General features: G+C 49.2%; 2 protein-coding genes and 1 long non-coding RNA gene across 5 annotated transcripts; all 3 read left to right on the top strand.

The window, feature by feature from the left end:
• Positions 1 to 545: 545 nt before the first annotated feature.
• LOC129406503 (uncharacterized) lies at positions 546 to 51540 on the top strand. 3 transcript variants are annotated; one of them, XR_008631048.1, is made up of 8 exons: positions 546 to 1049; positions 1980 to 2214; positions 33999 to 35292; positions 37170 to 37320; positions 38392 to 38501; positions 39193 to 39344; positions 49303 to 49413; positions 50606 to 51540. It is a non-coding gene; the product is annotated as an uncharacterized LOC129406503 (long non-coding RNA). The 3 variants fall into 3 exon arrangements; XR_008631046.1 differs by lacking the exons at positions 37170 to 37320; positions 38392 to 38501; positions 39193 to 39344; positions 49303 to 49413; positions 50606 to 51540 and having other exon boundaries at positions 33999 to 36110; XR_008631047.1 differs by lacking the exons at positions 37170 to 37320; positions 38392 to 38501; positions 39193 to 39344; positions 49303 to 49413; positions 50606 to 51540 and having other exon boundaries at positions 34603 to 36108.
• A 308-nt stretch (positions 51541 to 51848) lies between these two features.
• On the top strand, positions 51849 to 54492 carry LOC129406557 (ral guanine nucleotide dissociation stimulator-like). The gene is made up of 6 exons (XM_055144718.1): positions 51849 to 51868; positions 52286 to 52541; positions 53120 to 53329; positions 53801 to 53904; positions 54092 to 54161; positions 54385 to 54492. The coding sequence occupies exons 1-6, from the start codon at positions 51849 to 51851 to the stop codon at positions 54490 to 54492; spliced, it is 768 nt and encodes a 255-aa protein (XP_055000693.1).
• Positions 54493 to 55522: 1030 nt separating this feature from the next.
• Positions 55523 to 56235, top strand: LOC129406502 (ral-GDS-related protein-like). Its single transcript, XM_055144495.1, has 2 exons — positions 55523 to 55828; positions 56007 to 56235. The coding sequence occupies exons 1-2, from the start codon at positions 55698 to 55700 to the stop codon at positions 56134 to 56136; spliced, it is 261 nt and encodes an 86-aa protein (XP_055000470.1). The 5' UTR covers positions 55523 to 55697; the 3' UTR covers positions 56137 to 56235.
• Positions 56236 to 60948: the final 4713 nt, after the last annotated feature.

Raw genomic sequence — 60948 nt, 5'->3', positions numbered from 1 at the left:
GGACCCGGGTTCGATCCCCCGCGGCATCGCGTATGGGATTCCTGAGTGTGGAGTGCAGGACTGAGCCCTGAGCACTGTCGGGTGTCTACCCCAAAAAAGCCAAAAACCAGGGGCCCCTCCTCCAAGCCCCCCCTCCACCTCCGCTGGCCCCACGTTCACCAGCACAGCCAAGGCGAGTGGCCGGTGGAGCCCAGCGCTTTGGTGACAACCTGGACCAGCCCTTAAATGTGCCCGAGCTCAGCGCCTCACTCCATGTCCTTCCCGTCCTCCCTGGCCCCCGTCTCCGCTTCCTCATCCGTCTCATGACAAACCCAGCAAGGTCCTTGCACCTCTGCCCGCGGCCTCAGCTTGCACCCATGGCCCCTTGGCCCAGTCCCCATGCGGTCTGAGAAAGTTCAGAGCCCTCTGCTAACCCCCCTCACTGCCGCACAGCAGCCAAATACAGAAGCTTGCGCACAACCTGGCAGTTAGGGGGAGGCTAGACTTGCCCCCGAGGGGTCTCCTGGGGTCAGCTAGCTTGGGGGACAGCCTGGCAGTTAAGGGGACTGGCTGGACTGACCCCCGAGAGGCTCCACTGGTCAGCTAGCATGGGGGGCCGCCCCTGTTGCGTAGCCAGTTTCTCCTCACCTTCTGTTCCCCTGGGCTTCCTGGGGTTTGTGTGTCTGGCACTGATGCTGGACTCCCTGTGCTGGCCACCCGCCTGGTAGGCAGCAGCCAAATCCCTGAAGGTGAGTGCTGGTGCCTCAGTCGCTCACTCCACTGCAGCTGCAGGACCCAGCCCTTCCATTCACAGTGCTGGCCTGGGGAAGTGGAGATGCCACTGTGTGGTGGCAGAATGGTGTGTGAGTTGTCCTGCACATGTTAAGGCTCCTCACCTTGTGCTCCCCCAGCCAGAGCTGTTTGCTGGTCAGCCCCAACAACCACCCGGGCCTGTCAAGTTTGTTTCTTCTTTCTGCAGGTGCCAGGTCATTGAGCTTTGACCATTTGGGACACTCCTGAACCCAAGGAACTATGACCTCAGAGCAGCACACACACTTGCCCCATGCACGGTGGGTGCACATTCCCTCCACATTCTCTTGACCGGGCAGCAGACTTGGTTATTTCACGGTTGTTGATAAGGACCCTAAGGAGAACCCATAGTCTCTGTGCAGCTTCTCCGAGTCTCATTCCTTTGAGACTCCTTCAAGTGCCTCCAGGATCCCCCTGCTTAAGGTGCCAGAAATCGGACTGGTTTTCACCTTCTGCAGCTGGGTTTAATGGGAGGAGCTCTCCTCTTCACTTCCCTTTCTCAGTGACTGGAGACACCTGCCCCAGGCCTCTGTTGGTTTGTGTGGTGCTGGGGATCAAACCCGTGTTCTGTGGGCAAGGCCTGTTCTCCACCATGAGCTATCTTTGACTTGCCCTTGTTTTTATGTTATTCATCACTTCATTCAGCAAGTGTTTTCCCAAAAGCACTATTCGGGGCCCTGGAGGTGCACTGGTGGATAAACTTGTGGGGCGGGGAAGTTCCTGTTTTTATTCAGAGTCCTAGGGAACATGAGAGAAGAGTGTGAGGGGAAAAGGGTGTTCTTGGCTGGATGGAAGGAAAGAACGTTTTCACCTGGTGTCCCCCAGCAACCTATCCTTGCCTCCTGTATCCCAAGCTTAGTCTGGGAATCATACAGTGGAAGTTTCTCTCTCTACACTTGGTTCCTTCAAAGGCTCAGTTCCCATTCTCTCTCTCTCTCTCTCTCTCTCTCTCTCTCTCTCTCTCTCTCTCTCTCTCTCTCCCTCTCCCTTGCACACACACACACAGACCTTCCCCTCTCTCTCTCCCCACCTCTCCCACCCACCCCCATTCTGCCCCTCACAAGACACTAGTCCAGAAATCCAGCTTGGCTCAGTGCAAGACAGTGCCATTTACTCATTGAGCACTTGTGGCTGAAAAGTCAGCTGCCCTTCTGAGTCAGAAGATAACCTTGTCACGCTTCTTCCAACAGCAAAATTTGCCATGCTTCCCCAGCTGCAGAACACGATTCATCAGGTGGCACCGCCACTGCATGACTGAGAGTCAGTCTATTGCTCCACGCGGCCCAGTACAGGACTGGGGTCAGGCCCCAGAGAGCTGGCCAGCAGGGATGGCTGAGAAGTCTCTCAGGAGCACAGATTGCTTTTTACTCCTGGATGAAGTGTTTTGAAGGCAGGAAAGTCAGCCCCTGCATTTCTTCTTTCAATGTAAGCCTCTTCTAAAGCATTCTTCTCTTTTTGTTCTTTGATCTCAGCAGGGTGGGTGGGGGAGAGTGAAAATGGAAATTGGAGAAGTAAAATTGGAAGTGTATAGAGAAGGTAAAAGAATATAAAGAGGAAAATGAAAACTGAAAACCCAAACAACCAGGGCAGTTCCTTCCTAGCTGTGTGCTGGGACGTGGGAGATGACTGGAGCCGCTGCCCCTTCAGCACTGTGGTTTCTCCATGAGTTTAGGTCTTCTCCAACCAACTGGAGCATCTGCCTATCTCCTAAAAGTCTCATTAATAAGTTGCCTTTAATGCTTTTATTTTAATACCCGTGACAGTGGTTTGGTGAGAAGCGTAGGGTTGGGGTGAGGAGACCAGAGAATTCTGTGCCTTCTCTGGGCCCATTCCTACTGAACCTCAGTTTTCTCTGTGAAAGTGGACAACAATTGTTCTGCCTCAGAGCCCAAAACACTCATACTTGGGAAAATCAGGAAACAGTAAATGTACAAAGACAGTAACTGCCTCAGTGGCCACCCACATGGGTGACTAGGATATAGGTTTTGACCCTGTGGTGCCCAGAGCCATCAAGAAGCCCTAGGGCAGCAGGCTCACTGGAAATCTTTCAGGGGACCTCCCTGAGCCCCCACAGCACTGATATTTCCCTTTGATCCCCAGTCATATGCTCTAAAGGAGTAAGGAGACCTCAGGAACCGCTGCTGCTCAACTATCCCTCGGCCTGGCCTCCCCTCTCACATGATGTCCATTCCTTCCCATGTAGTCGAAAGACTACCTCCTTCTGGCCCTTGCAAGGGGACCTGTTGGTGGCTGTGGGCCTGGGCTCTCCCGGCCTCTCCATGGGCCCTGCATTCCCTGGGAGAGGCAGGGTGTGAGAACAATGTTTGGATTGTCTGGAAACCAAATTCTGAGGTGTCTTTCTGGGAGAAGCTGAGCTTGCTTTCTCTCCTTGCTGATGTTCCATTATTCTGAGAACTTCCTTCCAGCAAAGAACTTCGAGCTTTAGTTGTGTCTTCTCTCCTCCTGGCCACTGGGACGTCTGTCCCATAGGCTGGTTCTCCTCGGAAGGCTGTTCCCTATGCCACCTTCCCAGTGCTCCTCAGAGGTTGGGCAGAGCCACTGGCTGGCTTTGTATCATGACAAGGACTGAGTCTTTAGGCAGTAGGCTTCTGGTGCATATGTGCCTTCGTTGTCTCTTCCTACCCTACCTCGTAGAAGTTCAGCTGAAGAAAGCATTGCATCTTTGTTTTGTTTTTGTTTTGGGGCCATACTTAGTGGTGCTCAGGGCTTACTGAGCTTACTCCTGGCTTTTCATTCAGGGATCACCTGGCAGCCTGAAGCTCATCGAAGGTACCAGTTGTCAAACCCAGGCCGGTTGCTTATAAGACAAGCACTACACTCTACATTATCACTCTGACCCCTGATTGGACCTTCTATATAATATAGTAATACTATCTAATGTAGAAAGAAAATTTTAAGTTGAATTTCCATAAAGATTTAAAATCCTTTATTTATGGGGGGGAAGGAGGTGGGGCATTGGGCACCAGCACTGCTCAGGGTTCACTCCTGGCTCTGTGCCCAATAAATATTCCTTGCAGTGTTTGGGAGCCCATATGTGGTACTAGCAAATAGAATTGGAGTCAGCCACGTGGGAGACAAGTGGCATAACCCACATACTGTGTCTCTGGCCCAACATTAAAAACTTTAAAGGGCCTAATAGCCAGAATATATAAAGGCCTTTTATACTTCCGCAATAAAAAGCAGATCCAGTTAAAAATAAAGGATTTAAAGACATGTTTCTCAAGGTAATATATTAAAATAGTCAATAACTACATATATGGCATGACATGTACTCATCTGAAATACATAGGTGAGTGGTTTTTAATTTATTCACAGAACTGTGCCACCCACTGTTGCCACAATCTAATTTTAGAATATTCGCACCCCCGTGAAAGAAGTACTGTAGCACCCAGTAGCAGTTCTTCCTGTTCCCCTTTCTCTGAGTCTCTGGCAGCCATGCAGATGTTTTCTATTTCTATAGATATTCCAGTTCTGGACATCTCTTGTAAATTAATTGATACATCATGGAACCATTTGTGATGCTCTTCATGCTTAGCCCAGAGGTGCTAGCAGGGCATCATGGCAACATTTTGGTGATTTCAGACCATCAGAACAGCATGCCGAGGGGGCCATATGGTGCCGTCACTACTTAAACTGTCTCCCCTGCCCTACTTCAAGTTTGCTTATTCTTGATTTTCAGGCCACATTCAGCAGTGCTCAAATTTCAGAAGCTACTCATAAGACTTGCGGTGCTCAGAGTTCATGCAGTACTGGGGATCAAACCTAAGTCCCCCACATGCAAAGGCCTTGAGCCATCACCTCTGCCCCACTTAATTTCTTCTTTCAGCAAATACTTACTGAGCACTTCCATGTACCAGGAACTGTACCAGATGAGGGGGACAGAAAAGTACATTTAAAAATCCAGCCATGGGGCTGGATCAATAGCTCAGCGGGTAGGGCAATTGCTTTGCACATGGCCAACCTAGGTTCAATTCCCAGCATTCCACCTGGTCCCCTGAGCACCACCAGGAGTAATTCCTGAGTGCAGGACTAGGAGTAACCCCGGTGTATCACCAGGTGTGACCCCAAAATGCAAACAAACAAACAAACAAAAAATCCAGCCTTGTCCTCAGTGTAGTAATCTCAGTGCTATAGATGAGGAAATTTATTTCCATCTGATAGAAATTGGGACTCAGGAACCTGAAGTGTCTAGATGTTCCAACTGGTGACAGGCACAGAGCCGGACTAAATTCAGGCCTCTGCAGTCTCATGTCTTTCTCTCTCTTGGGTGGGAGTGAGGCTTCCAGCTGTGCTGCTCTCCACCAGCGGTGCGCCGGAGTTCCTACATGCGGTGTAGAGGATTGATTGCCAGGCCCTGTATATGCCAGGTATCATGTGCTCAGCCCTTTGAGCATCTCCAACGCCCTAGAATCCTTTCCTGTATTTTGTTTGGGGGCCACATCTGGTGTGTGCTCAGGGGTGTGTGCAGGATCCCTGGCTGGTACTCAGGGATCACTCTGCAGGGCTCAGGGAACCATATGCAGGGCAAGGGCCAGCCCTGCTCTACTACTGATCAGGTCCCTAGACTCTTTCTTACCATAGAAAGAAATGCCTGTCTTTCCTTTGTTTTCTGGCTCTAACACAGCACTTTTCCCTCTTACTGATGCTCTGCATTCTTGGTCTTGCATCAGGTGGGAAGCTCAGCCCTGTCTAGAGGCATTCCCCAGGCTCCGGAGCAGTCCCTCTGAGCCTCTTGAATCTGTGCAAAAGCCTCCCTCCAGAAACTGGAGAAGTTGTCAGTTATTTTTTCTTCCTCTAGTCATTATTCCCCTTTCTCTCTTTCCTCTCCATTTGCTACTCCTATAATAATCCATTTGCTGTTGTTCATCAATAATCTTATTTTATCTTCTATTTGCTTACCTCTTTTCTTTTGCAACATCATTTTCACGGTTGGTTAGCATTTTGTCTTCACTGTCACTGATATGGTTCTCTGCATGCAGAATTCTGTTTTTGTGGTGTGCTATCCTTGCATTCTTTACCTCCTTTAATTCCATTTGTGTGGACTCTTTAATAACACGTATCAATTCTTCCTTGATCTGATTGAGTTTCTCTTCCCCTTGCTTTATTTCTATTGCCATTTCATAAAGTGTTGATTTCAGGGTCTTTTTGATGAGGCTCAAAATTTGAATTGAGCATGAGAATTTGCCTGGACTTCTCTCTCTTTCTGCCATTGCAGATGATTTTTTTATGTATTTTTTTTTTGTGGATGCTGCAGGTGAGCTTTAGAATTCTGTTTATCTGAATATTGACCTTATTCGTCATTAAACTGATCTAATTCATTATTTCCAGGGCTACCACTTGTGATCTGTTGTTTTCTAACTAGTTCCATGATCTTGAGATGACATTTCAGTTGACAGGCAAGTGTAGGTCTAGTTACTCCCATTTAGAAACCAGGGTTATTGTGGAAGGATTGTGGGAGAGAATTATGAAAATGCTGTAAGTGGTGTTGAAGGAGTAGAGTTGTTGCAAGGATGCTGATATGCCCACGTGTTGGGGGTTATTAGTGCAGCCACTGGGTCCACTTGGGACTGCTTGGGTTTAGAGACAGGGTCAGCTTAGGGAAGTCCAAAGGGATGGTATCGAGGCACAGGCTAGTGGTAGTGGGTCCCACAGTCCAGGTGTGGGAGGAAGGGCTGTCTCAAGGCAGGCTGAAAGGAGATGGGGTGGGTAAGCAGTAGTGCTTCACCATATGGCTCCACAGATCTTTAGACCTACATATTATTTTCACTACCTATAGAGGAATTTATTTATAAATTCTCTCAAATATGCTTACAGTTTTGAATTTCTAGGAGGAAAAGACCTTAGAGAGTTCTTTGTATAACAAAAGCATCCTTCAAAAATGAAAGAGAAATTCAAAGAGCACTGAAAAAAATTTTATCTAGCAGGTCTGCCCTACAACTAAAACCAAATTCACTGTCACTCTCACTGTCATCCCATTGCTCATCAATTTGCTCAAGCAGGCACCAGTAACGTCTCCATTTTGAGACTTGTTGTTACTGTTTTTGGCATATCGAATATGCCACGGGTAGCTGGCCAGGCTCTGCCATGCGGGCGAGATACTCTCGGTAGCTTGCCGGGCTCTACAGAGGGGCGGAGGAATCGAACCCGGGTCAGCCACATGCAAGGCAAATGCCCTACCTACCACTGTGCTAGGTATTAAACAAGTATTTCTCAATCAGGGACCATAAGATATTTTAGGGGGTCACAGATAAAAAGTCACATAACTGGGGAGCCAGAGCATGAGACCAGGAAGCTAATTGGTAGAATGGGGTGGGAGGGAGACACAGGAAGGAAACAAGGTCAAAAGCCGTCATGATCAGAAAAAGGTCAAGACACAGTGCACTGGCTGGACACTAACTCACATTTTCATGAAGAAACATAGATGAGTAGACAATTACTATATACATAGGCGTATATAAAAATTCTATCAATGTGTTTTTTATAACTTTTCTCTAATCTCATAATAAAATAGTTACATGCTCACTAACTATAAAACCATGTTGATGGGTTATACTGTTTAAAGATGAAATATGTAAGGTAAAAAGTAAAATGAGAAAATTAAACAATAGTATTTTTTAAACTTTGTAAAACTTTTTTAAAACCTTTTTTATTTTATTTTTTTTTCTTTAACTTACTTTATTATTTTCACATTCTTTACATTTGTGCTTACAAGTGGCAAGCAGAATTCTATTGGATTATATATATATATTTTTTACAGTTACAGATTTATACATTTTTGTGCTCATGTTTCTCCTTTACAAAGTTTGATAACCCATCCCTTCACCAGTGCCCATTCTCCACCACCAGTAAACCCAACATCCCACCCCCCCTTCCCAGTCCCGTCTCCCCCCACCCCACACTGCCACTATGGCAGGGTATTCCCTTTTGTTCTCTCTCTCTGATTAGGTGTTGTGGTTTGCAATAAAGGTCTTGAGTGGCCATTGTGTTCAGTCTCTAGTCTATATTTGGCCCGCATCATCTTTCCCCCACATGACCAACAACCACATTTTACTTGCTGTTCCCTTCTCTGAGTTGCCCAGAATGAGAGAACAGCCTCCAAGCCATGGTGACAACCTCCTGGTACTTATTTCTACTATTCTTGGGTGTTCGTCTTATAGTCTATTATTCTATATTCCACAGATGAGTGCAATCTTTCTATGTCTGTCTCTCTCTTTCTGACTCATTTCACTTAGCATGATACTTTCCATGTTGATCCACTTATATGCAAACGTCATGACCTCATTTTTTCTAACAGCTGCATAGTATTCCATTGTATAGATGTACCAGAGTTTCTTCAACCAGTCATCTGTTCTAGGGCACTCGGGTTTTTTCCAGATTCTGCCTATTGTAAACAGTGCTGCGGTGAACATATAAGTGCATATGTCACTTCGACTATACTTTTTGGCTTTTCTGGGATATATTCCCAGCAGTGGTATTGCTGGGTCAAATGGGAGCTCAACCTCAAGTTTTTTGAGAATCGTCCATACTGTTTTCCAAAAGGGCTGAACTAGCCGGCATTCCCACCAGCAGTGTAGAAGGGTCCCTTTCTCCCCACATCCTCTCCAACAGCGGTTGCTTTTGTTCTTTTGGATGTGTGCTAGCCTCTGTGGTGTGAGGTGGTATCTCAAGGTTGTTTTGATCTGCATCTCTCTGATGATTAGTGATGTAGAGCACATTTTCATGTGTCTTTTGGCCATTCGTATCTCTTCCTTGGTAAAGTTTCTGTTCATTTCTTCGCCCCATTTTTTGATGGGGTTGGATGTTTTCTTCTTGTAAAGTTCAACCAGTGCTTTATATACCCTTGATATCAACCCCTTATCTGATGGGTATTGTGTAAATATCCTTTCCCATTCTGTAGATAGTCTTTGTATTCTGGTCGCTGTTTCTTTTGCGGTGCAGAAGCTTTTTAGTTTAATGTAGTCCCATTTGTTGATCTCTGTTTTTACTAGATTGCTTAGTTCCGTGTCATCTTTGAAGATGCCTTTATCTTCAATATCCTGGAGGGTTTTGCCTACCTTGTCTTCATTGTACCTTATGGTTTGTGGTCTGATGTTGAGGTCTTTAATCCATTTTGATCTGACTTTTGTGCATGGTGACAGATCGAGTTCTAAGCCCATTTTTTTGCATGTGGTTGTCCAGTTGTGCCAGCACCATTTGTTAAAGAGACTTTCCTTGCTCCACTTCACATCTCTTGCACCTTTATCAAAGATTAGATGATCATACATTTGAGGTTGTGTGTGGGGATATTCCACCCTGTTCCATTGGTCTGCAGTTCTGCTTTTGTTCCAGTACCATGCTGTTTTAATTGTTACCGCTTTGTAGTAGAGTTTAAGGTTGGGAAGGGTGATGCCTCCCATCATCTTTTTCCCAAGAATTGTTTTAGCTATCCGTGGGCGTTTATTGTTCCATATAAATTTCAGGATTGCTTGCTCCGTTTCTTTGAAGAATGCCATGGGTATCCCTATAGGGATTGCGTTAAATCTGTATAATGCTTTTGGGAGTATTGCCATTTTGACAATGTTTATTCTCCCTATCCATGAGCAGGGGATATTTTTCCATTTCCTCATATCCTCTTTTATTTCATGAAGTAGCGTTTTATAGTTTTCTTCGTAGAGGTCCTTTACTTCTTTAGTTAAGCTGATTCCAAGGTATTTGATTTTCTGGGGCACAATTGTGAATGGGATTGCTTTTTTCATGTCCCTTTCCTCTGTCTCATTGTTTGCATATAGGAAGGCCATGGATTTTTGGGTATTGATTTTATAGCCTGCGACTATACTGTATAGGTCAATTGTTTGTAAGAGTTTCTTACTAGAGCTTTTAGGTTTCTCTAGGTATAGTATCATATCGTCTGCGAATAGTGACAGCTTGATTTCTTCCTTTCCAATCTGAATCCCCTTAATATCTTTTTCTTGCCTGATGGCTATTGCTAATACTTCCAGTACTATATTAAAGAGAAGTGGTGAGAGTGGACATCCTTGTCTTGTCCCCGATCTTAGAGGAAAAGCCCTTAGTTTTTCTCCATTGATGATAATGCTTGCCATAGGTTCATGGTAGATGGCTTTGACTATCTTGAGAAAAGTTCCTCCAAAACCCATTTTGGTGAGAGTTTTTATCATGAATGGGTGTTGGATCTTGTCAAATGCTTTTTCTGCATCTATGGATATGATCATATGTTTTTATCTTTACTTTTGTTGATGTGATGGATTATGTTGATTGATTTCCGAATGCTAAACCAACCTTGCATCCCTGGGATGAATCCCACTTGGTCATGGTGTATGATCTTTTTGATGAGTTGTTGGATTCTATTTGCTAGTATTTTGTTGAGAATCTTCGCATCGGTATTCATCAAGGATATTGGTCTATAGTTTTCTTTGTTAGTGGTGTCTTTGTTTGCTTTTGGTATTAGGGAGATATGTGCCTCATAGAAACTGTTCGGAAGGGTTCCTGTCTTTTCGATTTCCTGGAAAAGCTTAAGGAGAACTGGCAACAAGTCTTCTTTGAATGTTTGGAAGAATTCGCCAGTGAATCCGTCTGGACCTGGGCTTTTGTTTTTGGGGAGACTTTTGATTACCGTTTCGATTTCCTTGATATTTATGGGCCTATTCAGGTATTTCACGTCTTCTTGGCTCAGTCTTGGGAGGTTGTAGGAGTCAAGGAATTCATCCATTTCTTTTAGGTTCTCTTGTTTTGTGGCATACAGACTTTCAAAGTAGTCTCTGATGATCCTTTGAATCTCCTTGGTTTCTGTTGTGATGTCCCCCTTTTCATTTCTGATTCGGTTCAAAACCTTTTTTATTGAATTAAAAAAAAAGTCTTTTTTTATTGAATGTGAGACAGACCTTTACAAAGCTGTTCATGATTGGATTTCAGTCATACAGTATTCTGACATCCATCCCTCCACCAGTATACTCAGAACATATTTTTTTTGGGGGGGTCACACCCGGTGATGCACAGGGATTATTACTGGCTCCTGCACTCAAGAATTACTCTTGGTGGTAGACCATATGGGATGCTCAGCAGACCATATGGGATGCTGAGAATTGAACTGGGTCAGCCACGTGTAAGGTAAATGCCCTTCCCTCAGTGCTATCTCTCCAGCCCCACACAATTTCTTAACACGTGACATAAAATCCCAGAAAATAAAAAACATTTATGGTGGAAAAAATAGCAAATTCATTAAGATTAAGCAAAATAAGTATTTAATACAAAATGAAAATCCTGGAGGTATTAAGGAGCGAGAAAGTGGATGAGTAGAAAAGTAATTATAAAATAAAATACAAAAATATTGGTTAGCAATTATATTAAATGTTTATGGAGTAAACATTTTAATCAAAAAGAAGATATTTGAAGAAATGTAAGAAAAACCAGCTCTATAACTTTCTACAAGTTGTAGATTTTAGAGTCAAAGAAAGAAATAATTGAACATATGCAAAAGAATAAATTCATACAATATATGAAAGGAAAAGCTATACAATGTAAAACTAACAATAATAGAGTTTCTATGGGCATATCAATGCTGGTAAAATAAATTTTAATATGAAAATATATACAACAGAATTCCACTAAAGGAAAAGATGACAAAAAGAAGTGAAGAAATACTCCAAAGGCTACTTTCAATTGTGGATAGGACAAATAACATAATATGTACAATGAAATAGAAGATATGACAACACCACAAACTAGATCTAACAAACACAAAATACTGTCCCACACAACAGCAGAATAGATCCATTCAAGCACACAAGGTAAAGGCCATAAAACAAGTCGTAATAAGTGTAAAAATGCTGAAATTATTCAATGCATGCACTCTAGGATTAAAAAATAACAATAATTAAAATTAGATATTCACACATACATAGAAAATTAAAAATGTTGGGGTATTGACAAATGCATATAAGAAATCATATGGGAATTAGAGAACAAGTTAAGATGGATGCAAGAAAACCACAATGTACAGGGTTTGTAGGATGCTGATAAATCGGTGTTTGGAAGGAAATTCACATCTGCAAATGCTTATGCTAGTGAAGAAGAAGCATCTCCAGTCAATATCTACATTTCCATTTTAAGAAACTAGAAAAAAGGAAGTGAAAGTTCAACCCAAATCAAGCAGAACCAAAACATAAACATTAAAAAGACACAAGTGAGATAAAGTCAACAATGGGAGAAAAAATCAATAAAGTCAAAATTGGTTCTTTAAAAAGATCAACAAAATTGACAAGTATTTAGATTGGTCAAGGAAGAAAATAATGGGGGTATGGTGCCGCCAACAGGTCAACCTATACCTGCAGGGTGAGTGCATCAGCAGCCTGATGGTGCCTTCAGGCTTCCTGATATCCCAAAATTGCCACCATACCTTTGGCCGGACCCCAACAACTTGGGATCAAGTTTCCCAAGAAATTAAAAGGCCAAAAGCTCTGTGTGGGGGAGCCACACCCACAGACCACCTCTGGCTCAGCTATACAAGCTCAATTATCAGCCTTATTTCAGAGACCCATAAATAAATCTCGAAAGAGATCAAAAAACACAGTTAATCTCATACCTGCACATGGCTGAACATACCAGGATAAATCAGAGGGGAGGATATTGGCTTGGTGACCACCCAAGTAGAGCCCCCAACAGCCACTTGCTTTCATAATCCAAAATCACCGCCATACCCTGGCCTGACTTCATGGTCTCAGGATGGACCTCACCAAGATATAATTTGCTGAAAATTCTGATATGGGGTTTTGTGACTGAAATCTCCAGGTTTTCTTGGGGGTCAGGATGGGCTACCACCCCCCACCTCCCTGTACTTCCAGAAGCCTTGGCAGTCACATCTACACCCCAAAGCTGCCACCCAGTTAAAAAGCTCCTCCACCCTTAATTCGGGAGCCCCAGCCAAAATTAGAGCAAAAGTAACTGCCACCCCCCAACCCGGAGTGGGGCTCTCCTCAGGGAAGAGTCTCGCACCAAGAACTGGGGGCTTCCACCGCCCTGACCCAGGCTGGGAACTTGGGACTCAGTCCCCTTGCAAGCCCTGCACTGCCGTAGCCTGGAAGGTGCAATGGGGGGACCCCCCAGGATGGGGTGCGGGGCAAGTCTAAAGGGAACCTGGCCCCAGGGTGCACGGTGCATCCCCACCCCACCCTGCACTGTGCACCACCACCCGGCAGCCTGCACCCCGCACTGCACTGCACATCCTCCACTCGCACACTCATCCCCATTCCGTACCACACCCCCACCCAGCCCTGCGCAGCCCTCACCTCGCACTCTGGCACCAAGATCCCCGCACTGAGCACCATGCACTGCGCACCCCCAGCCTACACCCCATACCCCACCCCGCCTCCGCACTTGAATCCCCCACTTGCATCCCCACCCAGTCATGTGCATCCTTCACCCTGCACTGCGTTTCACGCACTGCACACCCAAACCCTGCAATGCGCACCACACACACCCTCAGCACCCCCACGTCATAAGACGCATCCCGCATCCCCCATTCTGCACCGTGCACCTTACAGCCCGCATCGTGCACCCCCATCCCGCACCGCACATCCCCACCCAGCCATGCCCACGCAGCTCCCTGCAAGGCCCCTCTCGACACATTCGGGTGAGCCTTACGCATGAACGAATCGGCAGAAGAACTCAGGTGTGCGTGACTCACGACTAAGATCTCCAAGCCTGCTCAGATCGGGACTGGACCTCCTCCACCCAGATCCCCCATTTTCCAGTAGCTTGGCAGCCACAACCACAAACTGCCCCCGGCGCCATGTCATCCCATCAACAGCCAAGATCCAGAGACTACAAAAGAAAGCTCCCAGAAGTAACCTCTTATACCCTAGTTCTCCCTCTCAGAGAACCTGTCAGGGTACCAAGAGCATCCTGCCCGCATGGCAAAGCCTGGCAAGCTCACTGTGGTGTATTCAATATGCCAAATACAGTAGCAATGATGGGTCTCATTCCCCTTTCCCTGAAAGAGCCTCCAATGCGGTACCGCTGGCAAGAATGAGAAAAGAGAGGATGCTAAAATCTCAGGGCTAGGATGAATGGAGACTGCTCAAGAAAATCTATGATGAACGGGATGACAGCGATACAGTGATACAGTGATTTGGGGTTCTCGAAATAGACTTTCCCCGCTCCAGGGGTCTCAAGGAACTAGAAAGGGTGTGAGAGCCCAGGTCGGTCACAAACATCAAAACACCTGCCAGGCTCTCCAATCTCCCTGTCCTGAACCCTGTTATTTAAGGTTTGCTGTGATGGACTTACCCGCACCCCATCTCCCTGCATGTCTGAGGGTGCCCCTTCCCCTCTCCCTGGAGAACAAAAAGCCCCAGTCCAGTTATTTCTCTCTGTCCTCTACTGATGAAGGATAAAGGGGAGATTAAGATCAAGTACTCTGAAAGCTTGGGGTGCAAGGATCTGCAATGAAAGGGAGCAGGTCAGCTCTGAGCGATAGATGCAGAGAGGGCAGTTGCCTTTTACGCAGGTGACCTGGGTTTGATGCTTGGCATTCCATATGGTCTCCCGAGCACCACCAGAAGTGATTCCTGAGTGCAGAACTGGGAGTAACCCCTGAGCATCACAGAGTGTGACCCCAAAAGCCAAGAAAGAAAGACATAAGAAAAGAAAGAAAGAAAGAATGAAAGAAAGAAAGAAAGAGAGAGAGAGAAAGAAAGAAAGAAAGAAAGAAAGAAAGAAAGAAAGAAAGAAAGAAAGAAAGAAAGAAAGAAAGAAAGAAAGAAAGAAAGAAAGAAAGAAAGAAAGAGAGAAAGAAAGAAAGAAAAAGAGAAAGATTCAAAAGTAAGATAGACAGAGAGAAAGAATGAAGAGAGAAAGGAAGGGAGGAAAGTAGAAAGAGAGAGAAAGAGAGAAGAAAGGAAGAAAAAAAGTGAGCAAGCAAGTAAGCAAGAAAGAACAGGACTCAAAAAAGAGACAGAAAAGAGAGAGAAGGAGGAAAGGAAGAAAGGAAGGAAAGAAATAAAGCAAAAAAGAAAGAGAGAAAGAAAGAAAATAAAAGAAAAGCAAGAGAGCAAGAAGGAAGGAAGAAGGAAAGGAAAGAAAGAAAGAAAGAAAGAAAGAAAGAAAGAAAGAAAGAAAGAAAGAAAGAAAGAAAGAAAGAAAGAAAGAAAGAAAGAAAGAAAGAAAGAAAGAAAGAAAGAAAGAAAGAAAGAAAGAAAGAAAGAAAGAAAGAAAGAGTAGCCAGAAAAAGGAAGGAAGGAAGGAAGGAAGGAAGGAAGGAAGGAAGGAAGGAAGGAAGGAACGAACGAACGAACGAACGAACGAACGAACGAACGAACGAACGAACGAACGAACGAACTCTGGGGTGGAAGAATCAGGGGGAGCTCCAAGTCGTTCTCCCCCCCCCCATTGGAGGAACCACTGAACCCCCGAACAAACTTTTGGAAAAATCCTTCGAGGACTTTGGATATATCTGTTCTCTATCTCCATGTGCTGATGCTGGACATTCATTCTTAAACAATCCCCCCGGCTTCACCCCAAACCCGGGGGTTACCGGACTGAAATTTCCCCACACACCCCTCCACCGCGGCGAACAGGGCAAGCACTATGTTTAGAACATCTGAAATCTATGGGAATCCCCAAAACTCTGGCAGGGAGTGTGAGAGTGTTTGGGGGTCCTTCAAAATGTACAGAGTGGGGTGCCGGAGCTAGAGTACAGCAGGGAGGGTGTTTGCTGTGCACGCGGCCCACCTGGGTTCGATCCCCAGAATCCCATAGCATCCCTGAGCACTGCCGAAATGTACGGAGGGGGAAGAGGTGTGAGAATGACCGTGATGGGAAACCTTCAAAAAAGGGTCAAGAAAAGGGGTCAGGAATGTGGGCAGGCTCTTGCCTTACCTCGGCCCACCTGGGTTCGATCCCCCACACCATAGGAAGCCTCGAACGCCCCACACCTTTAGCTCTGCTGTGGCCACCCCCAAATAAAGCCAGAGCACTGTGAGCAGTGTGACAGTTGGGGGGCTGCAGAGGTCGGCGAGGATCGGGGGTCCCTCAACGAAGAGCTCTAGGGTCCGGGGAGCTTCAGCAGGTTCTGGAGGAAGGTCAGGAGCAGGGGTGGACAGTCCTGAGAGAAATGTTCAGGGACAGGGACGGAAACGCCCCACAGCGCCATCTTGTGGCGAAGAGAGAAAGTGCCTCGTCCAGGGTCACAGGGAAGATTTCCAGCTCTGGGTTTGGCTTCAATGATTAAGGATCAAGACTCAGGCAAGACAGCGGGAGAAAAGTGGGTAGAAAAGCTCTCCCCTCGCAGCAGTTAACCCGGGTGCCCACCTAGGCACCCCCACAGTGTTCTCTGAGCACCTACAGGAGTAATTCATGAAGGAATAGCCAGGAGTCACCCCGGAACATTCCCAGGTGTGGCCCCCAAACAGAAACTAGCAAACAAAAACCCATGACCTCAGTTTCATCATCAGCTGGTTCCTTCACCTCAGGCCCAGGGTACAGAGCTGAATCTTGTTTCGACCTTTGCCACCTACACCAAGAACAGGAAAGGGCATTTATTGAACTGTGAGGTGATGAGGTATGGGGGTGACCAAGACAGGAAACCTTTGAGGTGGGGTTCTTCGAGACAGCATACTGGGGAGGCGATGCTTTGTGCTCGACACAGTCAATTCCCGGCACTATGTAGGGACCCTGATATCACTGTGAACCAGATTTTAGGCACTGGCAAGTGGGCTTTAGCGGAAGAACGAGTCTGTTTGGAGGCAAACATTTTAGAAGCTGTTAATAAGACCCGTCTAAAGGCATGGTGTTATCTTGAAACCTCTGCAAAATGTACTGTTATTCACAAAAATCTTTCAGGAAGTAAATGAACAGATTTTATTGCCAGACTCCAGGATGCTCTTGAAAAGGCTATACCTGGCAAAGGCCTTCGTGAAATGCTTATGCTAACTTTAGTGGTGGGAAATGCTACAGCAGATTGCCAAAAGGCAATTCAAACTGCTAGGCTAATGGGAAAAAAACTCTTTAGATGATTTTATTAAAGTATGTAGGGAAGTCAGAACACCAACCCATCAGGTGCAAATAATAGCTGCTGCTTTTAAAATAATGAACCAGGTAAAATGTTACGGCTTGGAGCCTTTGGACATCTCAGACGAGATTGTTCTCGTGTTAAGTCTGAGAGTGTAAGGAAAGAACCAGGCATCTGTAGACGATGTGTGAAGGGGAAGCATTGGGCTAATAAATGTCATTAGAAAAGAGAAAAATTTAGAAAGCTAATGAGTCATTGGGAAACGGGAGTCGGGGCTCGACCCGGGGCCCCTTCAACAATACAGGAAATTGTCAATAAAACCTCAAATTAAATTCAAAAGTTTTTCATCCCCTACAATGATAATAATTAATAAACCCAAGAACTCTGGCAAAAAACTGTCTTATATTGACCTTATGAGAGCAACAGAAGGAAGTGTAGCCTCTGATAGTTCAGTTTTACAGGATTTGTTTCTGATTCCTAATAAAATTTATAAAATCCCAACTGGTGTTTATGGCCCCCTTCCAAAAGGAACAGCAGAATTTATCCTAGGGAGAAGCAGTATGAGTTTGCGAGGTGTTAACGTAAAAGTGGGACTCATTGACAGTGATTTTGTGAATGAAATCTCAATTATAGCCACTGTTCAAGCGGATATCAGAATATTTAAAGGGGAACATATTGCTCAACTGCTTTTGCTTCCGTGTATACTAGGAAAAAATACAGGCATGAAAAGAAGAGGTGATTTTGGAAGCACTAATGCAGAAATATTTGGGGCAGAAAGATTACTGATGATAAGCCTATTCTAGTTATGACCTTTAAGGATGGGACAAAACTGGAGGGTATGTTAGATTCAGGTGCTGATGTAATTTTATCGCCTCTCTCCATTGGCCTATGGTTTGGCAAAAGCGGTGTGTGGACGTTACTTTTTCTAGTATGGGAGTGGTCACTGATGTTAAACAGAGTGTGCAACCTCTTCATTGTGGTGATCCTGCTGGATACACGGCAGTCATCCAGCCATATATTGCTCCAATAGCTATCACCCTATGGGGACGAGATTTGTTGCAAAAACTTGTGTGAAGTACATTAAAGAAAAAGAGGTGTCTCAGCAATCGCCTTTTTAATTTGGGCCGCTGCTCGAAGAACAGCTCTCCCAATAGTCTGGAAAAAGGTTCAGCCTGTTTGGGTTGAGCAATGACCCTTAACAAAAGAAAAACTTAAGACTTTAACTGAATTAGTTACAGAACAGTTTGAATTGAGACAAATTGTTTTTAGCTCCAGTCCCTGGAATTCACCAGTATTTGTTATCAAGAAAAAGACTGATAAATGGCGAATGTTAAGTGATCTAAGAAAAGTTAATGACTGCATGGAACCAATGGACCCTTTGCAAATGGGCCTACCTAATTTGGCCATTATTCCAAAACAATGGAATATTATTATAATTGATCTAAAGGATTATTTCTATACCATCCCATTGAGAGAAGAGGATAGAGAAAAATTTGCTTTTACTGTGACTTCTTTAAATAGTGAAACTCCTGCTAGGAGATATCACTGGATTCTTTTACCTCAAGGGATGATGAATAGTCCCACGATGGATGTGTCAATATTTTGTTAATCAACCATTGGATATAATTAGGACACAGTACCCTGAAGTCAAAATTATTCACTTATATTGAGCTCCCATTTGACCCAGCAATACCACTGCTGGGAATATATCCCAGAGAGGCAAAAAAGTATAGTCGAAACGACATCTGCACATGTATGTTCATCGCAGCACTGTTTACAATAGCCAGAATCTGGAAAAAACCCGAATGCCCTAGAACGGATGACTGGTTGAGGAAACTTTGGTACATCTATACAAGGGAATACTATGCAGCTGTTAGAAAAAAGGAAATCATGAATTTTGCATATAATGGATTGGCATGGAAAGTTTCATGCTCAGTGAAATGAGTCAGAAAGAGACAGACATAGAAAGATTGCACCCATCTGTGGTATATAGAATAACAGAGTGGGAGACTAACACCCAAGACTTGTAGAAATAAGTACCAAGAGGTTGGCTCCATGGTTTGGAGGCTGGCCTCACATTCTGGGGAAAGGGCAACTCAGAGAAGGGATCACCAACTATAATGTAGTCGAGGGCCATGCGGGGGGAAGGGTGTTGCGGGCTGAATGAGGGCTAGAGACTGAGCACAGTGGCCACTCAACACCTTTATTGCAAACCACAACAGCTAATTAGAGAGACAGAGAACAGAAGGGAATGCCCTGCCACAGTGGTAGGGTGGGGTGGGGGGAGATGGGATTGGGGAGGGTGGAAGGGATGCTGGGTTTACTGGTGGTGGAGAATGGGCACTGGTGAAGGGATGGGTTCCCGAACTTTGTATGAGGGAAGCATAAGCACAAAAGTGTATAAATCTGTAACTGTACCCTGTACCCTCACGGTGATTCACTAACTAAAAATAGATAAATAAATAAAAATTATTCACTTTATGGATGATATTCTAATCACTAATCACTGCAAATAAATTTGCAGAAAGTTTATGAAGCTATAACTTATGAACTAGAATCATGGGGTTTAAAAACTGCATGGGATAAAATTCAATGTCAGGTTTCTTGGGAATTTTGGGGACAAATTGTATGGGAGAGTAAAATTACACCTCAAAATGTCCAAATTCTGAGAGATAAATGAAAAACTTTAAATACAAACTAAATTTTGTTTATAAAATATAAACAAAAACTATTAGGATATATAAATTAGTTATGCCCTTTTTTGGGTATTCCAACCTATGCCCTACAAAATTTGTTTCAAACATTGGAAGGTGATCCCTCTTTAAATAGTCCAAGGCAACTTAGCCCAGCAGCAGAAAAAGAATTAGAAATAATTGAGGAAATTGTTAATAAGGTTCAGCTGGATAGAATTGACTCTTCAGAAAGTTTTTATATGATAGTATTATGTACTTCACATTCTCCTACTGGGATTTTGGTACAAGGAACTAATATTGTGGAATGAAGTTTTTTACATAACAAGTCTAGTAAAACATTGGTTACTTATGTAAATAAAATATCTCAAATAATTTTCAAAAGAAGAAGAAGAACTAGACAATTAATAGGGAGCAATCCTATTGAAATTATTGTACCATTGACTAGTGAACAAATTCAAGCGCTATGGGAAATTGATGAAGACTAGCATATTGCTTGCATTAATTCACTGTCACTGTCACTGTCATCCCGTTGCTCATCGAATTGCTCGAGTGGGCACCAGTAATGTCTCCATTGTGAGACTTCTTGTTACTGTTTTTGGCAAATAATATAGGCCACGGGGAGCTTGCTAGGCTCTGCCGTGCAGGCAAGATACTCTCGGTAGCTTGCCGGGCTCTCTGAGAGGGATGAAGGAATTGAACCCAGGTCGGCTGCATGCAAGGCAAACACCCTTCCCACTGTGCTATATTTATAAATAATACATATAAATTAAGTTCTTCAATAAAATGAAACCAGGACTAGGTACAGCACTCAAGTCTTAGAGGAATGCATAGCATCCATAGCACCTGTGTTCTGCGTTCGGTCCTCAGCAGCAGCACAGGATGTAGCCTTGGGGGCTCCCAGTGCCAGGCCTGGCCACTGAGCTCCCTGACCCACAGGGGGCTTAAGGGGGACCCAGATATCTTAATAAAGGTAACCCTCCTGAGTGTCTTAAGAATGACCCCTATTGGGGCTGGAGTACAGCGGGTAAGGCCTTGCACGCGGCCAACCTGGGTTCGATTCCCAGCATCCCATATGGTCCCTCGAGCACCGCTAGGAGTAATTCCTGAGTGCATGAGCCAGGAGTAACCCCTGCGCAACGCCGGGTCTGACTCAAAAAGCAGAAAAAAAAAAATAATGACACCTGTTTAAAAAAATAGTTTAAAAAATGTAGATGTGAAACAGAAAAAAGGAATAAACAAATCACACACATAAACGACCAGGAATAGGACAGACACAGCAGGTAGAAACGGCTACAGAGAAGGCCCAGCTGGAGGGCCCCTAGGAAGACCCCCAGGCCGAGCTGTGGCCGCCTGCTGGGGGGATGCAGCTGTGGCCTGGGGGGTCAAGCCTCCGGGCTGGGGGCGGGTGGGGTGGGCTTGCCGGGATGTGCCCGAGCACTGAGCCCTCCTCCCGGCTCTGCCCTTTCCAGGAGAGACGGACGCAGCTCCTGGGGGTCGCCAGGACCCCGGGCACCTTCGCGTCCCTGATCTGATGTGACCGAGCCCTGGTCGCGCCTTCGGAACTTCGACTGTTGGTGACCCGCGGGTCGCGGGCCGAGGCGCGGGGCGGGAGGTGGCGCACAGCGGGCCCGGTGTCCATGCCCAGAAAGGCTCGGGCCGAAGCGCCGCATGTGGCCCTGGACCCCTGGGCCCCGCCAGGCCGGGCCGCTGCTGCCGAGTCCTGCAGACCCCGCAGGACGCGCCTCTCTGCGCTCACCAGGTACCGCCAGGAGACACCGCCGAGTCTCCTGAGCACCACCCGACTCCCCCTGGGCTCCTGGGAAAGCCCCAGACCCGAGACGGCTCAGCGGAGCAGTCCCCGGCGACCCTGCGGAGAGAGCTCAGGCCCGCAGCAGCCCCCCGCGGCCAGGACCCCTGGGAAGGCGCCTCCTTCTCCCGCACGGCTTCTCCACTGCCCTCTAGTGACCACCGCTGGCATTACGCCAACAGGCCGGGAGAAGCGTTTCAAGAACCCAGGTGCATTTGGACCTAGCAGGCCAGGAAGAGGGTATGGGGAGGGGCTGGAGCAGCAGCACAGCAGGTGGGCCAGCTGCCTTGCAAGCCCCGCCTCAGTTCCCGCCACCACCGTGGGTCTCCCAAGGTGTGGCCCAAAAGAATGTCTTGGGGGGAGGGGGGTGGCTGGAGCAATAGTACAGCAGGTAGGGCGTTTGCCTTTCACGCGGCTGACCCGGGTTCGATTCCCAGCATCCCATATGGTTCCCTGAGCAATGCCAGAAGTGATTTCTGAGTGGAGAGCCAGGGGTCAGCCCTAGGAGTCAGCATCATTGGGTGTGACCGAAAAATAATAAAAAAAAAAAAAGAAAAGGAAAAATAAACCAAGAATGTCTTGGGAATTGTGTGTGTGACTGTGCGAGTACACATACCTGGCGAGTCTGTGTGTTTGGCGGTTGAGATGAGCACACAGCTGGTCTGTGTTTGTGTGTGTGGCTGTGAGGTCTGCACATATCTGTGCACCAGGTTGAGAGGGGTAGAGACAGTCTTTGTGAGGAAGTGAGTCTGCAGGCTATGGGGGTTCATTGCAGGGCCCCAGAGAGGGGACTGTTCAGGACAGTTCAGGAGCTGGCCTGGTGGAACTAAGCCCAGGTCTGAGCTTCCCCTCATGCACAGTAACCCCTGTGCATCGCCAGGTGTGACCCAAAAAGAAGAAAAAAAAAAGGCCCAGGCGCGGGCTCCAAAGGGGGACAGCAGGACTCACGGGGGAGCGCCCACTGCCCAGTCCAAAGGGGCGAGAGGACAAGTGGCGGGAAGGAGCTGCTGTGAGCCAGCCAGGTGGGATATGCCTGAGGGGACTGCTATTAGGGGAGTCTCTACTTGGGAGTCCTGGACCCCACCTGGGGCAGGCACAGGTCCGGGGCTGGGTCGGCTCCCTGGGGAGGCGGGGACCATGCACTGCTGTCCCTTTGCAGGCTGTGTGAGGGTGAGAGGTTATACTGTGCGGTGTGCGGTTTGGGCCAAAGTGCCTGGCGACTGTGCAGACACTTTCTGCCCCGCTGCCTTGCGCTGGTGGCATCCCTGAGTCATCTTGTCTGTGCTGTGGATGCGGGGCTGCCCCACAGAGAGGCCCTGCTCCTGATGGCACACACCGAGCCTATGGCTATTCGGTGCCCTGTGCTCAGGGACCATTCATGGCAGGACATAAGGGATCCTAGGTGGAGCCAGGGTTCAATCGCGTGCAAGGCAAGCATCTGACTTGCTGTCCTATCTCTCCAGCCCTCACATTAGGTTTTTACCATACTGGTATAATGACGAATGTAGGCCAATCTGATTTATGATTCAATAATAGTTACCATCCTTTTTGCCTTCTGATCTCAGTCATTCTATTTTTTAGGACACACCTGGCTGTGATCAGGGCTTCCCCCAGGCTTTGCACTACAGGATCACTCCTGGTTCCGGGGATCATCTGGGGTAACAGGGATTGAGTGGGTCGGCTGTGAGCAAGGCAATGGCCTTGGCCTTCGAATGACCACTGTGACCACTCCTTCTAATTTTAAAGAAAATTGTGGCCCCAGATGCCCAGTCTTCCTGGAGGACACAGACCTTGTGACCACCTACTTGTCTTCAGGACTCACAGCATTACCCTCCTCCAAGCAGGCCTCCAGATCCCTTCCTCCCCTGACAGTCTGTCTGTGCCCTGTATCTGGGCTGTGTCTTGGCCTCACAGGGGCCGGCAGAGCTGCCATGCACATGGGTGTGGTGCTGAGACACTTGGCTGAATGGAGCTGAGGAGCTGAAGAAGGGACTTAGAGACTCAGAGAGGGGCTGTGGGAGCTGCAAACAGAAACGATTAATTTCTTGTCACTCAGCCCATAGGACTCGTGCTGCCCAGGGAGCACTGGTCCTGCTGCACGTCTGCCTGGGCTTCCAGCAGTGGCAATAGGTGGAGATACTGGGTGCATTGTTCCCAACTGAGCCCGCAGTGGCTGGACCCTGGACCCGGGCTGGGCTGGTGCGGAGGCTGATGGAGGAGCCATGGGGTCTTCGCCTTGTGTCCTGAGGCTCGGTTTCCTCTTCTGCATGGGAAGCTGAATCCTTGGAGGATGAAAAGCAATCTCTCCCCACTGCCTGTTTTGTGAGAACCGGGTTTGGGCCACCCCAGACTTAGCTCAGGGTTTACCGATGGCTCTGCATTCAAATCACTCTAGTTAGCTCGTATGCGTAGGGGGCGCAGGCTGGGGACAGGACTGTGTCAGCAGGGACCTCTATCTCTGGCCCCAGGCTCTTGTTTCTGTTCTCTCCCCACAAATGCCTCCTGAGCAAGGTCTACCAGTCCCTGATTACTGTCCACTCCCCACATAAGCAGCGCACAGGTGCTCACACTCTCAGCCTAAGACAGCCCCTCGCTCCTCATCACTCTCACTTCCTGGTCAGTAGCAACTGACTGACTTTCCTGGTCAGGACAGCTTCCTTTCTCTTCTTTCTTCTATGCCCAATGAGGAGATTTATTTGGTTTTAAATAAGGTGATGTTGGTTCACTAATGTCCCCCTTAGAGGTGCTGGTGTGAGTGTGTGTATGTGTGTGTGTGTGTGTGTGTGTGTGTGTGTGTGTGTGTGTGTGTGTGTGTGTGTAGGCATTTGGTGCTGGGGATCAAATTAAGGCCTTGACTGTGTGAGGTATGTGTTTCATCCTTTGACCTGTCTCCTGGCCTATCTGCCTGGGGGCATTTAGGATGCTCTGAACCTCAGACACCTCAGAGGAGGTGCCAGGGTCAGGTCTGGGAGTACCAATTCCCGAAGCAAGGTGGCCTGCCCCTGGCTCCTCCCAACACCAGGCCTCAAGGAGGGTGAGCCCCTGCTCCCTGGAACGGCTAGTGTCATGCCTTGGGGACACAGGGGTTTCCCTCTCTGATGCCTCCTATGGCAGTGAGCCAGCGTTGGTGCCAGGCACAGTGGGGCTCACCTGGGCGAACAGGGGAGTTCACGGTGCTCCTCTCTGTGTGGGAGTCAGAGGAAGAAGCTCAGTTGTCTGCCTGGGTCTGACAGGCACTTCTGTCATGGCTCCTGCAGCGCCGAGCCCAGGAGGGGCTGGTCTATACTGATTCTTGGCAGCTGTTCCACTCCCCCCCACCCCCGTGCCCCAGCCCATGTCAGATGCGATTCCTTCTAGACCCTCTGGATTCGCCTGATTCACAATCCTCTGACCCCGGAGAACTCGAACTCCCCCAGGAAACCACCATTCCCACCTTAACTGTGAGTCCCAAGGCCTCCTCCCTGCTCCAGGGTCAGGCTGTCACCAGGAGACCTAGAGATGTGTCCTGTGACACGCACTTCACACGCAGCACCCTGAGGCCAATGTGAACCCAGAGCCTCACCCTGAAAGCAAGGTGCCGCCTCCCTGGCCCCGTAGAGCCATCCATGAGTGGTGGTTGTGGGGGGGGCGTGTGTTCTGGCCTGCTTTTACAGGTGCCAGCTGGCGGGTGGAAGTGTGCGTGTGCGGTCTGGTCCTCTGTTCCACGGTCTGCTCACTTCAGCAGCCCACAGCTCCTCTGAGCTCGTCTTTTTGATCATGAACCAACGTCTCAGCTAAGATGTTTCAGTATTTCTGCTGAAGCAAAAGAAAGCAGGACTGTAGGAGGGCCCGGAGGGGCCACTGGATGTCCTCCTATGGCTTTCAGAGGTGACTGAGCTCTGGGCACCTCAAGTTCCAGAGTTCCAGGCTGAGGAGCTGGGGTTCTGTTGCTCTTGGATGCTACCCTCCTTCCCCGGCAGACACTGAGGCCAGTCTACTTTGAGACACCGCCTCCTCCTCTGGCCCTGCAGCCCAGTTTCCAGCTATTCCAGCTCTCTGGTGGGGATGTAGTGAACTGTCTTTGGAGCCTTGCTGAGCACCCGCCTGGCTGCCACACTGTGAGGGACTGCAGGCTGCTGGACCCCTCCAGTCTCAGTCCCCAGCCCACAGACCAGCTCCCTCTGCATGCCAGAGAGGCAGGCTGAGCCCGGTGGGGGATTCCCCCCCACTTCCTGCCTCAGTCCTGTGGGGTAGAGAGGTGGGAGGGTTGGTCAGGGCCTTCTGCAGGGCATTGAGTACTGTCCATTCCCTGACCCAGCTCCCCACACCTGCCAGGTTCTACTCAGACCATTCGCCCTCCTTCCTCCCAACAGAACTGGGACAACAAAGTGCTCTGGACACTGTTTATATGAACCATTAACAACACACCAAGGCCAGCAAGCACAGCCTCCCCTTCCCGCTCCTGGGAACACCCAGACTCAGCCACAGTCACTATTAGACCAGAGCTTAGGGCTTCGTACCACCCGCCCCCTCCTGCCACAGTCTCCTCCATCCCCTCCCTCTCCCTCTCCTTCCATTCCCTCCATTCCTTTCATTCCTCTTCATCCTCCTACATATCCCACCTGCCTCCTGTCTCTCCCCTTCTCTCTGCCCCTCCCTTCCCTCCCTCCCCCCCCTTCCTCTCCTTCTCCCTCCCCTCCTTTCCTCCTTTCTCTGTATTTGGAATCTTCTTCGTTTGAATCTCCCCAGCCTCATACACATCTTTGCCACCACATCACAGCATAGTACCTCCATCCTTTAACTAATCCCTTCTGACACAGATCTAACAGAACATCTAAAGGATTGTTTCTATACTCATATCTCTAGTCTCTGACTCAGTATTCCAAGTCTGCCCTTGGAAAGTCAGCCAGGAAACTGCTTCGTTAGATGTTCCAGAACCCTGAGCTACCCTCCCTGCTTGCAAAACATTGTGAACCATCCACTACCCTCCACCTGTCTCATGGAGTTTTCTTTGTTGTTGGTTTTTATTAGGGTCCGTGATTCGAGGAACGAGACATAGTAAAAATTGTGAGCAGATTTCCTTTATTCACGCCAAGCATATGTGACTGGTCAACCAAATTCCCCTGCATAGAGTGGAACCCTGCCTTGCTGTAAGCAGCCCCTTTTATGCCCTCTTGGTTTGCACCTGCTTTCCTTGGACTGACTCCCCCCAGGACCCTCAGGTGGTGTTTTTGTCTGATTGGCTTATTCCTTCCTTGCAACCCTGGCCCTAAATCTCAGGTAACTCTACCTGACTTCCTTTCCCCTGCCCTGTCTGCTGTTGGGTGTTTTACCTTTTATGGTCTTGGACTGTTGCTTATTCTTCTGCTTTTGCATGCCTTCCCAGGACTTATGCCAGTGATGGTCTCAACTAGATTAAAGATAAACCCAGATATCCTGTTCACTATGCCTGTTCAAATTAGAGCCATTACTAACACAGAGTTCCTAATACGGTCACTGCAGCCTTTCAGCTTTGTTTAGCTTTGTTTGATTTATTTATTTTGGTTTGGGGGCCACACACAGCAGTGCTCAAGGAGTACTCACAGCTGGCTCTGTGTGGGGTGTGGTTCTTGTGGGTTTGGGTATATGGGTGGTGTGGGGTCGGTTGGGGATCTGGGGGTAGGGGTGAGTGGTCACCCCAGGCATTGCTCTGGGAACATGCAGTGTCTGGCTCGCGGAGCTATCTCCCTGTCTGTGGTCATGTAGCTATGATGGTGCTATCTTCTGTCCCACAAAAACCCAGATCCCCGAAGTGCTGTGAGGAAGCCTCACTGTTCAGGCGTGAATAGGTTGGGCAGATTTATTTTCATTAATTTGGGGTGGGGCACATCCTCAGGAGCCCAGGGCTTACTGCACTTCATTCAGGGGTGGCCTCTGGTGGGTTCAGGAGACTCTATGGTGTACTGGGGATTCAATTCAGCTTGGCTGAATAAAATAAAGTGCCCACCCACTGTACTATGTCTTCGGTTCCTTTTCTTTTCTCTTTTGTTTTTACCGATTTATTTTTAAATTTTAAAGAATCACAGTGAGATACAGTTACAAATTTACAAGCATTTGTGATTACGCTTCAATCAATGTTGGAGTACCCATCCCTCCACCAGTGCCCATTCTCCACCACTAATGTTCCCAGTGTCCCTCCACCACCCTCACCCCTTCCCACCCCCTGCCTCTGTGGCAGACACATTCCCTCTTTCTCTCTCCTATCGGGTGTTATGGTTTTCAGTATAGGTACTAAGCAGCTATTATGCTTGATCCATAGTCTACTTTCAGCACTCATCTACCAACCTGAGCTATCCCTTCAACCATCATTTACTTAGTGGTCTCATCTCCATCCCACCTGCCTTTACCCCCAGTACATGAGATAGGCTTCCAAGCTCTGGAGTGAACCTCCTGGCCCTTATCTCTGCTATCCTTGGGTGTTAGTCTTCCATTCTGTGACTTTATATTCCACAAATGAGTGCAGTCCTTCTATGTCTGTCACTCTCTTTCTGTTTCATTTCACTTAGCATGATACCCTCCATGTTGATCCACTTACATGCAAATTTTATGGTTTCATTTTTTCTAACAGCTGCATAGTATTCCATTGTGTAGATATATCAAAGTTTCTTTAACGAGTCGTCTGTTCTTGGGCATTCGGGTTTTTCCAAGATTCTGGCTATTGTAAATAGTGCTGCAATAAACATACAAATGCAGATGTCATTTCTACTGTACTTTTTGCATCTCCAGAATATATTCCCAAAAGTTATTGCTGGGTCAAATAGGAGGTCAATTTCTAGTTTTTTGAGAAATATCCATATTGTTTTCCCAAAAGGCTGGACCAGTCTGCATTCCCACCAGCAGTTAAGGAGAGTCCCTTTCTTCCCACGTCCATGCCAACACTTTTGTTCTTATGGATATGTCCCAGTCTATGGTGTGAGATGATATCTGACTGTTGTTTTGATCTGCATCTCTCTGATAATTAGTGATGAAGAGCATTTTTTCATGTGTCTTTTGAATATTTGGATTTCTTCTTTGAGAAAGTTTCTGTTCATTTCATTGCCCCATTTTCTACTGGGATTGGATGTTTTCTTCTTGTAGAGTTCAACTGGTGCCTTTTACATTCTAGTTATTAGCCCCTTATTGGAGAGTTATTGGGTGAATATCCTTTCCCATCCTGTAGACTGTCATTGCATTCTTTGTAAACAGACTGTCACTGTTTTTTTGGTTTTTTGGAGATGCAGAAACTTCTTAGTTTATGGTAGTCCCATTTGTTTATCTCTTTTTCCACTTACTTGGTCAATGGCATTTTGTCTCGAAAGATACCTTTAAGCTTCAATATCCTAGAGAGTTTTCTGATTTTTTTTCAATGTTCCTGATGGATTCTGGACTAATGTTAAGGTCTTTAGTCCTCTTTGATCTGACTTTTGTGCATGGTGTTAGGTAGAGGTCTGAGGCCATTTTTTTTAAATGTAGCTGTCCAGGTTTGCCAGCACCATTTGTTAAAAAAAAAACCTTTCCTTGTTCCACTTTACATTTCTTGCTCCCTTATCAAAGATTAGATGATCTCATATTTGAGGGGATGTGTAAGAATATTGAAACCTATTGCACTGGTCTATGGATCTGCTTTTGTTCCAACACCATGCTGGGTGTGGAATAGTAGCTGGTTTGTTTATCTCCTATATTGTTTTCTCCAGAGATCAGTGGTTTCCAGAGGTGGCAATGTGTCTGTAATGGGAAAGTGACAGGGATCAATAGTTTCAAGAATTACCCATAGACCTCTGGCCACTGAGTACTGGTCCTGGAAGCTCTATTTTCTCCAACACAAGGGATGTAGAGAGGGATCTGAGCCTTGCAGCTTCTTGGGAAATGACTGTGCAATCAGCACTAAGACCAGGTTTCTGTTATTTTTTTCCTGATATTAGAAAATTGCTGGGACCTGGGAATTGGTTGGTTTCATCTGAGTTGAAACTGCTACACTTTCTCTTTGGCAACAAAGTCCCAGCCCTATTAGGTAAACACAAAGTATCCACCAAGAGTGGGGAGGTGGGGTAGGGACAGGCATCTGCAGCGTAGGCCTCTGTGTCGGAATCCTGGGGTCTAGGATGTGCCAGAATATTAAGACTTAATTCTCTGCTCAGAAGTTAGTCTCTTGTGTAGAACCTTCTAGTGGGCTCAAACCCCGCCCCGCCCTTCCCCATTCCCTCCCTGTGGTGGAGCTTTTCTATGGAATGATTTCCTATAGCATTGGCTTATTGGAGCCTGCTGGTGTTTCAAGGGGGAGCAGCGCCCCCTGGAGACAGCGCTGCAAGTCGACCCTTCAGGTAGAACCTGTGGCACAGCAGGTGCCCTGGGCGCTGGGGGTGGAGGCCCAGCTCAGGATCATCCTCACAGGTGACTCGGGCCCATGCCAAGTGCTTTGGGCACACTGTTTCCTCTCCCTGAGTCTCACATTATGTTTGATCCTAACCTGACAAATTTCCCATTTGTTTTTGACACAGCAGTTGCTTCAGAGAACACTAAACCCAGCACCCTTTCATTCTTCACCATGTCTAGCAGTTTTGTGCTGAATTGATTACATCAGAGTATTCTTTTCAATTAATTGTATTTAAAAGTACTGTTATCAGTGATGGCCCTTCAATGAGTTCCGTTGAAATGAATGTGATGGTAGAATTGGTGTTATCAAATTATGTGTCTGAATTGCAATTACTTTGTAGCAGTCATTGCAATGTCCGGTTTTTTTATGTGATTATTAAAATATACCTCAGCCTTCTACTATGTACTACTATTAGCCATTTTCTAGTGGGATTTCTTAATGGCAAAGCAGGTTTTTTCTGAAGTCTGTTTATCCACTGCTTAGTATCTGAGATTTCACTAGCGAGCTCTGAAGCTAGTTGCCCCCACATCAGATAGCTTATTGCTGTGTCAAACACTCAGGCAGAATTTCCTTCCATATCTCTGTTCACACATGAACCAGCGGCCCCTCATTCTTGAATATGGAGTTTTCCACCCCAGCAGTTGGGCCATTTCATTTTGGTCCTGGTGTGTCCTTTGGTAGTTTCCCGACCTGCCCATTTCATTCACATCTCCCTAGGTGACCTCTGACTTGCTTTTGCCTTTAGCCTCTTGTGAGTGCAGCTGCTGGCAATATTCCTGTGTACCTTCAGCCTGAATGGGCCCGTTTGATTCCACCACCAGCAATCATTGGCCAAAGTTTCCCCCTACCCTTCTCCCATTCGTGTTCTGGGCAATGCTTGGGAAACTGGTAGCTACTCCCAGTGACGTTTGTCCATCTGGTTGGAAAGTTTAGTGCTTGTTGGGAACGTGAATTGAATGCTGCTCAAGCCCAGTGATGTTTGGGGACACTAGGGCCACGCCTGACTGTGCTGGTGTGGGCACACAATGCGTCATGGATTTAACAGTGGAAAAATCGGTAATCATTTTACATAGGGAACTTCAGTATTTAATGATCCACTCACTAGAGTCTGTATCCGTATACAGTTGCCCTGAGTACTCTAAACAGTTTTGGGAAACACACAAGTCACAAGTCACTGTCATCCTGTTGTTCATTGATTTGCTCGAGCGGGCACCAGTAAAGTTTCCATTCTGAGAGTTGTTGTTACTGTTTTTGGCATCTCGAATACGCCACAGGTAGCTTGCCAGGCTCTGCCATGCAGGCTGTATACTGTTGGTAGCTTGCCGGGCTCTCCAAGTGGGCGGATTTGGGAAAGAGTTAATTTATAAGTTATACATAAATTGACAAAATTTTGTCATGTTTTGATGACAAGAATTTCATCTTCTCTTGCATATGTGCATAATCTGGGGTGTCATGAGTTGCCTTTTTCACGCCCATGTAAAAAGTATCAAAGTATCTTTCTCGCCAAGATTTTTTTTTTTAATGTAGGAGTACTGCTTTTTATTCAGCCATTGACTAAGCTGATTGAATTGGGCATGAACTCCACATTACTTGTTTTTAATCACCCTGAGACACAGTTACAAAACTTTCATGTTCGAGACTCAGGCAATGACAGAACACCCATCCCTCCACCAGTGCACACTTCCCACCACCAGTCCTCACCCTGCCTCCATGGCAGACAGTTTCCCCAGTACTCTCTCTCTACTTTTGGGCATTATGTTTTGCTCAACTTTTCCCACCACCATTCAAGCCTGCCTGCTAGGGGCAGATGCTACATCATTTATTGTCCATTGCTCATTTTGAAAATCTTGGGTGCTTCGGCCACTCGCTTCTAGAATCCTAGATTGAAATGGTTGGGTTCAAAGACGTTTCCGGAGGGCAGTAATTCATTTGGGGATTCGGTTGGGCGTCTCTGTACCAGGACTGTTTCTGCACTAAGGTGGCACCAGGAGCCACATTTTGAGTGTAACACCCAGGCCAATAAGAAGTCGGGGAGTCGGGGAGGAACAACCTCTGCCGCCATGCAGCATGGATATTTAGTCCTGGAACCCGCATACCTGGGTCTTGCTTGTGGAAGCTCTTGGTCGCCAGGATTCCATTTGGAGTAGGTGGGCACACAGTACCTGCTCCATCTGGGATGATCCAGTGAAATTGGCTCAGTTTGGGGCCTGGAGAGATCTCCAGTTTTTTAGAGTTGTTTGGAACTCATTCCTGTGTCTCTGAACCAGGGTTGTTGTTGCGCTAAAGTGGCACCCTGAGGCACATTGTGGGCAACAAGCAGGAGTGGAGCCAGGGAGGGACACCAGCACCTCTGCCATCATGTGGCATGGAGATTTAGTCCTGGAACCACCATACTGGGCCTTGCTTGTGGAAGCTCTTGGTTGCCAAGATTCCATTTGGAGTAGGTGGGGAGATTGCACCTGCTCTATTTTGGGTGCACCAGTGAAATTGGCTCGGTGTAGGGCCTGGAGTGATCTCCAGTTCTGTGGTGTCTTCCGGGAATTGCTGCTGTGTCTCTGGCTTTTGATTTCTTGGAGATTTATCTATGGGTCTCTGAAATACGGTCAATAAATGAGCTTGTCTAGCGGAGCCAGACGTGGTTTGTGGGCATGGCTCTCACATACCTAACTTTTGGCTGTTTAATTTCTTGGGAAACTTGGTCCCAAGGTCTTGGGGTCTGCCCAAAGGCACAGCAGCAATTGTGAGGTGTCAGGAAGCCTGAAGGCACCATCAGGCTGCTGATGCTCTCGCCCTGCAGCTACAGGTTGACCTGTTTGTGGCATCACATCCCCGTGGCCAAGATTCTTTGTCAAGGTCCTGGTCAAGCTGCCTACTAGGCTCACACGGACGCACACTTCCTTATACACAAGGAAGGCATGCTTCGTCACTCTTTCCTGCTTCCAGCAGATCACTAGGTCTTGCTCCTTTTTCCCCCTGGTGGGGGACAGTATGCAGTGTCAGGGAAATGAAGAAAGAGCAAACTTTTTTTTCACACCCGCTGTGCTCAGAGCTGATGCCTGACTCAGTACTCAGGGATCCATCTCTGGTGGTGCTTGGGGTACTGGAATTTCAACCTGGGTCGTCCCTGAATGAGGCAATCGCCCTACCCTCTGTACTGTCTCTATGGCCTCTTCTTTTTCTTTTTTCCCCATTCAGACAATTTGTATGCAGAAGCTGCTCTCTTCCACTTACCTGTACTCTTGAGGACTGAGGGCTGTAGCCTCCCATTCCAGTTGCCTGGAGGTGTGGCCTCCCCTGTGTGACTGCTGAGTGGGTAGGCTGGACTGTGTGACAACTGGCAGGGTGTCCTCATTTGTGTGATGTAGGGGTGTGGCCTCGCCTGTGTAATGCCTGGGGTGTGGCCTCACTTGCCTGTTGCCTAGGGGTGTGGCCTCACCTGTGTAAGGCCTGGGGGAGTGGACTCACCTGTGTAACTACTGGGGGTGTGCACTCACCTGTGTAAAACCTACATGTGTGTGTGGCCTCGCCTGTGTAACACCTAGGTTTTGGCCTCACCTGTGTAATGCCTTGGTTTTGGCCTCCGTGTATAATGCCTGGGGGTTTGGCCTGGCCTGTGTAATGCCTGGGGGTGCGGCCTGGCCTGTGTACCGCCTGGGGCTGTGACCTGGCCTGTGTAACGCCTGGGGGTGTGGCCTCCCTTCCAGCAGTGCCTCAGGCTATGGCCCACTTCTGGGCACTTTCATGCTTTTCAGGGGAGGGGGCTCCTTCCCGACAGAACCCCCTCACAGGCCTGTGCCTGGGGGTGGGGGTGGGGCGGCTGTGACTGAGGGGCTGCTGTTTTGGGCCGACCTCCTCCTGTGCTTTGGTCCCTTATTTTCTCGGGGAGGGATCCAGACCCTTTAGTCCTGCCCGCTCCTCCACGTGGTCAGAGTGGTGCATCCCCTCAGCCTCCACAGACTGAGGTCCTGCCTGGCGCGCCTGACGCCAATGCCTGCTCGCTTTCCCTGGGCTCTGAGTCCCGCTCACCGCCTCTCTGGACCCGCTGTCCCTGCAGTGACGCCCCGGGAGCGCTGGCCCTCCCCGCACAGTGCTCAGCTGGGCCCACAGACGGACCCGTTGGCCCCGACGGACACTGTGCTTTTCCCCCTCTCCGAGGCAAAGTGGATTTTCTGAGAGAAATTTGGAGATGTGGCGGGAGGGAGAGAGCAAGAGACCACCTGCTTCTCTTGAAAATGCTCTCGGGCACCCCATTGTGTGCTCAGTTTATGCCTCTTTTTTTTTTTCTTTTTGCGGTCACACCTGGTGATGCACAAGGATTACTCCTGGCTCTCCACTGAGGAATTACTCCTGGCGGGGCTCAGGGGACCAATAGGGATGCTGAGAACCGAACCCGGTTGGCCACGTGCAAGACAAACGCCCTACAGCTGTGCTATCACTCCAGCAGCAACACCTTTTGCTGTATGCATCCTTTTGTTCTCTTGGCCTGCCAAGTTTCTCTACAGAGTCCAGTGCAATATTATTTTCATTTCATATTCTTTAAGTGTGCTTCAATCGGGGCCTGAAGCAAGGTTATAGCAGCTAAGACACTTTGCTTTCACAAGCCCATAATAAGTTTGATCCCTGGCTCTCCATATGCAATGTGGTTCCTGAGCCCTGAGCCAGGAGTAATCCCCCAGTGCTGCCTGGTGTGTCACAAAGAAATGACACAAAACAGTCACCGTTACCAATATTTGTCATTCATTGACTTACTTTGAAGTTGCATGACGGTCAAGTTGCTCTTCTGAGACTATGGTTGATACTTGCAATCCTTTCGTAGTATTCATTGGCTCTCTGAATTCTATATTTACTTAGAAAACCATCTATCTAAATGGGCAGTCTGCTGTTACATACTAGTCCTATAATTTTCTAACTACTGCAGATACTAGAGACACTCAAACGAATCTCACAACTGAGCAGCTAGCTGCAGAGATGCTTCCAGATTTTGTAATAGGCCACTTTCACTGGGTTACTCCAGATGGGAGCAAGTGCTGTCCCTCCGCCTGCCCCCTAGAAAATCCAGCAGCCGCCATCTTCCAGAACTCAACAAAAAACCCAGGTATGTGAGAGCAGTAGCGGCAAACACCACGCCTCACAGGACAGGGGAGGAGCTGGTCCCTCTCCTTCCCACTGCCCTGATGGGACTCTGAGATGACACCCACAAAATGCCCCCGGCTACTTATTAAGCACCTAAATGACCATGATCCAGAGACATACAAATGAACCCCAGAACTGAGCAGCTCGCTGCAGAGATCTCTCCAGAACCTACATATTAAAAGTTTAGAATTCCAGGAGAGAAGCTGCTTGATATTATATTGCTTATTCATAATAAGCAATATAAAACAAATTGTCTAGCATTGCTTTTTCGGCAGGTTTGAGTGGTGTTGGGAAAATTCCCAATAATAATGTGGCCGAGATGTGATCCCGGGGGCCGCACGCATGTGCGGCCTCTCCGCAGCTGCACAAGCATGAATCCAGACCCAGCAAAACCTTTCGGCGTGGGCAACTCCTCGCAGAATGTCTCCAGCCTGAGAACTAAGCCTCGGCCCCGTGCCCGCCCAGATGGGGAAAGGTATTTCTCTCTCTCGCCTCTTTCTCTCCGGGGATGAAGGGCGTGGTGGCCGCCATATTAAGACGAACACAGATTGGGTTTTCAAGCCTGCAATTATCTAATATCTGGAAGAAATCTCCCTGGACTTCTTGTTAAAGTACAGAAATTCAAAACCGCGAGACCTTATTTGTCTTCACAGTAGGTCTGAATCTAGTGGGGTACTCCTAACAACAATAGTGAGGTTTGTGTTGAAATATTGAATGTAACCAAAGTAAACAGAATGTAAAATGAAACTTATCAGTTACAAGGTAGGGGGTGGGGGGGCGGGATGGGAGGTGTACTGTGTGGGTTTTTTTTTTTTTTTGGTGGTGGTATATGGGCACTGGTGAAGGGATGGTTGTTTCAGCATTGTATAACTGAGACCTAAGCCCGAAAGCATTGTAATCTTCCACACGGTGATTTAATAAAATAAAAAAAATAATGTGGGACTGATATCTAAATATTAAATGTAATCAAAGTAGAGAAAGAGATTGTCGGTCACACAGGCAGGGAAAGTGTTGGGCTGGGGCAAGGGCAGAATACTGGGGATTTTGGTTGTGGAAAATGTGTAATGGTGGAGGGATGGGTATTTCATCATTGTATGATCGAAACTCAAACACATAAGCTTTGTAACGGTATCTTACGGTGATTCAATAAATGAAATAAATAAACAACAGAACAAAACAAAACAAAAAACCTATTGCAGATACTTTGACGGTAAAGTTCACTTTATTACTCATATTTAAGATTGTATTACCATGCTCAAGAACACAGTTGGATCGCTCAGTCTCATTGAGCCCCCATTTCTGCAGTCCTAGGACTGATAGACATAGGTGGTCACTCACACAGCTTTGGAATGAAACACTGGACTCTGTACTAACTTGACTCACCTGGCTTCTGGTTGAATGAGGATGCAGTGCTGCTTACTACCTGAGGTGCATGGAATATCAGCGCGACTCTGATGATTTTCAGATGCCTCTAAGGTCACATCCAGTGGTGTTTGGGGGGCCTCCAGAGCTTCACTTAGCAATACTTGGAGTGGGGGTGCCATGGGAGTGCCATTGGAATTGAGCTGGGGTCAGAAAATACAAGGCATATGTCTTAACCCCTATACAGTCTCCCTGGTCCCCCATACAGAACTTTTATAGGCAACTCTCTTTGGGCCTGGCTTCAGAATTGTCTTGACTTTGTGTCTAATTGAGGTTCCTGGATCTCCCCAGACTCACTAAGTCAGGGACTGGAGTGCAGGCCTGTCCTGTTTGCCAAATTTCCAAAGCGTTTCGCCACTTGTTCCCAGTGGAGAAGCCGGACGTGGAGACAGACTCAGGAAGATGGGTGGCTCATGCAGAGGTTGGAAGGGGCCATAAAGGTGCGTCAAACGAGGATGCACAGGAGCCTTCTGAGCAGGGAGAGTGAGCGGTGCTGCAGATGGCCTGGGCTGTGGTCAGTGAGGAGAATGTCTCGAGTGCCTGAGAGGGTGAGCAGAGCGGTGGGACGTTAGGTGGGCACAGACATGCTAGCGTGGGCACCGGAAAGGCCTGAGTGCTGCTCGAGCCCCCTGTGACACTCTGAGAACAGGAAGGATGCTGTCCCAGGGGCAGGTCCCTGCGCTGCACTTTCCTCGGGCAGCTGCTTCTGCTCATCACAGCCCCCCTCAGCCTACTTCATTGCCAAGTGATTTGACAGCAGATTGTTCCAGGACAGGCAGACCAGAGATGGTTCAACACCCTTTGGCAGTTCAAAGGGGGCCCAGGGTGGACAGCTCACAGTTGTGCCAGAATGCAGGCAAGAATGGGGTGTGTGTGTGGTGGGGGGAGGGTGGTGGTGGAAAGTCAAGCGACCCATTTGATTTCCTGCAGATGGAGGGAATTCAGAGTCTTGAAACCAGTTATTCAAGAAGCATTAGAAGAGCTTCTGTAAAGGACAGGAAAAATTTCCCTTGTGTTTTGAAACTCTGAGTGTGGCTCTCATTCAAAATGCTGATGGTTGCCCTCTACTAGATTAAGAAAGGTACGTTTATTCCTAGCTTCCTAAGGGGTGTTTTAAAGAGTTTTAGTGATGAATTAACATCTCACATACACTGAAAGTTCTATGTTTGATCAGATTTTTTTGCATCCAATGTGATTTTTCATTACAATCTTTTACTTATGAATACAGACACTTAAAATCTGTAACATAATATTTTCTAGGGGGCTGGAGTGATAACATAGTGGGTAGGGCGTTTGCCTTGCACGCTGCCGACCCGGGTTCAAATCCCAGCATCCCATATGGTTCCCTGAGCACCGCCAGAAGTAATTCCTTAGTGCAGACCCAGGAGTAACCCCTGTGCATCGCCAGGTGTGACCCAAAAACCAAAAAAAAAAAAAAAAATTATATTTTCTAGTATAAAATCAACACTTTAGTACATTTATAGGCCTATTCAGAATTTTTCCTTTATATTTTCTTAATTCTTTTCACTTTTACTAAATTTATGTTTGAGGTTTTACCTATTTCAAACTTTTGAGTTCATTTTAAACTCTAAAATATATTATAACATAATTTAAAATGTTTTATTAATGGTGGGGAATATAAAATAAATACAAATGAGGTCCAAGTACATATTAAAATCTAATGCATTATATTTTAGATTCCAGAGTTGGAAACTTATTTATGTAAATGAGAATAGGCTTTATATTGTGTTAAATGATTTTAATTTCTCTACATAGGTTAAAAACATATAGCACTCGACCACCACAAATCGACTTATTTTCTGATAGTCCCATTTACCTTTCTTTCACGTTTTGTGGGAGGAAACAATGTGAAATAAATTTGCTCTGTGCCTGACAGGGGTGCAGGCTGATGGGTAGAAGGGAACCTGGGGGCACTGGTGGAGGGAAAGTCACACTGGTGGTGGGGTTGTTCTTAGGTATTGTATGCCTGAAACAACTCTATTATGAACAACTTTGTAAATCATGGTATCTTAATAAAAATAAATTACAATAATGAATTAAATACATATATTTAAAACATTAATTAAGAGCAAGAAAATCCATTCATAACCCTGAGTCCTTCTCATCATTTATAAATGTCATACGCATACAGGGATGTCCTGAGACCGGTGTGACATCCTCAGTCCTGCAATTAGGGTCCCACGTGTGCCTAATACTTGACGACAGATGTGTGATGATGATGCTATGCTGGGAGCCATGCAGGTGAGCCATGAGGAGGATGTGGAGAGAAAAGGTGAGAAATAACTGAAACTTTCCAGGTAGATGATTCTCGGGATAAGATGGAGATGATATGCAGGGAGAGGAGCAGGAAGCGTATCAATGAGGGCCACGGGGAGCTGAATTAACTACTATGTGCCAGAAAGCAGGAGGAAAATCTGTGGAAACCCAGTAGGAACAAATCTGGGTGGTAAAACTCATTACACTATTTTGCTTTCTTTCTTTTTATTTTTATAAATCAATTTAAAACCATTTTATAGTGACCAGAGAGACAGCACAGGGGTTAAGGCTCATGCCTTGAAGTGCCTGACCCTGGCTTGACCCGAGCATAGTGTGGCCTCACTAGCATGACTGGCCCCCAACCTCTGGTAGCACCACATCCTTGGGCCTAACCTTCAGATGAAACACTCGGTTGACGGAGAGTTCCAGGGAGGGCCCCTGAGCTCCCTAAACATCACTTGAGAGGCCCCTCCACTAATATTTATTTCCCCTCGTGGTGCTACTATGATTCTGGGTCCTGCACAAGGGCAGTGCTGGAGAGTCAACAGGAGGGGTCCTCAGCCGGTCAGGTGGGCGTCTACTGCTGAGCACCCCAGGCCTCGGCCTCTTGGTCTGTGATGGTGCATCCAGTGCTGGAGGAAGAAACACTTGCCCAAGCCCATTTCTCCTCTTCTAGGATGCCAAACTGTAGGCCAAGAGGAAGAGGAGGAACAAAGGTGCCTGGTTTAAGGGGAGAACAAGACCACAGACTACTGACAACATCATGATGTTCCCCTCCAGCCACAAGACCTGGCAGTGGATGGGGAGACAGGGACCCCCGAGACGCTGGTGAGCACAAACATCAGAAATGCAGATTTCAACTGGGCTCAGGAGTGCAGGTACCTGCTGGAGGATTTCCCCACTGAAGCCTCATCAGGGTGACAGAGATGTTGCAGAGGCAGGCCCTGGGCTGTACTGTGCGTGGTCCACCTCTCAGCCCGGGAGCCCATAGTCCTTACCCTCTGCCGAGACTGACAGAGTGCACAGGGGAGCGTTTGCGAGTTCCCCAAGAGGGGAAGGTTTGAGAGGAGGCTGGGCCCCAGCCAGTGCTGCTCTAGCCACAGTGAGGGCTGCTGTGGGAGAGAGAAGCCCTGGGGTGGGGGAGTGGGGGGTGGCTCCAAGCCTTCATCAGTGTCCCGGGGAAGTTCTAACTCTTGCTGAGAACTTCAGAGCTCCTTTATGGATTTTGGTCAGTTCAACAGTTCAACCAAGAAAGTTGGGGCATGAGAAGTAGCTCAAAGCTCAGGTACAAATGCCTTACCTGTGTGCGACCCCAAGTTTTACCCCTGGACCATCTCTCCCCTGTATTGTGGTTTCCAAGCATGGCTGGGTGTGACCCTCTTGGCCCCTGTACACTCCTGGAGGGAACCCCAGAATAGGACAAGGACAGTGTACTCGGTTCTTCCAAAACTCCTTTGCTCTGTGACTGAGACGCTGCTGGGTGACAGTAGTGACAAGGCTAATGTGTCGAGCACTCACTGGTTCCCCTTCACAGTGACACTTGCCCTGGTCCTTGCATACATGAAGCCCCAGACAAGAAGGCGTCTCTGTGTCTCTGCCCCAGGGAGATGCAGCTGGAGCTCTGCAAGCCCGTTTGCTTCATTGTCTTTGGTCCACCCTGGTGGTGGGCCGCGTGTGGCCGACCAAAGTCTGTCTCCTTTCAAGGGCCTGAGTGAGCAAAAGAGGGATTTTGGTTACAAAGCCAATGAAGTGGCTCCTCGCTGCTTGCTCATCTTTGAGGGGACTGTCACATGTCCTCCTTCTCTATTTGCATACCTGTCTACCCACATGGGACTAGAGAGCAGGAAGAGAGTTCAATTTTGATTTGTTTGGGAGCCACACTTGACGGTATTCAGGGTTGACTCTGGCTCTGTTCTCAGGAATCATTCCCAGAAGACTTGGGGTACCATATGGGATGCTGGGGATCAAACCCAGATTGGATGTGTGCAAAGCAAATACTGTATCTACCAAATTATTGCTCCTTCCCCATAGAGCCCAACATTTTTGCCTCTTGCTTCTCCATAAACAAACCTTCTCTCCTTCCACAACACTATATTGAAATATTGTGGTTTGCAAAGTTGGTTGTGATTATTTGTTATAGGCATGTAATATTCTAACCCCAATCTCACCATCACTGTCACCTTCCCTCTACCATGTCTCCATTTTCCCAGCCACCTTTCAAGCCTGTCCCTGTAGCAGGCCCACAATAATTTATTTTATATTGCTTGTTACACTAACTGGCTAATGGGATGATAAGAAAAATACTTAAGTAAAAGAAAATTTGTGAAAATTGTTGTATCTCACCATGGGGATATTAAGTCCTTGTCTGAGAGTTTACTAAGCTCTTTTGCTAGTTAAGTCTTTTGTATGAGTATTTTTGTTAGTCGAAATTAGTTAATGTCTACTTACGTTCCTATCCAATCTGATGTGTTCCTTCTGGGATGTTAATATTCTAGAGTTTGGTGATTTCAAGCTTCAGAAAATTCAGGATATGTAAGTGGGCAGTCTGGCCCAAGACTGTGATCTCGTCTGCCGGGGCTTTGGTAGGGCAGACACTGATGCCGTCCGCCCCTGAGATCACCTTCGAGGTCCCAGCCGGGATTGGGTACATGAGAGATGTTTGTGGGAAGTTGATCTCTTTCGGGATTTAATCATGAGTCTCTGGAGCAGGGCCAGTAGATGAGCTTGCATGGCAGCAGAAGTCGGATAAGGTGTGGCTGCCAGAGTTTCCGGAAGTACAGGGAAATGGAGGGAGGTCACCCACCCTGACTCCAAGGAGGTCTGGAGTTTCAGCCCCCAAATCACCCAGTGTACCTGAAATTTTTGGTAGGTTAGCATCTCTGTGGGGTTAGTCATAAGGCTGTGGAGTCTGGTAGAGACATGGTGGCATCTGTTGAGGTGTGAGTGTGGCTGCCAAGGTTTTGGTATGGTGGGAACTTCGCTCCTCCACCCCCAGATCACTCTGGACATACCTTCCTTTGAAGACAGTGTGTAGATGAAATACTGGACCAGAGGACACCCTGATCTATTTCCTGCTGTCCTCCCCAACCCCAGCACCCCTGCCCCTGCTTCCCGGGCCCCTGGCCCCTGCCCCCATGTCTCTGGCAGGGCAGAACTGGACTAAGTTCAACTTCACAACTCTATACTAGACAGATGCTGGACCTAGTGGACCAGGCAGGGCCAATGTTCAGCTGCCTAAAGACATCACTCACATCCAGCTAGGCCATCTTTGGTGGCACAGATGTTAGTAAAGGGCTGGGGATTTTATTCTGTTACATGAGTTATACCCCTTTCACCCATTTCCTTGATGGGTGAACTCTTGGGTTCCAGACATTCAGTACAAATGGTCCTGGAAGCTCTTCCTCCAGATGTGTCTCAAAACAAAAAGTAAGAGACATAGAGGAGAGGGAGGGAGGTATAGGAAGAGAGAAAGAGACAGGGAGGTGAGAGAGAGGGAGAGAGAAGAAACAGAGAGAGGGAGAGAGAGGGAAAGCACTAGGCAAGCAGAGATGCCCTTGAGACTTTGTGGTCTCCATGGAAGAATGGGATTCTCACAAAAAAAACTTACTGTCTCTGTCCTAGGTTTCCTGTCTGTACAACTGGGACGTTAATATAGCTGCAAGACAGGGTGACTGTGAGGATAAAAGGCAGTGATAAAAGGTAGAGTTTAGGACACCACCATTCTGGAATAAGCATGAATAAGAATGCTGTATATAATTATTACATGATGATGATGATAATGATGATGATGATGATGATGATGGTGATGATGATGATGACAATGGTGATGATGATGCCAATTATGATGATAATGATGATGGTGATGATGAGGATGATGTTGATGGTGGTGATGATAATGATGATGATGATGATGATGAGATGACGATGATGTCCTGATCTGTAGTCTGGTGATGTTCTACTCCTCGGTGGTTCTTAGGTAGTTGGCTACCAATATGAAAAATGGGTAGTGAATGTTTGTTGATGATCAGTGTTTATCCATAAGAAACAAAACAAGAACAAAATCGTTTTCAGTCAGCATTGTGCATTTGAGATACCCCTTGTTACTAAACTAGAAATCTAAGTGTTCAACATTTGTACTGCTTTGTAGGTGTTTGTCTACAAAGTGATGTGAGTGCAGGATTTGAATTTCTCCTAGAAATAGACACCAAAATTGCTTTACTATGTGACTTCTAAGCAAAAACCAATCAGACAATGGATGACGAAAAGCAGGCTAGAACCAAGATCTCCATTGGTGTTTTCAGAGTAGACAAATTAGAACTTTATAGAGCATAGTCCCAGAGACAGAAGGATGACAAAAAGCCTAGGGGAAAAATGAGACATTTTGAAGCACCCAAGTCTGAGCAATTTTCCCATCACCCCAAGGATGTTTCTGAGAATTAGAGGAAGGGAAACTTTCCATCTGAGGCACCCCAAGGATGTTTCTGAGAATTAGAGGAAGGGAAGCTCTTTCCATTTGAGGAGAGTGATTAATTAGATATCTTCAGGGGAAAATAGAATTTTATCCTTTTCACACACTGTTGGGCTAGAGCGATAGCACAGTGGTAAGGCATTCGCCTTGCACATGGCCGACCTGGATTCGATTCCTCCGCCCCTCTCAGAGAGTCCAGCAAGCTACTGAGAGTATCTTGCCCGCATGGCAGAACCTGGCAAGCTACCCATGGCGTATTCAACATGCCAAAAACAGTAACAAGCAAGTCTCACAATGGAGACATTACTGGTGCCCGCTTGAGCAAATCAATGAGCAACGTGATGACAGTGACAGTGACAGTGACAGTGACACACACTATTGATAAAATGTATTCCCAGTGTATCAGTGACCATAATATCATATTCATAGACTGAACATGACAGGAATCAAGGGTAGAGACTTGAAAAGAGAGAGAGAAAATAGGACCTTGGTGTATGTTTATTTCCTGCACTGGTCAGCAAGGCAAAATCAAAACATATGCAGGAAACCCTTGATTTCCTGCCATTGTAAGAACAACATGCTGATTTCACACCTAAGATCCAGATTGTTCCCCATTCCTGAAACTCCCAGCAGGACTAGAGGATTCACACTTTATCCCATTCCATCCAATACCAAGACCATGTGCAGTTTTCATTTCCTACCATCTGATGAGTACCAGGGCTACCTCTGTGACCTAAAATCAGGATTTCTCTAATAACGATGTGGTCAGAATCTATTTATGGACTTATTCGGTGTTTGGAGGCTTATTGCATTGCATCTTCTACTTCTGTTACTTTCCCTATTAGATTTCCTTCTTCTGATTTCTGATTTTTAATAACCCACCTTCATTTTTAGAGATTAAGCCACAGTCATTTCTAGGCATTGTAAAATCTTCTCTCAGCCTGTCAGCTCTGACTTGTCAAGCTCACACCAGACAAGTGAGATAAGGACCAAGGTCTAAGTTGGCTACTAGAGACTCAATGGAAGTCCTTTAGAGTAGACCAGTGGTCAACAATGCTGGTCAGAGGACTATGCTGGTCCCCAGAAGTTTCCACAGGCTTGGAATGATTCCTGAAGCTTAACATTAACTTAGATATACCTGCATTAGGTGGCAGTGACATCAAGATTGACGTATCCGTGTTAATATATGTTTCTTTCTTATAAATCATTAGAAAATTCTGCTTTAGATGTCCATTATTTTTCATTGGACCTGAAGAGGCAAATATGTGTCCCACTTTCACTGATTTGTAATGCCAAAGGCCAGGTGCACTGAATGAGACATTGATTAGATCCTGAGTCAGGGAAAGAAAGCTTAGCCAAGGGGCTGTCCTTGCCCAGGAAGGGGCTGGAGGATCAGCAAAGCCTTGTGTTAGCCACGGTACTGAGGGACCCCTCCAGGACCCTCACTGGCCTACAAGTTTGCAACTCTCTCTCTCTTTCCTTTTGATGCAACTCTCTTCTGGGGTGCTTGAGTGCTGCCTCCTCCAGCACTCAAATAAGGAGATATTTGAACTGTCCCCGGGGAGATTGAAAGGGGAGTGAGAGAGGTGGGCAGGTGCCTCCCACCCTCTGTTCCTAAGGAATCAAGTGACATTTGCCTCCCACCTCAGATCTGCTGAGGTTCTCTCCTCCCTCGTGTGGTTCTGGGAGGGCTGTAAGGAAGCCGGGGTGTCCAGACCTGCTCCCCAACATTGAGGTTGTCTACAATGTCCTCACAGGAAATATTATTTCTGTAACCTGGGCTGAAACCATCTCTGCCCCAGTCTGTGCAGACCCTGCGAACTGACACTCACAGGTCAATGTGAGTCTCTCTCTCTGGGCTTCCCCTGGTCTGGTCAGTTCAATCTGGTTCTTCTTGGTGTTGTCTTGCCCAAGTGGGCATTGGGTGGTTCATTCAAGGAAGTTTCCAAATTCCTATCATCTCGTCCATAGAAATCAGCAACAATAACGTCCCTTGAGGGTTCTTCAGATTCCTGCCTCAGATACGCATCTTGTTTCTGCCCGCCCTGGCTTTAGAATGCCTGCTGTGCCAGCCTTTGGGCCCACGGTCTCTATTCAGTGCCCATACATGTGCTCCACAGCTGGGAAGTGTGACCCGAGGTGTGTCCATGTGTGAGCACTGTGGTGACCTCTGGGGAGCACTACAACCTGACGTGAGACCCAGCTAGCACGGCTAGAATTGTGTGAGCCCCCGAGCCAGGCCTGTGAGCCCTGGGCAGTCACCATGCAGCAGCCACTAGAGGAGGGGACAGGGTCATCCAAAAGCAGTTCATATCTGCTGTCTGGAGCTCTGCTCTGATGCCCTGGCTGCTGGCTCAGGTGATTTTTGCGTGTCAATGAACCACATTGAAGGAAGAAGAAAGATTTGGGCCCTCAGTCCCATCTGCACCATGCCAGTGTCTCAACTCCCAGAAGTGAGAGATGGCTACTGTGTGGGACAGAAAGGAGTGAAATATTATATTCCCGTCCAAGCAGGACTGCTTGTCAGCAGGATTGTTTAGCTTCTACATCACTGTATCACTGTATCACTGTCATCCCGTTGCTCATCGATTTGCTGGTGTGAGCACCAGTAACGTCTCCATTGTGAGATTTGTTGTTACTGTTTTTGGCATATCGAATATGCCATGGGGAGCTTGCCAGGCTCAGCTGTGTGGATGAGATACTCTTGGTAGCTTGCTGGGCCCTCCGAGAGGGGCGGAGGAATCGAACCCGGGTCGGCCACGTGCAAGGCAAATGTCTTACTACTGTACTATCGCTCCAGCTTCTACATGATTTTTGGCTAATAAAGATTTTGCTTCTTGTTATAAATTTTGCTGGAGCAGCCCACATAATACGTACGTTATGTATATTATATTTGATCCCACTTAATTCACTCCATGTTTTCTCATAACCAACCATGCTTCTGCAGTAGGAGAGGGCTCAAGGGCTCAGTGCATGCTCCGCTGAGCTCCAGCTTTGCTTGCTGGTCCCCAAGGACTATTAGCACGATGTGAGTGTAGAGCAGCCAGTTGACTTCGTATCAGCGAGTCACTTAAATGACTGTGGTCACTATTCCTCATGTCCAGTGAGATCAAGTTCACATTTCTCGGGCTGGGGAGATCACACAGTGAGTAAGACACCTTGCAGCCATGTTGGATCCCAACCCTGGATTTCACCCCCAAGCACTGCCAGAATCATCCCTGAGCACAGCACCAGGATAGAACCTTGAACACTGAGGGGTGGTGCCCCAAACAACCCCTATTCCCAGGGACACACACAAAAGGTCATACACATATATTTTTGTGTGGTCACTCTTACCTTTTGGATGAGTCTTTTAAAACAGCTTTGGATTTCACGAGAGTTCCAGTACCCCACCCACAGTGGCTCCTCCTAGTAATGTCTGATATTGATAGAAACGTGTGATAAATGTGAAGCAGTCCTTCCTTAGAGGTTACTTGGTTTGCCCTATTTTCTCTGTTCCGTCCCAGGTTCCCACCGTGGCCTTCTCAGTGCTTTTAGTCACCTGTCTCAGACTCCTTACAGCTATGACTGTCACCAGAGTTTAATGTGATAGACTGAGTAAAGATGGCATTGTTTTACATCACTGTAGGTACTTCAGGAAAAACAGATCCATGCCCAGACCACTGTGAGTGACAAGCACTCTGCCACCGTCCAGTGGAACCCTTTACCATGTCCACGGTTGTCAGTCTCTCTGTCCTCAGATTTAGGATTAGGCTCACTGGCTTTCCACTGCACTTCTTTCTCTTCCTGAGAGCAGTGGAAGCATTGAGTATTTCTGTTTCTTTTGGAGACCCTCCAATTCTCTCTGGGTTCTTTTTAACGGTGAGGTGCCCTCTTTTATTAGGAGCTGACAGATACGACTGTGTATGTACCACAGATTCACATTAACTTGGGCACTAGCCAATGGTTGCCTCCTGAACATGACTTTTGTCACAGACAAACTTACAATGGCAACGAACATGGCTCATATTTTGGATGCAGTTAGCAAGCAAGAGTCACTGCCTCCCACTGGAACCCCACCTCTCATCCATGACTCCACAGCAGCTTCCAAGCAGGTGCCCTTGCAGGGCCATCTCTGTTGGCTCAGGGAGTCTCAGCCTCAGAAAAAGCTCCTGATCAAGCAAGATGCAGGGACGGAGGGTGTTTGAGGGCAGGAGAGGTTGGTGTCCCTGAAGGAGGGATGGCTGAGTCATATCCCAACAGGGGACAGCCAAACCTCTGCTCCCACCCTCTGAGTGGGCATCTGGAGACTCTTGTTCCTGTAGACCATCCAGGAAGGCAGCCCCCTAAGAAGTTCCCAGACACGGGAACTATGTGCATAGACACAAATTGCGCCAAGTTCCTCAAGCATTATGGCCTTATTTTTGGGGAAAGGCAGTCCCCGTGTGCTATGGAATTTGGGTGGAAACATCTAGAGTAGAATGAGGAGAGACGAGTAGGACACCAGGGTCCTGGACACTCTGACGCACAGTTGCCTCCACTGTAGCTGAAGAGAGGGAGGAAGTCGTGAGCTGACAGGGGGCTGAGGTTTGGTGCTTATGAGGGACACCAGCAGCCCTTGTCTCATAAACAAGTCCTACCTCCCTGAGCCTGCAGGCTGTCCCAAACTTCAGTGACATTTGCTTCTGCAGAGGGGAGGGAGCCAGAGAGGGGAGAGGATTCCCAAGCCTGTGGGACACAACTCTGGAGTCCAGGGCCCAGGGGTCTGGACACGGGAGACATGAAAAATCCAGTTCCACTGAATCCTCAGAGTTAGGACCCACGTTCTATTTGCAGGTAGTTGGGGAAACCTCTCAACTCCCTGTTTCAGTCTGTGGTGCCATAGCAGGGGAGGGCATTTGGTCAGGTGGAAGGAATTCATCAGCTCATGGAACCCTGGAAAATGACCTCACTTCCCTAGTGACCATCCCCAACTGCCATAGAACCCTGGTTCCCCTGTGAGCTCATTCTCGAGAAAGTGACCGTCTAGTTCACTTGCACTGAGAAGCAATAGACATGTTTTCGTGTTGTATGCCCAAGATCAGAGGCTCTGGGCTGAGGCGAGCCCAGAGTGAGGGTGATCGCTGTCCCTGCAGACTGTGGAGGAGGGCTCGTCCCCACCCGCAACACCTGTCCCAGGTGAGGAGGAACTCAAGGGTAATCCGGGCCCACAGGGTCAATAGTTCACAGTTGTGATGCACCTCGGTAGATTCACATCCCTGTTACTGCGTGTGTCTGTGTGTGTGTCTGTGTGTGTGAATGAAATTTGATTGTGTGAGTTGTGGGTCATGGTCCAAAGGTGTCTGAGGGGAATGAGTCCTGTTCTTACGGGAAGGAGCAACTGCCTCATGAGGGAAGGCTGGTGTGTGTCATGAACTCTTCTTGACAAAACAGAGTTTCTAAAAAATGGAACCTTCTCAAGTGTATATTTCCCACCAGCAATGTTCCCAGTTTCTCTCCCACCACGCTCACCCCACACCTAACTCTATGGCACGAAATTCTCTCTCTCTCTCTCTCTCTCTCTCTCTCTCTCTCTCTCTCTTTCTCTATCTCTCTCTTTCTCTCTTTGTCTCTGATTCTCTCTGTTTTCTCTCCTCTCTCTCTCTCTACTTTGGACCATTATAGACTGTAATGCAGATACTGAGAGGTTATCATGTTTGTTCCGTTACCTACTTTCAGCTCACAGTTCTTATTCATAGTTAACTACCTTTGTCATAGTGGTCCTTCTCTACCCTAACTGCCTTCCCTGTCTCTCCCAAAACTTGTGGACCAGTCCTCCTGGCCCTGTTTCCAATGTCCTTGAGAACGAGTGTCATCCTAAGTGAATATTATGACGTTTTTCCTGGTGGCTGTGTAGTATTCCATCGTGTAGATGTACCATAATCTCCTTATTTACTCCTCTGTTCTCGACACTCGGGCTGTTTCCAGATTCAGGGTACTGTGAATAGTGCTGCGGTGAACATAGAAGTGCAGATGATGATTCAGCTCTGTGCCTATTTAGTCTGGGGTATATCCCCAGAAGTGGCATTGCTAGATCCTATGGAATTCAATTTCTAATTTTGGGGAGGGGGGAAATGGCCATATTGTTTTCCAAAAAGGCTTGGCCAGTCGGCCTTGTCACCAACAATGAATGAGACCCCCCTCTCTCCCTGCATCTGTGCCAGCACTGGTCGTTCTTATTCCATTGGCTGTGTGTAGTCTCTGTGGTGAGAGATGTTATTTCACTGTTGGACCAAAAAGACTCTTCAAGGGGGCCCCCGTGTCAGGTCCCTCCCAGGGGTGACAGAGGCTGTGTTACAGAGTTCAGCTCGGGACATCCCGGTGGAGCCCCTGGTGGGAAGCAGCTGTTCTACCTGCCAGGACACGAGCCCGGGACCGCACAGATGCAGTGACACCCAGTGCCCGGCACAGGTGAGCAGGTGACACTCAGGGTCTGAGATGGGGAGGTGGGTGCAGAGCCCAGTTCCCAGCCCAAGACACCTGAGACTCTTCCATGGTGACCCTTCAGGGTGTCCACAGCCCATCTCAGAGTGATCCAGTCCCCAATGCTCCTCTGGCACAGGGTCAGCTGAAAGTCCATCCCCACACACTTCAGAACAAGGAGCTGACCCAGAGGGCCACGCCCACGTTCCCCTCAGTCACACTGTGTGTCTGCACTGCTGCTGTGTGACCTTGTCCTCATGGCCCAGGGACACGGGGCTCAGACAGCTCCCTGTCTGGCTGACTCTCCAGGCAGGAAGCAGCTCAGGTTGGGGGTTAGAGAGAGAAGGAGCAGAGGGCTGCGGTGTCCGTTTCCCTGAAACTGCCATCCCTGGGATGTACCTCCAGGGAAGGAGGCCCAGAGAAAGGAGCTGTGTTGGCTGAGTCCCTACAGTCTGTCAGGACACGTGGGGACAGGACTCAGCCCACAGAGCAGGTACAGCTCAGCTGGCATCAGCCCCTGAGCATCTCAGCAACAGAGCAGGGCCCTCCTGTGGCTGCTTGCTGCAGTCTGGGTCTGAGGCTTCCCCAGCACAGGCCCAAGGCAGGAGAGGCCCCGCCTCCTAGTGGCCAGGGACAGAGTCTGTGGGCTGGCCCAGGGACTCCTGGAGGGGAGATTCGGTGGCACATGCCAGCTCTCTCCACTAGGGGCAGCACTGGAGCACAGTGGCCACTGGGCAAAGGGGGGCCTCAAAGGAGGGGCCCAGAGGGTAGGGGGAGACCTGGGGAGGGATCTGCCACACTCTGAAGCCCCTCAGCGGGGCTCCCCAGCCCCTCACCGGGGGGCAGAACAAACTGAAAAGGAGGCAGGTCCTGAGAGCAGCTGCAGGAGCTTCTCTGCTGATGAGGAGGGACCTGCCCAGCTGTCCCCCTGCTGTCCCTCTGCAGGGGGTGGGTTCCTTGAGACCCTCGGGGCCATGCCTGTCCTCTGGCCTGTGAATGCTCCCAACTGACAACAGCAAACTTCATTGGTCAGAAGGGCAGTCCTCAGCCCGATTCCTCGCACATGTGGGCGCTCCTGTTTCTGCCCCAAGAGCTGGTTTTCCCCCAGTTCTGAGCTCCAAACCCTCAGCACCGGCTCCATGGGGAACCTGCTGACCACCTTGCACCCCCTGCCCACCAGCAGGAGGAGCCCATGTGCCCGAGCTCTCTGGATGAGGCCTGCACGATGCTGACCCTCGGCGAAAGAACTGTGGAGATGTTGGTCTCCCTGATGCAAACCTCCCCTGGGCGGAAGTTCTCCTCTGTTACCACCATCCTTCCTACCGGCCTGGCCTTCCCCATTCCCGCGCGGATCCTGCAGCAGATGCTGCGCTGGTGAGAGCCGCCCCGCCAGCCGCTGGGCCTTGCCTGCCTCCCCGCCTGGGGTGCTCAGAAGGAGCCAGGGCCTCTCTGAGCTTCTGCTGGTTCTTCTGAACACAGCGTGGAGAGAGTCACGCAAGGTCCTGGAGGAGGACATGGGATGGGCCGTGACAGTGCTGGGCTGCTGCCTGGTCTCCTGGCCATGAGCTTCCTGTTCATTCTTGTTCCTGCCCATGGAACAGCAGCCGCAACTCTCAGAGCCTGTGGCTTGGGACTCCCAGAGTACATGCACAGGAAACCCCCTCTGAACTCCAAAGCATTTCTGTCCATCCATGCCCTGGTCTTCCTCTCGGTGTTGCTGTGGGCGAATAGACGTCTCTGGGGGCCACACACGTGTCCCAGCACCACGGGACAGGAGAAGGGTTTGGTAGTTTGGTCTTTCCATACGTCAAAGCAGCACCTGGTCATACAGCATTTCTCCACACATTGTCACGCAAAAACAGAGCTACTCCCTGGGACTGAGTCCTGGTCTGAGCCTCAGGATCCTGCCGTGTGTCCGGAACACTCCATGGACACTGTCCTGCTTCCCATAGGTCTGGATGCCTCCTCCCGTACTTGGAGCAGGTTCTCAACTGCGAAAAAACACTGAAGCAGTGAGTGGTCCAGGGTCCCCGATATCCACAAGGGTCAGCCGGGTCTGTGTTGGGTGCCGTGTGTGGGCAGAAGCCAGAGCTCAGGCATCATTTCCCCAACAGGGAACCTCCCTGACAGGGTCCCTGCATCACAGAGGGCTGAAGAGGGGTCCCAGGGCTCAGGAACCAGCAGATTGGGCTGGGGTCTCCCTGAGTGGCCCACACTTCCTGCCCCACTGCCCTCGTCTGGCCTCCTCTCACCTCCTCCTGCTCAGCATCCCTGGGCCTCAGCAGCAGACGGGCCCGGCAGGTGCTCTAGAATTCCCAGCAGCTCAGGACAGGCCCAGGTGGGGAAGGTCATTCTCACGACATTGGAGTCCAGGGCATGGGGACCCACTCACAGGTTCTCTGTTAGATCTTCTCAGTGGCATGATGGCTCAGCTGGGCTCCACGTGAGGGGACCTTCTGTGGGAGCAGCGGAGGCACGTTCCAGGGTCCTGACTCTGCTCCCTGCACTCCCCCCAGCGCCCTGAGTCCCATGTCGGGGTCCTGGCCTGAGGGCTCTGCTGAGTGGCTGTGCTGTGTCCCCGTGCAACCGATGCTAGGCTGCATTCTGGTGCATTTTTCTGGCTCTGGCCTCCAAGTTCATCTGAGGAAGGAACTTCTCCTGACCGCACTGATCAGGGCTCAGGGTAAAGGCCCTGCCCTCTGGGGTGGCCGGGCTCCTGCACGCCGTGGTCTGGGGACAGGGCTCTGCTGTTTCTGGTTGTGGCTTGGCGGGACCCTGAGGCGGGGCCCTTCTCTTCAGACGTTGCTCCGGCCCCAGCAGTTGTCCCAGAACCACCTGAGGAGCTGGGCCTGCCTCCGAGGGATGCCCCAGAGCCGGAGCCTCTCGAAGCCTCAGCTGCGGCCACAGCACAATGGGCAGAGCTGGAGGACGCCGGGCCTGGAGACACGCATGATGCCAGCTCGTGGGCAGCTGCCAGCCGGGCCAGCGAGGCAGCTGACGGCCCTGAGCCTTCCTGCCCCGGCAGCAGGCCCTTGGAGGAGCCGGGGAACGAGCAGGTCTCCGTCAGCACGTTCCCTGCCCGGCTGGTGGCCGAGCAGCTGACACTCATGGACAAGGTGAGAGGCAGCGTCGCCCACACCTGCCTCCCCGGGCACCTCTGCAGGCAGCGGCCCTCCTGGCCCACACTCACCCTCTGTGCCGGCTCCCTGAGCCTGCCCTGTCCCAGGATGGCCAAGATGGCCCGTGGCAGGGGAGGCATGGGGAGGGGTTCATGTCCTTGAGCTTAACAGAGAGCAGTGTCTGAGTGTGTGTGTGGGGGGGGGGCGGTGCTGGGGTGCCTGTGGCGCGGAGACTAGTGTCGCGGGTTTGTGTGTCTGCTATGGTCTGAGCATCCTGGACTCCATGAGGCCCCTGAGGGCGGTCCCCTCAAGGGGGACGCAGGAACCAGCCCCCAGTGCAGCTGTCACAGAGGAATGTGCCTCTGAGGGGTGCAGAGAGGGAGCCGGGGAGAACCCCGAGTCTGGTAGGGCCCAGGAGCAGGCAGAGGGGTCCTGTTCCTGCACCCCGCATCAGTCTGGGTTCCGGGGTCCTGAGCCCCTCAGTGCCCAGCACAGCCCAAGGGCCGAGTGGGACTGGCCCTGTCCTCTGTTCTGTCTCCTGGGGTGTCTGTGGCTGAACCTGTCCCTCTCCCTAGGAGCTGTTCCTGGAGCTGGTGCCAAACCACTGTCGGGGGGACCTCTCATCTATCAGGAACAAGCCGGGCTACGAGCATGTGTGCCCCACTGTGCGGGCCATCGAGAGCCAGTACTACACTGTGGCCGCCTGTGTCCTTACCACCTGCCTCTCGGAACTGAGCCCGCCCGCGCGGGCACGGATGCTGGAGTACTGGATCCTGGTGGCCCAGGTATATTGGGGGGCTCCCTGTGGAATTGGGGTCCCTGGATCTTGGGGATCCAGGTATGTGGTAGCTGGGTCCTTGTGGAGTTGGGGGCACTGGGTCCTGGTGGCCCGGTATGTTTGGGACGGGGATCCCTGTGGAGTTGTGGGCACTGGGCCCTAGAGGCCTGGGTATGCAGTGGGTGGGGGTCCCTGTGCAGCTGCCTGTACTCCTGTGAAGTTTGGGAGAGAAGATGGTCTCCTGCTCCAAGGACCGCGGGCGTTTCCTGCAGGGACTGTGTCCTGGGGCCGTCCCAGTGGGGCCCGTCATCCTGCCTGCTCCTTTCTCGAGTCATGCACACATTTTCCCAAGGTTCCTTGGGGATCTCTGTGCCCCCCATTGACCCCAGATTCTCAGTGTCCCCCATATGGGGATTTGCACCGAGGCCTGCAGGGAGCTCAGACTCCAGCTGCCCTGTCCCCTGCTCTTGTCTCCCAGGAGTGCCAGCGCCTCCGCAACTGGGCGTCCACCTATGCCATCATCTGTGCCCTGCAGAGCCCCGCCATCCGCCGACTCTGCCAGACCTGGGGCCACGTGTCCTGGTGGGTGCCCCCAGCTTTGCGGCCTCAGGGCTCTGTCTGCAGAGCCCCTCAGTGAGCTGAGACCCCTGGGGACAGCAGCCTGGGGGCCAGGTGCTGGGCAGGGAGTGGGACCCTGGCTTCCCGCAGCTGAGTGGGGCCCCAGGGATGCAGGGACAGCTCCCTCGGGACAAATGTGCTCCCTCCCTAGGTGGAGCCGGAGGAAGCTGAAGGCCCTGCGCAGACAGGCCCGGAAACATAGACGCTGCAAGCCCCTGCAGGTAGTCTGCAGGCTGGAGGCCTGCATGGAGGAGGCAGGGAGGGAGGGGCGGGTTCTCTTCCGGTTTCTGTGACATTCCTGTCTTCTCTGTATGGGCACAGCAGGTGTGTGGGTTGGGTGGAGGCCTGTTGGGGGTTGTGAGGGCAGGCAGCCCTGGGGGCATTGCATGGGGCTGCTGCTCTGGGTGGGGGCTGCAGGCTCAGTGCTGTCGCTGTTCTCTTCAGTCTGGGCCTGAGGGAGGAGAGTGGGGGCTGGGCGTGCGGGTAACAGAGGCTCAGGGTCGGGTGCTCATCCCCAGGTGGAACAGCGCTGCAGCTTTGTGTCCTGCTTGAGGAACCTCGGGAGACGCCAGGTGAGGGGCGTGTGCGGGACCCAGGGACAGAGGGGTGGCCCCCACAGGGGTCTTCCCTCAGAAAGGAGGCCCGGCCCAGCCCTGCTTCCGGCTGACCCCGTCCCGACCCAGGGTGGAGTGGGTGGCTGCAGAGCTGGTGTGTGGAGGGTGGGTGGGGGAACCAGGGAGAGGGCTGGGACCCTGGGACCCACGGGAGGGCTCTCAGCTTTGCAAGGAGGAGGACATTAGAAGGTCCTGAAGGGGCTCCTGCTCACCTGGAGCCTCGTGGTGGGAGGCTGAGGCTTGGGGGTGTCCTGGGGACCCCAGAGCAGGGCCCCTTTCTAACGGCCCCTTCGGCACAGGGTGTGGTCCCCTTCCTGGGGCCCTTCCTCCAGGAGCTGGAGAGTCTGGACAGAGAAATGGAGGATTTTGGGGTGAGTGAGCTGGGGGCTGGGCGGGCTGGAGCTGACACTCCCCTGCACCTCAGCCCTGGGCAGAGCCCTGAGGGAAACTCCCCTGGCGCTGGGCTGATACCCGAGGCAGGAGCAGCACGGGGCACTCAGGTCTCGTCACCCAGTTCCCAGGGATCAGCAGAGCCGCTGGTGCAGAACCACCTGAGGTCAAGGGCATCCCCAACCTCTCCCTCAGCAAGAGGCGTGGGGCAGAGGGACCTCAGCATCCACCTCAGGGACAAGGTCTTTGTCCTTGCTGGACACCCCAGTGTGTCACAGGGCGGGAGGGTCGGCATACCTGACACCAGCCACACGTGTCCTTTGAGCTCCGAGCCTGTCACAGGGTCCCCCAGAGGCCCTTTCTCATGCACTTGGCTGTTTGCTTCCAGGGGGAGGTGATCAACAAGGAGAAATTAACAAAGGTGAGCAGTGGGACTCTGCAGGGGAACAGAGGAGGGGACCCGACTTCCCTGTACCCTGGCCCCCTCTCAGATCCTCCTTGTCTCTGTCCCTCTGGCCTGACACTCACAGTAGGAGAATGAAACAATGGAAACATATATGCGTGTGGGAGGGCAGAGATCCATCAAGGGGAACTTCCTGGTGGAGGGTGTTTTCTGATCTCAGACAAGTGGAGATGCTGACGGGCAGAGTGAAGGGGGGATTCCTGTGGAAATTCTCCTTCTAGCCTGCCTTTGGGCAGCCCTGGCTGGACGGCGCCACAGCCCACCCAGGCCTTTTCCTTCCTTCCTTCACAATGTCCCAGGAAACTAAAATCCTCCAGGAGATTGTTCTGCTCCAGGAGGCCGCAGAGAACTACCGCCTGCAGCCCCACGACCAGTTTCTCACCTGGTTCCAGGACCTGGAGCTGATCTCCATGGAGGAAAGGTGGGAGGGACAGGCCTGGATCGGGGAGGGCCCGGGTTCCGGTCCCTGGGACATCTGTGTCGTGTCCCTGCACCACAGTCCAGATTGATTTGCAGCCTGGGCCCTTCTGATCCCCTGATCCTGGGAGGGACCATGCTACTGTGGCTTCTGTCGCCAAGCGCTGCCTCTCTGTCCCCAGCTTCGTCCTGTCCTTCCAGCGGGAGCCCCCGTTTGAGGCATTCTTCTACCACCTCCGCCAGGAAGGAGCTTCACTGGAAGCCACTGTCCACCCTTACTTTAACATATCCTTCAGTTGTGCTTGTGTTTAAACAATCTCAACTATATTGTATTTGTTAATAACATTGAGTTAGTTTAGTATTAAAACAATTGACCGAAAGAATGTGTCATAGTGCAATTTCCTAGTGATACAATGTCCCTCCCTGGCCGTCCCCACACACTCGGCACCCACACCAGCAGCAGCCATGTCATTATCACAGGGGTGGGGGATGTGCAGATACTTATGCAGAAACTTCCTTCATCTCCTTGGTTTCTGTAACCTCCTTTCTGCACAGGAACCTTAGGTGGACACCACGGTCAGGAAGGCTCTGCTTCTTCCTGTGTGCATTCCCCTGCAACCGGGGCTGTTCTCATTGCTGGGGAATCTCTTGCACTTGTTCGGGGTATCTGCGGGATATCTTCTGGTATGTCCTCAAGCGGGGCAGATGCAGTCTCTGCAGCATCGTCCTCTGGTGAAGGTTTTAAGCAGGAAAGAACTGGTTTCTGTGGCTCCCAGCCCCTTCGGGTGAAACTGAGCTGCTCCTCCCTGTTTCTGTCCTCCTGCTAGGCACTAAGTAAAGAGGGTACTGTTGTCTAGAAAAAGCGCCGAGTCGTGTTTAGTCCCCATCCCAGCAAGCTCACTGCCACCCTTCCTGGGTGATCCAGAGTCTGGCGTCACAGATGAGGGCCCACACATGGCTCATGACCCCCCACACTTCCCTTCCTTCCAGGGCCAAGGTCAAAGCAGGGGTTGACCAGAGTGAGGGTTAGGTGGGGATGTTCAGGTGGGCAGCAGGGCAGAAAAGATCCCAGGAGATCCGGAAAACAAGAGTAACCGCAGGCCCTCAAGGTCAGAAGGAGGAACCAGACTGATAGTACAGAAGGCAGGGTGCTTGCCTTGCATGTGGCCGAACAGTGTCAATCCCCGGCATCTTCTATGGTCCTTCAAGTCCTGCCAGGAGCAATCCCCGAGTACAAAGCCAGAAGTAACTCCTGAGCACTGCAGGGTGTGACCCAATAAGCAAAGAAACAAACAAACCAGTCCTGGTCAGCAGAATAAAGGGCTCAAGAGCAAAGGCGCCCAGGAGAGCTGAGGCTCCCTCACGGCTGGGGGGTGCTTCTTCCTCAGCACAGGGGGCCTTACCTCCAGGGCACACAGGTCACTAGAAATGTGGGATTCAGTCTTGCCTGCAAAGAGAATGGTCTAGTTGAGAGAGGAACCTTCCCCAAGTTTCCCCTGTCCCAGAAATCGGGAGAGGGGCTGCATTTCCTTTTGACACAGGGACCCTGAAGGAGAAGAGAGCAGGGCTGGTTGGGAAGCACCATCCTGGGACCCTCCCAAGGGAGCATCCGGCAGCCAGAATGTCCAGGAACGGAACGTAGTGTAAAGAGGCCATCCAACAGCTGGCATGCGGCACACTGACATCACACCCACAAAAACAAAATTCAGGTTGCTGACAATTCCGTTCCATATTCCAATGTATCACATCTGCCTGATGAGACAATTTGGAAGGACACAATGAGAAATCATTTTATACCCACATAGATATACCCATGTACATAGTCACATACATATACACATGCTCCTAATAAAGATAAGAAAGAATATTTATAATAATTATAATATTAATAAGATAAATAATGTTTATCCTTACAGTGCATAAAGTGTATGGATAGGTTGTTTCTGGCATTCCAAGAAAGTCAACTGTGAAATAAGACAAATATTTCACTTCACTTGGAAAGCAAAGTGTGTCTAAATTGTGGGAGGGTGTGTTTGTGTTTAGAAGTGAACCCAGGAATTCACTAGGCAAGGCAAATGCTCGGCCTCGATGCGTTGTCTAAAACATAGAGATGAATTTTAGAATGCGTTTCTACTTTTGGGAGTTTTTATTTCACAAATCAACCTGATTGAGGCTCAGTAGGGCTCTGAACTGATCCCGCTCTCCCATCCTCTCGTCAGCAGACAGATGACAAGGTGACATGGCTAATGAAGCATGTCCTGGGCCTGCGGGACAGCCCCACAGCAGAACATGGCTAGAGGCCATCAGGAGGCGTCACCTCGTGAATCCTCTGCAGCATACCTGCCTAGGACCATTGCTCAAGTCTTCAATATTTCTAATATGTAAATTCTGAGTGTCTTAGAAAACCATTGGAAAGACAAAGCAGTCTTTAAGAAAAAATACCACTAAGGAGAAAAGTCTTTTGGAGACACTTGCCCAAGTGTATCTTGTAAAGATGCACTTAAAGGTACAAGTGTATCTTTAAGATACACTTATTCTTAAAGAGGGCCTGGAGAGATAGTGCAGGGTTCAGGCTCCTATGTGCCTGGCCCATGTCTGCACCCCAGTATTACCCCTGATACTGTCAGAGCATCCAACCATCATGGGTGCAGCTCTGAATCTCTGGGCGGAGTCTGTGGTACCCTGAACCCTACGTGGAAGCCATCATGACAAGGTGTCTTGACTAAAAAGATGGTAAAGCATAAGATTCCAGATGTATGTAGAATGCCAAATTTTACTTATTTATTTTTATCAAATTAAAAAATTCTTTTGGGGGCTGGAGTAGCTCAGCGGGTAGGGTGTTTGCCTTTCACAGGGCCAACCAGAGTTCGATTCCCAGCATCCCATATTGTTCCCTGAGCACGCCAGGAGTAATTCCTGAATGAAGAGCCAGGAGTAACCCCTGAGCAGTGGATTTTGGTGTTTTTGGTGTATGGTGTGACTCAAAAAGCAAACCAATAAAGTAAATAAATAAAAATTATTCTGTTGCCACATTGAACAGTGTTCAGGGCTTATCTGACTGTTCTCAGGAGTCACTCCTGGCAGAGCATGGGGCATGAAAGGTGTCAGAGTCAATTAGTGGTCATTCACATGTATGGAAAATGCAGGGGTGAAACAGTGGTCAGTTATATACAAAACAAGACCCTTGACTCTGGTACTGGCTCTTGGGTCCCAGAAAGCCCAATTTTAAGCAGCACAGTTGAATTGTTTCAAGGCACCTGACCTCAGGCTCTAAAGAGAACTAATTGTTGAGGGTTGTACGAACCCCTAAGCCTGCTAGTCTGGCAAACTCAGGGGAGAGGCATGTGTGCTAAGGAGGTTCCTGGAGCCAGAGCCTCGGGTAGGTGTGGAGGCTTCTCCTCACAACACACAGTCCTCAGGCACTGGCACAGCCTCCAGGGAGTCAACGCTGAGACCATCTCCTCAGAACCAGCCTCAGGCTCCCCAGAAAAAGGTCCAGGACCCCCAAACCATCATCCCTTTGGGACTTTGATTGTTGCTTTGGACCTGCAGGTCCCTAACATGGGGGTCCCCTGACCGCTGCCTTGATGGACACGATAATTGACTCAATTTGCTCCCGGGATTCAGGAAGCCAATCAGATGGCTACCAAGGCTGCTAAAGCATAGGGAGCGACAGCCAGATGAAGAGAGAGAGATGGTGAGATTGCAGTTATAGTAGCACTGGTCTTCACAGAGTTTGGGGCTCAGCAGAGAAAGAAGTGGAAGGGTTCAGGGCAGAACCTTAGTACAGCAGAAAGGGCACTTGCTTTGCATGCCGCTGACCCAGATCTGATCCCCACATGGTCCCCAGAGCTCTGCCAGGAGTGAGCCCTGAGCATAGAGCCAGGATGAAGCCCTGAAACAGCTGGGTATGATACACACACCCAGAGCCACCCCATCACCCCCCAAAATTGGAAGTATTCTGGCTCCCAAATCTAAACAGCCTCAAAATACTTTCTTTTGGGGCCACAAGGCGTGACCTATGAACTCACCCACATTTAAGAGAGACTCAACTTCCTGGGCTTCTGCCATGCCCTGGTAGGGCTGGAAGCAGAAGCTGTAACTCTCTATTTCAAGATGCCTCTGCCCAGGGTTGTGGCCTCAGGGCCCTTAGGGAAACCCTGGCAGTCACTGCACTCGGATGGCTGTGTGACTGTTTCCAAGAGCCGAGAAAATCAGAGAACAAGAAAAGAGAACAGCAGAGGTTTCTGTTGCTCTGATCCTTATGGAAATCCCAAAGGTTCAAAGTCTCACTTGAAATCTGTGAGCCGGAAATCATGGAAGAAAGCCAAGTAAAAGGGAAATATAGTTTTTGGCTTTGAGATCATTTGAGTGGTCCTAGGATTCATTTCTCTTTCCTTCTTTGTTTGGTTTTATTTTGATTTTGAGGGGCTGGAGCGATAGCCCAGCAGGTAGGGCGTTTGCCTTGCACGTGGCCGACCCGGGTTCGATTCGATTCCCAGCATCCCGTATGGTCCCCAAAGCACCACCAAGGGTGATCCCTGAGTGCAGAGTCAGGAGTGACCCCTGAGCATCGCTGGCTGTGACCCAAATAGCAAAAAAACAACAAAAAATTATTTTTGAGGTTTTCTTTGTGGCCCACGGCCAGAAATGCTCATGGCTTCCTCCTGGCTCCCCACTAAGGGATCAATCCCTTCTAGTGGGCTCAGGGGATCCTATGTGATGCCAGAGATGGAATCTGGTTCAGTTGCTCAAGGCAAGCGCCTGACCCGCTGCCTAATCTCTCTGGCCCTGAGAGATACCTCTTATCAACCACATCACGTCAGGAGCTTGGGGAATCCTGGTCAGTTCACCTCAGGACCTCTGTGCTCTTGTTGGTAGAGTGGGGGTGATAATCCTTGAGCCTTCAATTGGGGTAAGCCTGTTGGTGCTGATTCCTGGGAGTCTGTTCTGAGCCGGGCACAGGGTCCCCGTGGCTGGTGCTGCCCCAGGCTTTCCTGCAGCCCAGGGTGAGGAGGAGGGCGGTGCCCATGCACAGAAATGCAGCCACTGAGATGGAGAGCAGGAGCAGGAGCTTCTGTGGAGGGAGCAACAGCCAGGCGAGGAGCACGGGTGCACGGCCCA

Source organism: Sorex araneus, chromosome 7, assembly GCF_027595985.1.
Source record: "Sorex araneus isolate mSorAra2 chromosome 7, mSorAra2.pri, whole genome shotgun sequence".
Taxonomy (NCBI): Eukaryota; Metazoa; Chordata; class Mammalia; order Eulipotyphla; family Soricidae; genus Sorex; species Sorex araneus.
The sequence above is the reverse complement of the archived record's forward strand: the minus strand, read 5'-3'. Positions and strand labels throughout refer to the sequence as shown.

Coding starts and splice junctions, on each gene's coding strand:
- LOC129406502 (XM_055144495.1), top strand. CDS start 55,698: ATGTCCCAGGAAACTAAAATCCTCCAGGAGATTGTTCTGCTCCAGGAG. Junction 55,829..56,006: donor CTGATCTCCATGGAGGAAAG/GTGGGAGGGACA, acceptor CTCTGTCCCCAG/CTTCGTCCTGTCCTTCCAGC.
- LOC129406557 (XM_055144718.1), top strand. CDS start 51,849: ATGGCTCAGCTGGGCTCCAC. Junction 53,330..53,800: donor ACTGGATCCTGGTGGCCCAG/GTATATTGGGGG, acceptor CTTGTCTCCCAG/GAGTGCCAGCGCCTCCGCAA. Junction 54,162..54,384: donor GACGCTGCAAGCCCCTGCAG/GTAGTCTGCAGG, acceptor TGTTCTCTTCAG/TCTGGGCCTGAGGGAGGAGA.